General features: G+C 40.8%; 1 protein-coding gene across 2 annotated transcripts; it reads left to right on the forward strand.

Annotated features, from left to right (window-relative positions):
- Nucleotides 1-4,353: 4,353 nt before the first annotated feature.
- DCLK3 (doublecortin like kinase 3) lies at nucleotides 4,354-34,740 on the forward strand. Of its 2 annotated transcripts, none has more exons than XM_058833486.1 (5): nucleotides 4,354-4,511; nucleotides 17,524-19,412; nucleotides 27,542-27,674; nucleotides 28,594-28,761; nucleotides 29,746-34,740. In XM_058833486.1, the coding sequence occupies exons 1-5, from the start codon at nucleotides 4,451-4,453 to the stop codon at nucleotides 29,940-29,942; spliced, it is 2,448 nt and encodes an 815-aa protein (XP_058689469.1). In that variant the 5' UTR covers nucleotides 4,354-4,450; the 3' UTR covers nucleotides 29,943-34,740. The 2 variants fall into 2 exon arrangements, with proteins under 2 accessions (XP_058689469.1, XP_058689470.1); XM_058833487.1 differs by having other exon boundaries at nucleotides 29,749-34,740.
- Nucleotides 34,741-72,089: the final 37,349 nt, after the last annotated feature.

Genomic DNA, 72,089 nt, shown 5'->3' on the forward strand with positions numbered 1-72,089 from the left:
TTTTTGCTTTGGGTATCTGCTGGCCTGCTGACTGTGCCTGAGGAAGCTTTGGATCCTGACTTTTTATTTGATCTAATGAATTTGTTCAGTACTGTTGTTATGTAAATGCCCATAATATCACTGTTATGGGAAAATTACACATTGTCTTGATTCCACTCTGGTATTAGAATTTGTTTTCTACTGGAAATCCTTTCCTTCATGACATTTAAGGAGCAGCATGAATGTAAGCTCTTTGATTTTTTTTAAATTTATTTTTGAGGGTGGAGGGTTAATCCTGTGTTGTTCACACATAGCTTGGCATTTGTTTTTTGTGATTTGAATAATGCCTGTCATTTTTGGTATTTCACTGATGGCTTTTGATTTCTTATTGAAGAGGTCTGAAATATTAGCTTATGGAGCTCTAACAGCAGCAGACTTAGCTGCCATCACCTTCATTCAGATTAATTCCTTCATCTTCTGCCCCTTGTATTTCATATACTCAGGCCATAGAAGATGAGATAGAAATGTGGTTTAGATAGAGCTCAGTCTTATTTTTAGTCCTCTGTAAAGGTCAGGGTTTTTTTTTTGTCTTTCGTTCTTATATTAAATGCACTGGGTTTCTTTTTTTCTTTAAAGGAACCATATTAACTGCTTTCTTATTTACAATATAGGTATTTTTGCAAATATGAAGTAATCCCTGATAGTTCTGCCAGAAGCAGCAGTGTCAGGGTGCCTGTCACACATTTGTATTTCAGCCTTTGTGTCAGTGGAAGCTATTTTACACCACATGATGTGACAAAGTTTAATGTGCCCCAAGAAACCACTGGCTCCTGGGTGTTTGGAATATCCCAGTGACATGTATGGGATATTCATATTCATCTGAAAACGTTACACACACTTTTCTTCGTAGACTACAGAAAAATTACATTATAGCACTGGTCTCCAAGACTTCAAGCTTAATTTACCACCTCAGGGATGATTAGTAAATTGGAAAACCACTGTGTATGGATGACTTTCACATAAAAATGGCAGAGTAACATTTTTGTTATTGAAACCACAATATGAAACTGATATTTCAGTGCTGATTTATTCAATATCCTAGATTAGATTTCTGGACATTAGGAAGACAGCTCTCATCAGACTTTGTGAATAAACTGATTAAGTTTAAGGTAACTGATTATTTCTTGTCACAAAGCAATTGTAATTTCTTTTAGATTATGCAAAACAGAGGCAAATAAATATATAAGGTAGCTCTTGCTACTTCTTCCTCACTTGGTATGGTGTGTATAGGCAATTTATCATTTCAAAGCAATGTGTTGTGATAGCAGAAGGGATGATCATATCTGGGGCATAAGTTAATATGTCCAGGTTAATAGGAAAAAATGTGGATTTATTTTTAGTGATATATTTAGTGATATATTTTTAAGAATACGACAGGAAACAAACAAAATGTAATTTCCGCGCATGATCATCTAGAGAGAATAATTCCTCAAGATCAGGTGGAAATTTTGTTTTACATATCTCCTTTAATTTAAATACAGCCCTTGAAAGAGAGCAGGTGCCAGCAGAATCCTGGGTCTCAAGGGAGGAGAAAAGGGACACGAAGAGGTGGTTTCTAAGGCAGAAGAAAATTGCTGATTTTAGGACAAGGCCAAAGGAAAGTAGGATTTCTTACTAAGAGAGAATGAACATCCCATTTCCAAGGGTGTACCAATGTATCTGTTGCCAGCCATAGCCGTCTGTAGATACTATGTGTGAGCCAGTGCGCAAGAGACCAGACGTGTATTTGACAACTTCCTGCTGATTCATCTGTCAAATTCAGCTTTCTTACTGGTTAAAAAGGTATCATTGAGAAGCAAATCTTGTGGTTCTTGTTTACACTTATTAAGAAATGGCAAGGAAGTAGCAAATGGTTTAGTAGAGGAACAGAGTGGTTGAGGTCATTGGCTGGTTAAAAAATGGATCAAAGGGAAAAACACTTCACTGGCTGATGAAGGCAGAGGTGACAATTTTCCAGAGGCAATTAGAAATGAGATGTCTTCAGAATCTGGTATTCACTCCTCGTCTGTTTTTCATTTTATGAGAAGAAATGAGGGTTCCACTGATCTAGTGTTTATTTTTGGGTCATGTCACATTCTTATTTTGGAAGCCATACAACTGCAGATAATTAAGAGTGATACTTAGCTGTTTTAAGGATTTTGCATCTATCAACAGCAAATCCCTTTAACTGATGTTGTTATTGACATTTCACATTGGAAAGGTCAAACACAGAAAAGTGGAATAACCTGGTGGAAGAGTGCCACAGACAGGAACTGAATACAGTCCCTGATTTCTTAAGACAGGATTAATAATTGAGATGCCAACAATTGCAGAAATTAGTTGTAACGTTTTTTAAAGGACTGGATGAGAGATGGGGAATAGCAGAAGAGACCTGCCATTGTGTTTACTGAAGCCAAGATCTCACATGGGCATTGGGTGTGTCAGAAGAGGTGACCCATTATACTACACAAACTGCACATGTGAAAATGACTGAAAAGCAATGCCTTAGCTGAGCTCCTTCAGGCAGTTCTAGTCCTAAAGATCTGTTGTTTGAAACTAACTTTGATACACAGGGAAAACAGATAATTATGACTGCAGGATTGGAGCAAAGCAACAAGCTCTAGATATAGGAGTAAGGCAAAAAAAAAAAAAAAAAAAGAAACATGAAATTTGAAAGTTTCTGAGATTTTAAGCAAACATGAAAATTTCATGTGAAATTATGCTATCTTTTTGGTATTATAATGTGTTGCAGGGTTTTGACAACCTGAGTTTTGACTTGTTTATAAGACAGCTTTTGTCTATACTTTTATTTTACATAGTTTCACTCACCACATAGCCTAGCCAAATGCTAATTCTCATTGTCAAAGAATGAGTAAAGATATTTGAGCTTTTTATACCCATTTTTTTGATAAGCACAGTGAAATACATTTCAGGGAAAATACTGTTCAAGATCTACTTTTACAAAGGTGTTTGTGTTAGACTCTGTTGCCCCAAAAATGGTTAAATATCCTGGAAGAAAAATCATAGAAGACAAGCTACTAAACAGGGCAGCTTGACAATATTTTCAGTAAATGACAAAAATCGGAGTATAAGATAAATGTTTAGCATGTTCTGCTTTGCCCTGTTCATACAGTTTGATGCCAGAATGATGTAAGACATCTTATTGTCTGACCTACTGGATATCTCTGGCCACTAAATTTTGCAAGTAAGTCCAACTTCTTTGGTGGGATACTGTATTTATCAGATATTCATACAGTATTTACATATTATATTACAAGAGACATCTTGTGTTATTAGGAGATTTCCAAATAATAAAATACAGCTTCCCTCCACAATTTGTGCCAGTGATTATTCACTCCCAAAAATAACATTTCTTACTTGAATTTACCCACCTTCAGCTTCCAGACATTGACTTTCTTATACATTTCAACTGCAAAGGTGAAGGATCTTTTAGTTTGTACTATGTGCAGTTATCAAGTTGCATCTCCTTTTGTAGAGTGGTATGGGGATCAATCTCCATTTATACAACCCTTAAATCAGCTTTGTGGCTAATCACTTCACTCGCTTATTTTTCAGGTGTGTAGCCATGTAGCCAGCATCCCATGGGCAGCCTGGATGAAATAAACTCTCTTCTCATATTTTACGTTGATGTTGGGCAACCAGTTGTTCATGCATCCAGCATTATTTTTCTTTACTTTATTTACATCGCTTGGCGCTTGTCTTTTTTAATACAAGTGAAATTGAAGTTGTGTCGGGGAAGTTTAGGTTGGGTATCAGGAAAAAGGTTCTTCCCCCAGAGGGTGGTTGGGCCCTGGAAGAGGCTCTCCAGGGCAGTGGTCACAGCACCAGCCTGACGGAGCTCAAGAAGTGCTTGTACAATGTTCTCGGGCACATGGGGGACGATGCTGTGCAGGGCCTGGAGCTGCCCTCCAGGATCCTTGAGGGTCCCTTCCAACTCAGCATTTTCTGTGATTCTGTGAATGATTTACCAAATCTACTTGGCATCTACAGGGCGACAAATAAAAGCGTTTTCACTCACTGCTGGGAGCAGCGTCCCCCATCCGCCAGCTGGGGACACCCGCGGGGACGCACGGAGCCCCCCGGGCTCGAACAAACACCCGCCTGGGGGGCACACGAGGACATGCGGGCGGCCGGGGCCGAGCCGGGCGCTGGGGAGAGGCGGGAGCCGGGCAGGCAGCGGCGCGGGGGCGGGCGGGCTCTGAGGCGGCGCCGCCGGCGGGGCAGCCCCGGGGAGGGCGGGCAGGCCGGGGAGGGTGCGGCGGTGTGACCGCCGGTGTGGCCGGTGCGCGGCGCCGCCTCCCCTCCCTCCCTCCCGTTCCCTGACTGCGCCGGCAGGCGGGAGGCGGCGCGGAGGGACCGTGAGGTGCCGTGCCGTGAGGGCAGCCCCTGGCCGGAGCCGAGCCCCCGCACCATGCCGGCCGCCGCGCCGCCCCCGCTCCACCCCGCGCCGGGCTCCTGCTGCCACTGCCAGGGTGAGTGCCCCTTCCTTCCCCTTGCCCCGGCCCCTTGCCCGCGGGCAGCCGCCCCAGCAGCACCCTCGTCCCGCAGGTCCGAGCTCGGGGGCTCGCTCCGGGAGGAGGGGGAGAGCTGGCGGCGCCGCGCCCCGGCTGAGGGGGACGTGGGGCGGCGGCGGCGGCGAAAGTTCCTGCCCAGGTCCTTGCGTGTCCGCGGGGAGCGGGGGAAGCTTTCGGGGGCGTTTGGGCTGGAAAATGAGGGCTGGAGACTGACTCTCGGCCGTGGGGCTGAGGCGAGGGCTTTGGGAGGGGAGAGAGGTCCCCGAAGGACCGGCGTTGGGGTGTTTTTTTTTCACCGTGCTCCTTTAATTGCCTGTATTTTGGGTTGAAGAGGAGCCCCTTCGCCCCCACAGTTTTGTGTTGTAGAGGAGACTAGTGCAGTGGGTTCGCTGGGAAGCGGGTTGCTTTGGGAAGCAGCACGGGGGCTGCTGCAGCACCGAGAGCCAGTCCCCGCTGCTGGGTGCGGGTCACGCCGGCTGTGCCCCTTTCGGAGCCTGAGAGAGCCGGGCAAGCTTGGCAGCCTGAGTGTGAAGTCAGCGTTTGCCGCTCAGAAAGGAGCGCACGGTGTCATCTGTGCTGCCATAAAAATTGAAGATTTGAAGTAACTTGCGCTCTTAATAGTCAGCATGAGAGTTCTTCGCTCGGAGCGAATGCTTGCGGGCTGCTCAGAGCACGCTGATGCGCTGCAAAACAAAGTAAATAGAATGCGCTGTAAGGGTTTTAAAGCATTGCACAACTGTGTGTTAAAACACACTTGAGGCTGATGAATCTTCCCTCAGCTGGGAAATCACAGCGGCTGGAGGTACACGGGTTACAGGCAGGGGCTCAAAGCTTGGGGGGAGGGCTCTTGTGTCAGATGGAGATGATGTGACATGTGGTAGCCAGACCTCGCTCGGGAAGAATGCTGGCTCTGCCCTTGCATCCCCTGGCTTCTGTAGTTATATCACTTGTGTTTGCTCCTATTTAATAACAGCAGATGTTTATAGGAGAACTACTCCATAACTTTTCCCTGTGCAGCATTATTTTCTGCCTTCCTCAGGGTACATTCAGTATGCACTGTCAGCAGGACTGGACGGGCCACTGGTTTGAGCTAATGGAGCAGTTTTCAGGTTGTGAGACACAGTATTTGGGAACAACCCCATGAACTGAAACTTTGCTACACCAAGTACCAAAAGGCTTCCTTTTTCAATAAAGAACAAATCTAAAACCAACAAAAAACCCCAATGACTTTCAATAGCATAAAAAGTTTCTAGCTCCTTCCTTTGAGCATTTTGATTGAACTAAGAGATTATCCTTTAAACCTGATAATTTGTTATGTATGCTTTTGATACTGACTTTATAGGGACATGAAAACGTGCATATATGCAAGTTTGTCCTCCAACCTCCCTGTTTCCTTTTCCTTTAGCCCCCCCTTTTTTCTCTTGATGCTTCCTGTGTTTTTTTTTTTTTATATGATCTGAATGCAGTTTTGACACTTTGAAATGTTGAGAACTCAGCAGACTCCCAAAACAGTCAGCAAGTGAAATGAAGCTTACAAAACATATTACAGCTGCTTTATGTAGTAGAAGTGCAGTTATTACAGCAACTCATGCTCTTCTCAAGAGGTGACTGAATTTTGTACCAAAGGAAGGCACCCTTCAGCTTTCCAGATGAAACTGATCCTGCTGGGTTAGTCCCTTTCTTGTAGTATAATGGATGTGGATCTTCTGAAACAGCAATTCCATGAAAATTTCTGTAGGATGTTTGGACACACCAGCTGAGAGTTAGCTTCTGATAAATCTCCATCTGTGGCTTATTAACCTGAATTGGCTAATTGGACTTAAACTGTCAGCAAAGCTAAGATAACTCAGTTTAATTCTAATGGCAGCTGTTCAAACCTCTGAATTTGAGCGGTGCTTAAGTTACCTTGTCTATATTTGTTTCTTTTTATACTCAAGTTAATTACCTTGGACATGATAGTCTGATTTTTGAATGTATCTTTATCTGGTAGTGTCACTATAAGCTTTGTGTCTGTTTTCACTGCTGCTTTTTCTGGTCAGGTTCCGCAAAGCATCACGATTTTGGCAGTGGCTGGACTTACAGCGTGTGGTGACTAAGGGAAGTTGTGTGGGATTCATTTCCCCATTCCAAGATTACCTACCTTAGTTTGTTTTCTGCAGAAACATCTATAGTTTTGTAAAAATAAGGGACATTTGTGGTTCTTCCTTCTTCTCACAGCTCTAGGATGAATTGAGTTGGTTTTTGTTACTGATTTTCTCATTTCCTTTAACTTAATGATTCCTTGACATTTAACAACATTTGAAATTAGTGTTACATAGATTTTCTTGTAAATAAAATTAGAATCTTTCTTGTAAATATAATTAGAATCAGAACAGTATGGTGATTTTAGCTGCCTCAGATCTGATCCAGATCTCACTGAAGCTAATGTGAATCTTTTAATTAGCTTCAGTGCAACTTGGATCAGAGCTGAAAATGTGGTAGTTGAAGAGGTTAATGTGACATTTCTCTTTGTAACAGTATGCTGTTTTCCATGTTTTTCTCAATTTCAGGATATGGGCTCTCTCCTTTTGGAGTGTTCACTAGATTCTGGAAACAATTAGAAAAGAGTGGGAGCTACTGCCTTGATTGATTCTAATATAAATTTGGAGTTTTGGTAATGCTTGTGCATTGTCCATCTTACCTGGCAGTAGTTGGCTTTCACTGCAAATGAAAGTCAGGCATGTTTACCATCTCCTCTCTGTTGCTAGTATTGTTTATGCAGTCTAATTATTGTAAGAATGCAAAACAATTATGCCACATATTCGTGGAGGAAACTCTCAGTAGACATTCTGAAAACACCGTCTCTCCCACTCCATCAATAGTGCTAGCCTGCATGTATTCTCCAGGTTTTAGTTTTCTCATCACACCAAATAATGTAGTTAATGGAAATGCTGGGAAATGTCTGGTGATGTGAAAATCATGATCTTTCTGCTTGTCATCATGCTTTTGAGTCTAATTAGCACTGGCTTTCAGTTTTCCCTGAGAAAGCCATCTTCCTTTATAAGTCCTGTGAAACAATTTGTTTTGCAATGTTGACTTTAATATACGAGTCTTTTCTGAAAAAGCGGTTCTGTAATAATGGGGTTGGGAATTCTACTTTTGTGTGTGAGTTAACATCTCTTGAATGTGCTATATTTACAAAGAAAACTTCTGTGTGATTTCCCCTTTCACAAACCAGATGGAGAATCAGACTCTGGCGGGTCTTTCCTTTAGTTATGCAACGAGGTTATTGGTAATAAAGGATCTGGAAGCTTAATTAAACTCTTGGTGACACCTCTGCAGGCTCTTTTATTTTCACTGGGTTTGCTCAGTTGCAACAGATTAGTCATCAAGTTGAGATTTAGGAAGCAATGCAAATAAAGTCTCCCACAAGAAGAAACAGAATCCTTCTCCTTTGACTGAGGCATTGTTGGCTAACAGGACTAAAAGGCAGTTGAAAGCGTACTTTGTAGTGAAACATGAATAATTAATTTGAAATATATTGTACTTCAGGAGTCAAGAGCATCAACGTGAAAGTGAAACTTGCTGTATAGTGAGCCTGGAGCAACACATGGAGGGCTTTGCCAGATGGATTCTGGCAAATGCCACAGTTGTGTAAGATGTTTTTGTTTCCCTCTGTCAGTTCTGTCCCTCTCCTGAAAGATCCTTGATGGAAAGTCCTGGACTGCAGAGCTCACTTCCCTGGTTACTGGGGTAGACCCTAAAGCAAGCAAATTGCAGATAGCAGCCATCGCTGCTCCCAATAAAATACACAGCCTGTCGTCTTTGAAAGAAATTAAATAAATGAGCAGTTTCATAATATTCTTTTTTTGGTTTTATGCAGCTTAAACCAAACCTCACACCTCCAAAGGCACTGATTCATTTCACGTGCAGTCTTACATTTCACATAGTTCATTACAGATTATGCATCTGTATGCTTCTCTATAAGACTTTTCTTTATGCTTGCTTTTTAATTTGCTACCCTTAAAATGTCAGGAAGAAGATAATGAAAGTGGGGTTCTGCTCCAAAAAAAAAAAGTAAAAATTATGGCACTTGTGAGTCATTACCAGTCTCCATGAAATCTTTACCTTCATCTGCTGCTCTGGGTGTGATTCAGCTCAGTTTAACACTAACACATGGCAGTAACCATCTGTGTTTGCTGTAAATATTTTATTTTTTAATTACAAATGGCTTGATTTAGAAAACCTGCAGCGGTATAGTGGGGTGGTTGTGGGCCTGCAGGGGAAGAAGATAAGCACCTGGGAAGGTAATTTTTGCCCCAGCATGTTGCCAGGTTGGAAAGGCGAGTGTAACACAAAGAGCAACCCAGGCTGCCCTGCAGCAATCCAGACCCTGCTGCTCCCTTCTTGGGGGAGCTGGACAGGAGAGCACCAGCACAGACTGCAACAGGGCTCTGAACATTTAGTGAAGGAGAAGGGGGTGGGGGGAATAAGGCAATGAAAACTGTAAGTTTATCTTTGAGGAGAAAGAAGGAAAGGTGGCTGCTAAATGTCACTTATCCATCGTGATTCTCATACAGTAAATATGGTCACATGCTGTGGCATGCTGAGCCTCCTACAAGCGTTTTGCTGTGCTTGACACACTGGGGCTGAGGGTGTCACAGAGGCACCATCCATCCTCAGAATGGAAATGTCCAGAGCTCCCTTAGCCACAAGGGAGGGTTCTCCAATGTGGGCATCCCTCAGGCTCCCTCCCTCTGCTGAAGTCCAGCCAACTGCAAAGTTTTTCCATGAGACTGTCATTCTAGACAGTCCTTCTCATCTTAGGAACTCCTCTGCTGTAACAACTGCCTGATTTTAGCTGCTCTGGTGCTCTTTGTTCCCTGGGATCTCCCATTAACTCTGAGGTCTGTGTCCCAAAACAGGAGGTGAAAAGGGAGAGATAAATAGCCAGGGGGAAGAGACTCACTTCTTTCTTTCTAGCGTAAGAGACTGGGGAAGAGCGAGAATGAGCACTTATGGGACTGAAAGATTTGGGGATCTCTGGTTTGCAGCTTGCATGGCACAGTGTATGTTTGTTCTTAAAATACAAAGCAGATGTGCTGAAGATAAGGTGTACAATGCAAAGTTTTGAGGTCTTCTTGCTTGCCCTCAGGAGGCCAGAGAGAGGGTCCAGAGGTGCATGTCTCCCATAGCCCTGCAGTCCAGGTGTAGCCACTAAGGACATTTTCTTTCCTTGCAGCTGACACTTTGGAAACTCACCTAATGGGACCAGACACATTTGGCCGGGAGAAGCTTGAGTTCTGTTGGTGATGTGTGGGACAGAAGGAACCCAACTTGACATGTAGCTGAGTTTGCAGGACTGACAGATATAGGAAAAATAATATTCCATGTGAATTTAGCCATGCTTGATGTGAAATTGTGAAAGATAAAGAACTTGGAAACCCATCATACTAATTTTATATGATCTTTTAGGGCTAAGACTGTATATTTATGAGATGAAGATATTATTCTGATTTTTTTTTTATTCTTGTATGTGAGCTCAAATTAGTTTTTCTTCAGTGAACTTAGAACACTGTCTGAACTCCTGAGTGGTTTTCATTTTCTGCAATTTGGGTTAGACTGGGTCAGCAATTGATCTCCCTTTACACTGGTGCATATCAGACATGGAAGTGCTGCCATGAGTATGACTGGAAATGCCCCTTTAGGCATTTAGAAAGGATGTTATAGAAATTAAACTGATAACTGATTCCCCTCCCTCCCCCCTTTTTTTTTCATTGTTACAGTATAAAACTGTTTTTGAATGAATCCAGATGATAAATAATATTAAATATGGTTTTGTTTTCCTTCTGCTTCAGTAGCTAATGCAGATAAGAATTTATGCAAATACCATGATGAGTTTTTTTGTTTTTTGTTTTTTTCCAAATTCAGTTAATCTAATTTAATAAAATACACTTTGGTCATCTAAAAAGACTGTGCTTCTTTTATATGATTTTGTAAACCATGGTTATAACACCATATGCTTTACAATAATATTTTATACCATAGTATAGTTTATAACTGCTTTTCCACCAGAATGTATTCTGAGCACATAAGGCTTGTTTAATGTATTTCTTCAATGTATTAAAAAATGTATTTCTGTGAGGCCAGGTAGTTAAAATCTAACATTATTCAGGTTACAAAGTCAAGCTTTTATGACTATTGATTAGCACTGCTATTCCCCCAACCCATGTTCCTGTGCATTAAGATATATACATTAGTTACATGATCAGATGCTGGCTTTTTTATCCCCAGGGGCTCTGTCTCCACCAGTGTGTGTGATGGACAAAGCTTTCCTAATGAGCCTACTCTACTGTTTACCCTGGCACTTCATGCCTCCTGCTGTGTGTTTTTTGAACCCTGCAGTTAATACAGGCTTATTAACTTCCAGTCTTTTCTGTCATGGTTATTTCTACAGTAACAAATGTGGATTAGCCTATCCGTAATACCTGCAAAGGAAGAGCTTGTGCTGCATTCAGTGGCAGCCAAGGTGCAGAAAATAAAGTCAAAAGTACTTCAATATGGGCAAGAAAGCAACTTGAGATGCCCAGGTCCTGAATTTTGGGATGATTTAACATTATGTGTTGTGGTCTGAAGTACCTCTTCCAGTATATGTGCTTGTAGCTGTGAGCACTGAGCAGGTTTGTGGATCATGTCTCAGAATGTTGTTTTGGCTAGCAGACTGATCCTCTCTGAAAAGTATAGATTAAGTTGATTGGAATTGGTTGAGACAAAATCCGGTTCTTCAGGTCTGCAGTGCCTTAAACAGAGAAATTGATCTTCCTATATTTTTTCCCACACTTCAGTTCTTCTAGTTACATAAATTTCTCTACAACACGGTCCTTAATCCAGTTTACCTGAAAAAGCAGGTCTGGAGTAGACATAGGAAAAATTGTATATATATCTAAACTGTCTTGTATGCAAGGAGGAAGTGAATTCACAAAAGAAATTATTTGGATTGGAAGTGACCTCAAAGGTCATCTAGTCCCAAGCCCTCTGCCACAGGCAGGGGAACCTTATACCACCCCAGCTTGCTCAGAGCCCCATCTTGAACACTGCCAGTGATGGGGCATCTGCAGCTTCTCTGACAACCTGTGTCATCACCTTCAGTAACATTTTCTTCCTCATATCTAGTCTAAGTCTCTCCTCTTTCAGTTTAAAACCATTCCCCCTTGTCCTATCACTCCATGCCCTTGTAAAAATCCCTCTACTGCTCTCTCCTAGGTCCCTTTAGGTACTGAAAGGCCATTCTAAGGTACCCCAGAGCTGCTGCCTTCTCCAGGCTGAGCATCCCCAACTCTGTCTTCATAGGAGGAGTGCTCCAGCTCTGTGATCACTGTCATGCCCTCCAACAGGTCCACATCCTTAATTTGTCAAGGGCCCCAGGGCTGGGTGCAGCACTTCAGGTCTCTTGAGAATGGGAGAGTGGGGGAGAAGTTATCTCCCTTCACTTGCTGGCCATACTGCTTTTGATGCAATGTAATGTGGGTAATAATTCTAATTTTCTCCTGTCTCTCTGAGAACTTTGCTAATGTTCTCTTAATGTATTCCCCTCTTTGTGTACATGTAGTTCTTCTTGTTATTTAAAAAAATACAAATCAACATAAGCTAATATAGCAAGTGCAACAAAAGCAGGTAGATGTTCTTTATTATGGAGAGCTGCAAAGGAGCAGACCATGTGAGGATAGTTCTGTTGCTGACTTCCAATCTCATCTCTTTGTCTAAGTTTGGCATTCTACCTGACTTCTTGATCCGCTCTCATTCTCATGTTTTACTGCTTCCCAATTACAGTCTTCATCTGCTTCCACTGTGCCAATAAAGTTCAGGGAAATTGCTATCAGCGGGTGTAAAAGTTCATAGGAGCTGCTGTGTGTCAGACAGTGTCTGACTGTGGCACTATTTGCTTCCTTCTCTACAGTCTGTTGTAATTCCTCTTTTCTCTTATCCTCACAGTCAGTTCTTCTCTAGGTTTCCATTTTCAATTCCATACCTCTCAGCTGAGTGAGTATTTGGAGCTTGCTCAGTCTGGAACCAACAGCAACTGTCCTGCTACATTTGACACTGTCTTGATCCAGTCTTTGTGAAATTTGTCTTTCTTTTTTTATTTTTTTTACTCAGGATTTTATCTGGTCAAAACTGATGCAGTGTGTCTGCCTCTTGTTGCTGAAATAACCACCAGTCCTGACTAAAAAAAAATAAATCTCTGCCTTAAAATGATATAAAACATGTCAGGAGAGCAAGGATGAACAGCAGGGGAGGAAAGAGAGGGTATGACTCCTCAGAGAAAAATTCACCAGTAGTGTTTGCAACAGTGGGGCTGTAGATAATGTAAAATTTACTTGCTGTAAAAGGATGCCTGTGATCATGTTTTGTTTCTGTGCATCTAATCTAGTGAACTGGGACGTGCCGTGTTACTACTTCAGTCTTGGGCACTAAAAGTGTGCATTAGCCCTGGAAGTTGCAGCTTTAAATAATTTACAGCAAGGAGAGGAGATCAGGATGGCGCATTTCTAGAGGACTCAGATTTCATCCTGAAGCTGACTGCTGATGCACACTGGTAACCTCTGTAAGCTACATACTTGGCTCCTCTGAGTTCAGTGCCAGAGGCATTCTTCATACTCTAGTACTTGAAGATACTTGTTAGTACTGTGAAATGAATCTAATGTTTTCTGTTCCAAGTAAGATTATTCTTTTTTTCTCCCCTGTGGTCTTTGTTTTACATGCCCTCAGCAGAAAATTTCTTAAGGAAAAACCAGACATTTGTACTGCTGTCCTTTCTCTGCCCACTTAAACAGTGTTTGTCCTATATTGGAACCAGCATATCAAAACAACTCCTAGATACATGGTTTCTGTCATGTGCAAGTTTAGTTGCTGCTAATGTTTTTGGGCCTTTTCACAGTTGCTTTTGTAAGTGAAAGCCTTATAAAGAAATTGTAGGGCTTAAATAACAACATCTTATTCACAGCAATGCCATACCTAGATCTTATTTCACTGCTGCCTTCTGTTTTAAATTGTGTTGTAAAACTCCTTGTAAAAATTTAATTCCGCTTCAACCTGTGACTTGATAGCAGAATGGTGAGCCATTCAGTTAATTACTGAAACTGTGCTCTCCAGCAGGAGAGCCAAGAAGTATGCAAGCTGAGTGGCAATATTTTAACTAATGAGCAAAAGCTTATGGACTGGCCAAGGGAAAGGGTAAGTTTTGAAAGACAAATGGCAGCAATACATTTTTAGTTGCAATGGGTGAGCTCTGGCAAACTCTCTTAGTCTGCTATATTAGCTGATGTAGCCAGGCAATTCCTTAAGATATAGATGTTAATGCCCTGTATACACAACTTCTTCAGAGCTTCAGAATTCATTTAATTTTACTACATGTCCAGAATATGATCCAAAACACTCCAAGGAAATGTCTTCTAGAGGAATTTTTGTGATTTCTCCCCATGCTTTCCCACTCTCCCCACAGTGGGATGGACTGTGATGATCACAAATGATTTGTAGATTTTAAAAATGAATCACAGAAGCTGTGCTTCCTGCAGGGGAACATATTTTCTCCATAGGGATAACCTGTGCTTTGGTCATAGGTGCTAAATTTCTTGTTTCTGCTATCTGTTTGATCCCCCAAATCCCAGTTTGTTCCATCCTCCATGCTTCTCTAGAGTTGGTGTCAGTGTTTGCCCAAGACCATCATGTCTTCATCATGTGGAGCTCTGTATTGCTCTGTGGGTTCTAGTTTTCATTTCCCTGTGTCCATGTGCACAGTTTAGGTGGTGTGAAGGATGCCCTTGACCAGCTGTGCTGCCTCATCCCTGCCCGTACATAAAGCCTCAGCATCCTCCTTGGCCATGCTGCACCACTGATAATCTGTAATACACTAGAATATATGGATAGATGTGTATAAAGATAAACCCAGACACACTCATCAATCCATCTTAACATTTTGAAGGAATATTTATATTTAATAATCATTAGCGCTCAGGAGGACAGCAAAAGAAAAAGCACATTTTATTCTCAGATGTATAATTTGCCAGTGCTTGAACTCATTGAAGTGTGTTTCTCATACCACCTCCCTCTTCCTCCTTCTCCCACTTGTATATAAATATGGAAACAAGATTTTGAAGCAATATAAATTGTAGCTATAGGATTTGGGTATGTGTGTGACCTTTGAAGGCTTTCTAGAAATGCTTGTTACCGCTTTAAGCATATGCACTTTCCTGACAGATTGAGGCTTGCTTCTTGTGTATCAGATAAATATAGCATAACTGGAAAATAACAGAAATTATCACTGAAATTGTAACAGACAACTGAAGTGAATTTTTTATTGTATGTAATATATAGTCATTGTGACCACCACTTTGACAAAATTTGACACTTTCCCTTTTCTTGGAAAATATTAGAAGATTCTTTCATGCAATGATTTAAGCAGTTATTTCATTTCTTGTCACAGAAGAATATGCAATTCTACTCTATATCGAACATTGTTAAATATCAACTAGCGGCTTTTGTCAAAGTGTTTTTGGCTAGGAATCAAGTCAGTTTAAAAAGAACAAAGCATTCCTGTATTGTTCTTAATAATGACATAAAACTGCTCTTATTCCATTAGTTACAGAATTAAAAAATAAGCTTGTCTGCTCCTCAAGGCTTAGCCAATTTAGTGAAGAAACGAAACATAATTGATGCCTGGGTAATTGAAACAATCAACAGTACAACCAAGCACTTAAAATCAATGGTTTATAGAAAGATATGATAATAGCAGCATAACTGGGAGGAACATAATCTGTGGGAAAAGTCATTATTAGTGCACCATTGTTTTTATGTTGTACCAGGATTATAAGCAGTAAAAATGTCACTCACAGTTCCCATAAGCAAGATAAAGCTTTGATGACAGTGGGTACACGAGAACCTGGAAATGTTGATTAAATTCAGAGCTTCCTCAGTTCCTGGTAACTAACATGTTGTGGAGTTGATTTAGATTTCAGAGAACTGTTATTACAGCTGATTTTTTTTTCTCTCCATTCACAGTAAGCTTTATTTTGGGTGGAATGTAAATACGTGAATGTTGAAAAATCACTAGCACGTATGTAGTCATCTTTTGATAACAAGAGATCATCCTTAAAAAGCAGAATGAAGACAGAAATAACTTGTACAACCACCAAGCATTAGTCACACGTAGCTCTTATATAATGCTTACGTCTTCAATCAGCATGCTGGCAGCTGGGCTTCTTTGTAATATTTGTTTGGAGAAGAAACATCTATCTCATTTGGCAGGGGAAGAAAATGAAGCCAAGAGTTAAGGGACATGCCAGGGGGCACACAGTGCTTAGCTGGTGAGAGTATTACAACTAAGGAGCGTCCATCATCCTGCATCAAGCAGAGCCAACATAATCCACCAGCAGAGTGGATTCTATAGTGGTGTCTCCTCGTGTGCTTTCTGCACTCAAGCCCTGGCCTATTGCGTACTTTTTTTGAGGCAGAGCAAGTGAATGCTCTACTGCAGCGCTTTTGCAGTTTTCCCTTTTGTTTGTTGTTCTAGATGAGGAGGTGTATTTCTTCTTCACTCTGTCATGTCTTGATGGAAAGGACAAATAATACGTAGTATGAAGTACCGAAAATGACTTCTCTTGCACTCAAAACCCAAAATGTAGTAGGCATGAGCCTAACACCAAGAGAAATGCTGATATGTGCAGATTTTCCTTTGAGGATTTGGCCACTGCACTGTGACTATAATCACAGTAATGTCATAGTAATCGTAGTAATGTATGAAAATGGACTTGATTCTCTGGGAGAAAAGCCCAGTAATGATTCGTTAACCATTCTGGCTGTTTTCTTTTGTCCTGGTCCTGTTAGTTCATATATAGTGAATGTTTGTTCCCAACTGAAGAACAAGGCTATTAACTGGGTTTGGAAACACTCTGTCATCTCATTCTGAAAGTTAATTTCTCGAGGCTGAAAATAAATGCATTGTAAGCAGGTTTTAATCCTAGCAAGTACAGCAGCTCAGAATACTTTTGGGGGGCATTTTTATTCTTAGCTTCTTGCTGGTAGACAGGGAATTATGTTATAGCTTGGTTTGTCCATAACCATATGTTATATTTTCAGTTCTTTTCACAATTACCCGTGACGAATGGTGCCATTTTCTTTGATGATGTTCTAAGATGAAATGTTGATGTCCCCAGAGAATACTTAGAGAGAATGAACTTTGTGTCATTTTACATCATTTTTAGAATAAAAAAGTCAATGCAAAGTATTGAAAACCATGACTCCAGTTATCAAACAAAACTAAGATGGCCTTTCTTTAAGGCAAAAGATTAAATTACATTACTATTAGATGACCAATAAAATGACTGTAAAAATTATAGCAAATGTAATGTCTTTTAAAAAGAATTTATTTAATCTGTTATATAAGGTCCAGGGAAAATGAAGAAGAGATAATTACTTATAAAGATGTAAGGTTGTGCACAGAGTGCCATCTGGTAGTAATTTTAAAACAAGTAATTAGTTTCTTTTACTTCATGCAGTGTAATTGTGGAACTTATCACCACAGGGTTTACAGGGGCCAAAATTGCAGTTGGGCTCAGAAGGGAACTGAGTGAGTTTATGTGAGATATATTAATAAGAGAATACTAAACAATCTAAATGCAATCCTGCTATTCTTTGAGGGTTTCTGAAAGATGTGAGGATTTAGAAGAAAAATCTGTTTGTGTTCAATATTATTATTTTTTAAATGACATTCCCCTGTCACAAAATGAATTTAGATTTTCTCACAAACCTGACAATGTTTGTAATTGCAACTGTGTGGAGATTCTCCTTTGTGATAGTTAGAAGTTCGTTATAGGCCTTGAAGTCACCTACCCTTACTCTCTGAGGTCACATGCACTGAACATGTAGAAAACTATTGCTGCAAGATGTCTGATGATGCAAAATAATTAATATTCCTGCTTTTTGTTTGCCTTAGGACGCCAAGGCTTGTTGGACCATTCGCCACACAATGCAGGCTCAAAAGTGAAAGAGAGGAAACTACATGGGACTTGTCCTCCTGTTGGTCGTGGAAACTATGGAAAACCATGTCTGGGTGAAAGCAGCCATAGGTCCTCATTTTTCAGTCCCCACAATGGTTTTCACACGATACATTCAGAGCACAGTCCTGTGAAGCCAAGGATAATTACAGTGGTGAAACCCGGGGGACGCACGCTCAGGAGGATAACCTTGCTTCTCAACAGGAGATCAGTACAGACCTTTGAGCAGCTGCTGGCTGACATTTCAGAAGCTCTGGGATTTCCTCGTTGGAAGAATGACCGTGTGAGGAAGCTGTACAATCTGAGAGGCAGAGAAATCCGAAGTGTTTCTGAGTTCTTCAGGGAAGGTGATGCATTCATAGCTATGGGGAGGGAGCCCCTCACTTTGAAGGACCTGGAGGTGGTATTACAAGAACTTTATCCTGAAAATCCTTATGCTGCCAGTGCTGCCATTCAGCAGAATGAGGAGCAGTCCCAAAAGCTGAAGAGTGGGCTGTATGACAAGGCCTCAAAAGTAGACAGTGGCTTTGATGAGACAGAAATGACCAAGAACTGCAGCGATGGCTTGTCTTCCCAGCTGGTGGCTGGACATGAGGGAAAAAGTCAAGCCAAGACAAAGCAAGAGGAAAAAATGAGAACCAAAAAAAAGTGGACTAGAGAGAGCTGGGGTGGTGAGCACAGAGTGAAGCCTTCTAGAAAAACACGAGAAAGTGAAAGGTACCTTAACCATGAGAGGAGTTCTGAGGAAGGCTTAGAAGACAGTTCGGAGGAGGTGCTGAGGTGTGAGAAATGCGAACAGGAAAGGCAGGCCAGAGAAAAGTTACGGAGGGAAAGGCAGGCTGAGGCCTCATTGGAGAACAGAGACTTGAACGCAGGTGCGTGTCAGAGGTACCACGTAGAAAGAAATACAAAAGTCAGGAAGTGCCGGAAGTCTCCTGAAACTTGTCTGGAGGGTGAGGAAGTTGGCTGGAAAGATAATGGCAGTAGGAGGATGTGGAAGCCGCTACATAGGATTGTTAATGAAGGGCTGGAGAAGCAGAAGAGGAGCACTGAGAAAGAAAGGGATGTAGAGAAGCATGAAAACCATGGGAAGGAAGTAGTAAAAATCAGGAAGAATGCCGTAGAAGGGCTCCAGCTATCTCATGAAGTGAAGGAAGATAATGGAAGTAGCTGTGTGATGAGCCAAAGTGGTTGGCTAAAGAAAGACTCTCTGAGGGATGCTGAGAAAATATCTAAAACACATAGGGAGGGCAGAGAGGGACAAAGGGCTAAAGAGGAAACTGCCAGAAGAGAGGGGAATGCCACATGTAGAGAGAGTGACATGACTCGACGAGAAAAAACAGGGGAGCGCAGAGTGAATAAAGAAGACAACAAAGCTCAGGGATTGGAAAGCACAAGCCGGAGGTATGCCATTAAAAGCAGAACTGATGTGGAAAAACACTATGAGATTGGCAGAACTATTGGGGATGGGAACTTTGCAGTGGTGAAGGAATGCCGCCACTGTGATTCCAATCAGATCTATGCAATGAAAATTGTTGATAAATCCAAGCTGAAGGGGAAGGAGGACATGATGGAAAGTGAAATCCTGATTATTCGAAGTCTCTCTCATCCCAATATAGTAAGCTTAATTGAAGTGTATGAGACAGAAGCTGAGATCTACTTAATATTAGAGTATGTCCCAGGAGGGGACTTATTTGATGCAATCATAGAAAGTGTGAAGTTCACGGAGCATGATGCTGCTGTCATGATCACTGACCTGTGTGAAGCACTGGTTTATATTCACAGCAAGAACATTGTCCACAGGGACCTCAAACCGGAGAATCTTTTGGTAAGTATTGTCAAACATTTGCATTTGTGCGGGAAGTGAATTTATTTTCCTTCCAATTACAGTTCTTTAAATTGTTTTAAGCAAATCCCATGCAGAAATAATGTGCTGTGGCAGGACTGTTTGAAAAAATGGGTACAATTTTGAAGTGAAATTGCAGTTGCAGTTTGCTTTACATAGATCTGCTGTTCATTGTGGATAGCAGTGGCTGCCGCAATTGAAAGGAATTCAAGTAAAAATTATCAGACCTTCAGGGGTAGTGAGCATTTGTTTTTTTCAGAAATCAAACCTGTTACTTAGCATCTGACTCTTAGGTGTCCGAGGATGAATCGTAAAGCATCTTCCTTGCAGACTGAAGTTTATTAAAATTTCTAATTTATCTTATTTATTTGGTGGACTTTTTGTCCACTGCTTTTGTATATCTTGAAGACTACTGTACTGGTCCTCTACAATAGTGATTTCTATCTTGTGACAATTTCTTTGCTTAGAAGCAGAAGTACTGTTCAGTTGATTGAAATTATCTGACAGTAAAATGGTGAATACAGCATTAAAGTCAGCTCAAGGAGTAACTTCATGCCAAAGAGAAAAAATTCTTGTATCCATTACATTTCTGAGGCTGTATTCTTTGCATCCAGCACTGAAGTCAATAGAGTTACTGACGTGTGAATATGCATAGAAATGTTTGTAGTATTGACACTTCACAAGATACCCATTGTAGAACTGTAACAGTAAACAAATCTCCCTTACTAAGTGTGTATTGCACTCTTGTATTGTGGTTCCAAATCTCCTAATAAACAGATAAATAGGAAGTATTTGCCAGTCTCTAACAAAATGGATTTTATCAGCTTTTGTGGAAGTTCACAGTTAGCCAAACAAACAAAAAAAAAAAGTAATAGATTATTTAGTCCTATGGGCCATTCAGTGCTTTTAAGTGAATTAATTTTGCACAGAGATCATTGTGAATTTCTGGACGAAAGCAGCACTGTAGCCTCAAGGATAATACAGAGGTTGCACAGGGCTGGGCTGGAAGAGTTTCTCCCAAACCTTTAAACTAAGCAATAGCATCCTTATTAGGTCCTGCTATGAATCCTGCTTAGTTTAATGAAAATCTTTGGTGTTTGAGCTCTGTGTAAATAAAAGAATGAATGCAACTGGCTGGTTTGCAGGAAGAAGTGGGCTTGTAGGCCCTGCCTTTGTGCTTCTTTTGTGCAAAGTTTGAACAAAACTTCACTTAGAACTGCATGGCTTTTTCCAGAAGCTGATTTTCCATTATGAACCAGGTCCTGCTCCTTCCTATTTGCTGAAAATAAGCTAGTGCATGTGAAACACCTGAGATCTGATGCTTCATTTCCCTCTATAATACATAATCATCACAGTGATGTAGATAAGCAAAGAAGGGCAAGATAAAGGTCTGTTCTGGTTGTTTTCACATTTAGTTCACAGAACTGCAAAATGGAGAATGCTGGGCAGTGGCAGCATTGTGTAGCTCTGAAATAATCACGATGCCCATTCTGAAAGTCAGAATATATCTTTCAAGGACAGAGCAGCTCCCAGACTTTAGGTATTTTGTCATACAAGAACAGTGTTACCTAAACACTGCATGAAATAAAATTTTACCTGTTCTAGTTTCAACTTGCTGTTAATTTTCTGTGCATACCAGTACTAGTTACTGTGTACACAAAGTATCCTTTTGGAAAGCAAGTCTATTCAACCATGCAAATGAGTTTATAAGGTCCTGATAGTATTGGATAGGTCACCTGCTATCTAATAAGTATTCCTATAAATACAGGCCATTTGAGCAAGATTCTGGGGTTTTTGTCTTTTTAGTGTGCTGCCTCTGTCTCTTTAGAGTGGCTGGGGCAGCAAAGAAGGAAGGAGAGCTGCCACTAATCTTACCATCAGCCAGTGCCGAGCAGTAACAAACAGTATTGAGACAAATTTCATGGGTTCATTGGCTGTTGGTGGAGCAGGAGCATCAGGAGATGAAGCAAAGTGCTTCGAGTTCCAGCATCCTGCAGAGATGTCCCTGTTTGTGAGATATCTCGTTTCACCGAGGGTGTTAAATCTGAATTAGTCTACCTAGACTTTGTACACAGAGGTCAAAATATTGGTATGTACTTTTAGGCTGTTGACTTGTTTGCCCTACTTTGTCCACTGCATTTGGATTTGGATTTGGGTTTTCTTTTGGTCAGGTGAACCTTGTAATCTTTATCTTCTGTTTTTCCCCTTCAAGAAAATGGTAAATGGACGAGAAGGAAGGGATCCTTGTCCTGTTTTACAAAGAAAATATGTATGTCTGCTCTGAACCTGCATTGTGTGAGAATCTAATAGTGTTCCTAATGACTTTTAAACATTTGGCTAATTGTCACAAGAGATGATAAAAGCAGCAATCTGGGAAAAAATATTTCCCTATTTATGAAAATAAGCAACTGGGGAAAGAAGGGAAGCAGTTTCTGTCCCCACAGAAGAAAAGGCAGAAATATACTTTGATGTCTAGTAAATTGTAAAATTCAATATTGACACAGGAAAAAGTTGGAAACCTGGTTGAGCTATTAGTTCACTGCACTTCAGTTTCTCTTATGGAACTGTCCTCTAGTTGTAAACTTCTGCAGCAGGCCACCGTCATCCTTTCTGCTTTTCCCCCTCCCTCTTTCACTACCGTGTCTGCCCACATTGATCAGGCTCCTTGCAGCATAGCTGTGAGGCAGAAGGGTGGTGACTTGCGCTACAAAAACAAAATCTGTTTGACAGCTGGTGTGAAGACAGCTGCTACGACTCCCTCCCATCTGCTAACAGAATCACCTCATTTTAGACTAGGTGTTCAGTAGGAAAACCTTTGCTGCCAAGGATGGGCAGTGTGGTGTGTTTGGTCTCACAAATGAAGCCAGTCACTTCTTTCATTCTGCCTTGTGGAGCAAGATTTGCTGGCAAGATTTTTAGGTAAGGGACTGTTTAATTCTACAGCTGCTGGTATTTCTTCACTTGTGAGTGAGAAATTAATGCCCAAAATGTGCTGATGTTTTTCCAGATTGTAGCTGTAAAAGACAAAAAGTCACCCCTTTTTAGGGGGAAGGGAGAGGGCTGTATTTGTGATTGTGTACTCATCTCCTTGCACATTTCCCTCACATGCTAATGTGGTGATCTTCAAAACTCAACTTCACAAATGTTATAGCTTTTTATGCATTTGAGATTACCCCCTACTCCTTTTTCTGTCTCTCAAGTTTTCATGTGTGTGTGAGAACTCCAGGTATGGCCTTTCTGCCCTTGAACTTTGTTACACTATTTACATATATACAAAGGACTGTCCATTTTCCGACACTATTTACATACATACAAAGCACTGACAGTTTTCTGAGTGCTTGTGAGTCAAAATCCTGTTTAACCACTTACCTGTCATAACTTTCAGAATTTTCTGTAAGATTTTTCATAGAGATTCTTACAGCTAGCAGGAAGGGATATCTGAAACTCAAATGTGTAAGCAGTAATTTTTCTCAAGCTCTATTTCCCATATACAAAATGTCACATGGGCTAACTGGCTTTCATTATGTCCATAAGAAGAATCTGTGCTACCATATATACGTGCATACAGAGAAATATTAATGTTGTAAATCATCAGCTTAAACACACTGATGGATTTCACAAGGTAGATATGAAATCAAACAAGGGCATTAAGTACTGGGAGTCATCCACAGACAGGAGAGAAGGAGAAAGGTTTTTTTTTTTGTTGTTTTGTTTTTTTTTTTTCCCTTTGAAGATGAATTTGGCCTTATAGTGTAATCTTCCAGTTGTATGGCTGGGATAGCTAGAAATCCTCAGACAATATTCTAATATTCTGACATGTCATCTGTGTTTGAATAAGTAGTGTGTAGTTGACTGCCTATTGTCCAAGGCCACCAGATGCTGGCAGTTGAAGGACATAAGTATTTGTATGGCCTAAATTGCCTGCCTATAGAAAGTGTATCGAAGTGTACTGGTCTTTCTTACCTCAATTAAGTCTATAGGCAGGCAGCACTATTTGCTTTGTTCTCACCATTGCATGGAATACATACTGTGAATGTCAGAGGTTAGATTTCTCTTGAGCAGGTCGTGCATTTGTGTAATACTGCTATGAGGAAGTAGCCTGGCCTCAGGAATGATTAAAAAGAACCTGAGAAGCTTTTGTTTCTACAGTGAAGTGTATTTGCTCAAGGTGATGCCAGGTGATGGAAAGTTAGACGGGACAGGAGGAAGTTGAGGACAAAGGGAATTCTCTGAGCTGACTGAGTTTTTCTGAGCACAGCAATAGTGAAGCTACGAAGTTCTGGGCTGAGGTTTTCAGGCTTGCTGGCAGGTTACATGCTGCCTCTGAAGTGATTGTCACAAAGTTGTGAAAATATACCCACTGTGCCTGCGGTTCCTACCTGCTCTGTTGATAAAGTGGAAGCTCAGTGTTTTTGTCCTGAAAGAACAGATGGTGCTGTGTTGCCACCTTGTGCTGTAAGGGGAGATTAGGAGTCTGGCATCCTGAGAAAAGAAAAAGTGTAACAGTGCATTTTACAAAGCTAGAAATCTGAAGATTTTGGGACTGGGATTAAGACCATTGTGTTCTCCACCCTTCCCACCACCCTGCTGTTTTCTAAAAATGTGCATAAATGTTTCAGTATTGTTTGTCTTGGTACAGTAGTATGCAGGGTTGTTGAAATTCCATGTGACATGCTTTTCTTATATAATTAAATACATTTATATATTTATAATATTCATATAATATATTAATATAATTGAATACATTAAAAACATTCATGCTCATGTTTTTATATTGCATATAAAATTGAGCATTTCAATTGTGAATTTTTGTAACATCTTAACACTGTTACACTTATAGTTAGAATATAAATTCTATAGATAGATGTTGTTCTACAAAGCAGGTGTTATTTTTATCATTTTTTGTCATTTTTTGTCAGTTTGTGTCCACAACACATGGTGGCAAAAGATTGTCACATGGTTGCCTAATAGAATAGAGAAAATGGCTGTGGCATTTTAGCTTCTTCTTGCAGTTTTGACTGCATGGTTGTAGTAAACTTTATTTTCAGTTTCATACTGAAAAACATTTTTTCATGGAAGAGCAGCCAGAAAAAAACCCAAATAGAAGAGTGCACAAGGGCGCTGCTTGTTATACCCCAGGACCTTCAGCTCCTTCTCTGCAGAGCTGCTTCCCAGCTGCTTAGCCCCCAGCCTGTACTGATGCATGGGTTATTCCTGCCCAGGTTTTGGACCCTACACTTGTCTTTGTTAAATTTCAAAAGGTTCTGCCCTGCCTATCTCTCAGGTCTGTTGAAATCCTTCTAAATGACCACATAGCGTTCTGGGCCATCAGTCAATCCTCCCAGTTTTGCGTATTTTTTATAAAGAAGGTAAAAACAGATTAGTAGTCTTTACTGTATTACTTTGTATTTTTGTATTGCATTAAAAAATGCAATACTTTTTGTTTCTTAAAAGGAAAGAAACCTGCAAAAATCCACCAAAAAGTCCAAACCCATTTTGTTTAATCAAAATTGGATGCATGCTTACAGTCTCTATAAAAGGGATTAGTAATCTGTAATGTACAAGAGCAAATTTTGTCACATCTGTGCCTTTAGTTATCTGGTAATAGAGACCATCCTGAATTTTTGGCTTTCTGAGGTGGTGTCTGATGGCAAAATATGAGGTGTTAAAGCAAGGAGTATACCTGTCACATTATATTCTGGTTTGTCCATTCAAAACCAAGTCCAGGTATAGGTGGCTTTTTTGTAGACATTTTAGCTGCTGATCTGTTCCCCATAGTTCCAGGGACAAACAGTTTTTCATTTAAAGGAAATTAAAGACTTTTTTACCTCTCAAAGAATATTTGAGCGTCAATCACTAGTATTAAGCATACTGATTAATTTAATTATACTGTTGCATTGTTTATGGCTTGGCCTTTGAATATGGAATCCCAGAATAGTTTGGGTTGGAAGGGACCTTTAAAGGTCATCTGGCCCAAGCCCTGATAATGAGCAAGGATATCTCAACTAGACCAGGTTGCTCAGAGCCTTGTCCAACCTGACAGTGAACGTTCCCAGGGATAGAGTATCTACCACCTCTGTGGGCAACCTGTTCCAGTGTTATGCTACCCTCATCATAAAATATTTCTTCTTAGTATCTAGTCCAAATCTACTCTTCTTCAGTTTAAAGTTATTTCCCCTTGTCCTATTTCTTCAGGCCCTGCTACAAAGCCTGTCCCCATCTTTCTTTTAAGTCTCCTTTAATTATTGAATGGCCACAGTAAGGTCTGTCTGGAACCTTCCTTTCTTCAGGCTGAACAACCACAATTCATGCAGCCTTTCCTCACTGGAGAGGTGCTCCATGTCTCTTTCCCAGCCCTCCTCTGGGTTGGCTCCAACAGGTCCATGTCCTTCCTGTGCTGGGCCTCCAGAGCTGATGCAGCACTGCAGGTGGGGTCTCACCAGAGCAGAGGGGCAGAATCCCTTCCTTCCCTTGCTCTGCTGCCCACGCTGCTTTGGATGCAGCCCAGGATATGCTTGGCTTTCTGGGCTGTGAGTGCACACTGCTGGCTCATTCCAGTTTTTCATCTACCAGCTACCCCAAATTGCTTTTCACAGGGCTGCTCTCAATCCATAATCCATTCTGTAGTGATACAGGGGATTGCCCCAGCTCAGGTGTGGGACCCTGCACTTGTCCTTGTTGAACCTCATGAGGCTCAACCTTCTTGAGCTTGTTCAGGTGCCTCTGGATGACATTCCATCCTTCAGACATGTCAAACTCATCACTCAGCCTGGTGTTGCCTGCCAGCTTGCTGAGGGGGTGCTGGATCGCACTGCCTATGTCATTAACATATTTCATTTCTTAAAATAACCCTTCATTAACTGCATTATAAAGTAATGCTAAAGACCTGTGAATACAAAGTTAGAATTGAAGAAAGTATTTTGACTACTTGCCAGGTGGATGTAGGAGATGAGAACTGCTGAGAAGGCCCAATTAGGAGGTCATTCTGCATGAACCTATTTCTACAACTCTTGCTGTGTGGTCACCATTACTAATCTAGTTTCAGGGCAGCAGGTAGAGTAGCAGAGCAATTTGGAAAGAAAGTAAAGCTTTTGTTGGTTTGTATTTTGTTGTTAGATCAGTATGTTGGAGATACACTTCCCATGTGTCTTGATTTTAGCTGTACAGTGCTGTAATTTGGATTTAGTATGATAATAACTTTGATAGCTCACTGATGTTTTGGTGGCTGCTGAGCACTGCTTATCCTAAGTCAAGAAATTCTCAGTGTCGCACGCTTTGCCAGGTAGCAGGTGTACCAAAAGCTGGGAGAGTATTCCATGCCATGGAACATTCTCCTCAGTAAATAAACTGAGGAGAGTTGGCCAGGAGTTGCTGGTCTGTGCTGAGGGATGGCTGGGCTGAGTTGGGCTGGGGTCATTGGGCAGTGAGCAGTTGTATTGTGCAGCACTTGTTTTTCTTGGGTTTTATTCCTTTCTCTTGGTCTGTTTCCCTGCCCCCTTTCTCATTATAGTTGTTGCAATTACTACTGTTGTTGTTGTTGTTGTTGTTATTATTATTATTATTATTATTATTATTATATTTCAATTATTACATTATTCTTATCCCAACCCACTGATTTTTTGGATTCTCCTTCCCATCCCACTGCAAATGGGGGATGGGTGGCTGAGCAGTTGTGTGGTACTTAGCTGCTGTCTGTGACTAAAACACAAAAATAAAGTCAGTAGGTTACCTGGGCTCATTGCATTTGAGCATAAAGATGTCCACAGCATACTTCTTTGTTTTCCCAGGGCAAAAGAACAGTTTATTTTCTCAAGAGGAAATAATAATATTTGATTCCTCGTTCTTTTTTGTGTTCATTCTGTTAATTTATTGGAAGTTGCAGTGTGCCAGAGTTTGTAGAACAAAGTTTTCTTTTTTTCCCTAATTGCTTATCCTCTTAAATAAATGCACCCTCTTAGTGTACGGGGGAAAAGACCCATGTTCTGAAGACTGTTTCCAGTATTAGTACTATTATTAGACCTCCCTCCTGTTTAATTTTCTGCTTCCTTTATATTTTGCTGTTTTAAAATGCATCTGGACTAAACATATATATGTATTTTGTTTGGATATAGGTTCAGCACAATGCAGATAAATCTACTACACTGAAACTGGCAGATTTCGGCCTTGCTAAGCAGGTTACAAAACCCATATTTACTGTCTGTGGAACACCAACGTATGTTGCTCCTGAAATACTTGCTGAGAAGGGTGAGCATATATATTTTTAATTTGTCATAAATCTTTCAATTATGCTGAACTTTCTAATAATGGAAATAGTCCAGAATGTTTCAACCTACTGAAATTTTTTTTTCAGGGTAGGAGGTTGGCTAGCAGTGTAATTTGGGAAAGGAATCCTCTTAGTTTTTAACAAACACAAGCATGACATCAGTTATATTTGCATTATTAGTGTCTGTGCAAATATATAACTGGCTTCCAAGCAGACAAGCCATAAAGTATCATAGATAGTAACAGCTGAAGGGGGGAAATGACCAAAAGTTCATGTTGCAACCTAAGAGTAGCCAGCCCCATTTCATTACTGTAATCCAAACAACTTTCCAAAGCCCCTGATGGTGCAAAGTCAGTGTGAATGTGTATGTTAAATTTATATAACAATTCAAAACATGTTTTGCATCACTGGGAATTTTGAATATATCATCTCCAAAAAGATTAAGACCTGGAAAGAAGTCAGTTTTGTTGGTGACTCAAGAAAATCTATTTCTGGTTTTTGTTCTTTGGAGCTGGGTTGCACATCTCCAGTTATATCCAATTTCAATGGAAACTTGGCACTCCTAGTTCTTTTTTGAAGGGAATCTGAGGATGACTATTTTAGAAATATGTGCTCTGTTTCCTCAATTAGTCTCCAGTTGACACTGGCCTTGTGAGACAGTGTTTGTGAAACATGTGGAAAAGAGAGACTCTGTGAGAGCTGTAGCTAATAAAGGGCAGCTTGTAAGCGTGGTGTACCAGCCATTCATTCTTTTGCTCACCTTATCTTTCTGAGAAGCTGAGCAGAGATTCTGTGCTTCTTTTTCATTCTATTTCCAAGAAACAGTTCCTCCTCAGTTGTGAGTTTTCTTTCTGAAACAAGACTTAAAACAAGACTTATGGTTTGTCCCTCCTTCCTTAGGCTATGGCCTTGAAGTAGACATGTGGGCAGCTGGTGTGATCCTTTACATCCTGCTCTGCGGCTTTCCCCCTTTCCGCAGTCAGGACCGTGATCAGGAGGAGCTGTTTCAGATCATACAGCTGGGTCACTACGAGTTCCTATCCCCTTACTGGGACAATATTTCTGCAGGTAAGATTCTGCACTTACAGCAGATCTGAGAAGTGGCAGTCTTCTTCCCTGAAGTGGGAAAAACTTTTTTCAGGGCAGTGAGCTTGATCAGCTTGGGGTGTTTTATTGGTCTCTCTTGTGTGAATTTGTGCTTTAAATGTGAATTTAGTCCTCTGGTACTAAATAGCTGTGTTTCTGCATATTATGCATATATGTTCTGAATGATTTAATGCATTTAACTCACCTTTAACACCCCTTTCTAAGTAAAAGCAAGGATTTTCCTCCTCATGTGTCTCTGCAGAAATAGGTGTCAAAATAATCTCAAGGGTTATTTTAAATGTAAAGATGTTACCAAAATCTCAAAAGCTGAGAATGAAATCCTTGCCCTGCAGAACAGTGTTGATTTCCTACTGACAGTGGGGTCTGCACATAGTTGTTTTTTTATTTCTCACAGGCTAGTACAGTGTCTTTTGTGCACTCTTCAAAATCAGAAACCCTAAAACTTCTTTACTCCCTGTGCAGTCTTTTAAAGAGCATGTTCCACAGCATTTTACATTTATGCCTTTTAAGGGATGAGATAGCCAGTGCTATGACACATTCACATTCCTGTGAATGTGAACACTTAGCCTGATGCCTTCAGCATACTTTTTGAGATTAAATTCCCTTCACTTGCTCCTCTGTTTCTGAAGGGGAGAATGACATCAGTCATGGACATTTAATATTTTCTGTCACTAACTCTAACTGCAGTTGTTAGAACAGATCCTGGGGATAGTCACACAAACCATGGTAAAACTAATGAAAAAATTAAGAAGGACATTTTATGTGAGTATAATTGTCACCATCACAGAATGGGTAAGGTTGGAAGTGACCATGGTGGGTGATGTGTTTCAAACACCCAGCTTGAGCAGGGTCATCCTAGAGCATATTGCACAGGATTGCACATCCTAGAGTGCATTGCACACCACCTTGCTTCACTCCTCTCTCCTTTGCTTTCTTCCGTAACAGCAGCAAAAGACCTCATCACCAGGCTGTTGATAGTGGATCCCCAGAAGCGCTACACAGCACGCCAAGTACTTCAGCACCCCTGGATCAGAACAGCGGGGAAAACTAACAGCAGGAATTTGCAGAGGGAAGTGACAATAAACATTGAGCGCCATTTCCGGGCCCAGCGCCGAAAGGAAGTTGTTGATGAGAACACATGAAATCCTTCAAGCTCATTTTGTCTTCTTTTTATTGATTAACAAATCATTTATGTTTTCTTTTTTTTAAATGAATTGGGAATTTAATGTGTAGCTGTTGGTGGCTATTGCCATGCCTTTTTTTTTTTTGATTCTGAGATTCTGAAGGACAGAGATCAAATTCACATTCGCCTCTTCTGATGTTACTTGTCGGTCTCTCTGTTGAAAGCAGTGGGGGACTAGGTAAATTCTGGAGGGTATCTATTATTTTTCTTTAAGTACACATTTGGGCTTTTACATCTTTTACAAATGTTTGCTTCTGTGACTGACACTAGTGGTGAGTTTTTTCTCAACCTTTTTGTATGATATCCTCCAGGAGTTTTGTGTTTCTAATGTTTTCAAAATATCTGTCTGCATACACATCTTGGACTAATTCTTTAAAAAGTCTTTTCACTAATTCCTTCTAGCCAAAGAGAAGGAAGAATAAAAATAAATATATACTTTAGCTGTAGAATATAATAAATAAGCAGCTAGATACTGTCTTTATTAAGTTGTGAAGGAATACAAACCCTTATTGACCAAATCTGATATTTTATGATATCTCCCTTGGCAACGTCTGTCACTGGTTGTTCAGGCTAATAGATGGTACAATGTTGCTGTTACAAGAAGGTGGTGCTGTGTGCTATGGAGGTTTCATTTGTTTTTAGAAGGTGGAAGATATGACAGATACCTTTTCAAGATTCAAATAATAACAACTTTCAAAGAGATTTTCTTCCTACTCTGGGCAGTAGGAGGTTAAGTGGTTCCAAGGGCACTTTGCTTCTTTTCCCAAAGTCATAATTATGGAATGGTAACTCAGTCATTTTTCCATATTGAGATATTTCCCTCTTAGAGACATCCATGTGCATCTTTGACTTTTCCAGGCTGATGAAGAAGAAAAAGCTGGGAAATTGTGACTAAAGTTAACCCTTGCCTTCACAGTTTCCCTTTCATCAATACACTTCACAGCTGAATTGCTTTTTTACATTTTTTCAGTGTAGTTTAGAAATTGGTCTGTTTGTTTGGGTTTTTTCTCACTCTTACCCTTGCTGTGACCTTTTTCTCCTTGCTTCCATGAGAATAGGCAATGGGATGAAATTAGACTAAAATCCAGCTTGGGGAAAAACAACTCGGCTGTGGAAAGGTCTCCCAGGGGGAGTGTCAGATGCTCTACTGCATGTGTTTTTTTAATATTTTTATTGGATGCAGTTTTAAAGAAATCCTGTGGGGGAAAAATACAGCCCAGAGAGGGGCCATGACCTGGACAAGCTTTTGAATCTCAGATCTTTTAATTGACTAGTTAAATTCAAAATGCACTTGAGTTTTCCATTTTATAATTATTTGTCTTTGAGTTCCATGTGATAGAAAATTATATTGATGTTAGAATATAAGTGGTGTTGGCATTGAATACACAGCCTTTAGAAATGAAAGAGGGTGTTTTACTCTTGGAGAGCTGCTGTTCTGTCTATGTATTTCACAAAGACAAATGTCAGAAGCATTTCAGAATCAGTGAAACATTTTCACAGCTATATTAACCAGAATATTATTTTTTGGTGAGTGCTAATATTTTGTGTGAACTTGCTGAATAACCAAAAAGTGTAGGGTGCTGTCATCATGTTCCTGTTACATCTTGTGACTGTTTTGCTGCAAGAATTATGTATAAAAGTAGACATCACTTGACTCTTAAAGGAGAATTGCACTTTAAATTAGCTTACTTCTAATACTTACTGGAATAAGACTTGCTATGGAGTTCAAGAATTGGTGAAACAAACAAATCAAATCTTTACTGTGTGCCCAAGTAGTAGCTATATGGTATGTCATACTTCTGCTTTGGAGTCTCTAAGTCAGGAAGACTTTTCCTTTTCCTGAAAACAAGAATGAATTTAAGTGCTTCCCTGAGTTAAGGGAACCTAATGTAACCTAATATTATAAAAAACATTACATCGTATTTGAGTACTAGTAATAAATGTATCCTCTGTTAATTTAACTCTATTTTGGATAGGAAATTGTGGAAAAATAGCTTCTGATGTGCAATACTATATTTTGTAATTATCTTATTTTTAATATAGTTGTTTAGGAATAAAGTCTGAAGTGACAAAAAATAATTTAATCAACAATGAATCTGAAAGTTTGGAGATTGTGTTACAAGTTGCCTTTTTCACCTTTAAGAACCTGTCTGCAGCCTTATTCATAGTGCAGAAGATGGAGAATTTGCTTGTAATGATTATAAAAGTAATTATTTTTTGAATGATTTTTCTTTTCTTTCAAGTTCTGTTTTCCAGACAGGCTAAACATGGACTGTGCCAGGTGGTCACTGCATGGCTCCTGTAAGTACAGATGCTGCTGTGGCAGTGCTGAGGCACGGGTTTGTCACTGTTGCTAATAGACTTGTGGCACTAGGCCCTCCTCCTTCAGGCTGGAGGCTGAAAAAGCTTCCAGGTGCTTCTCAGGGTTTTTACCTCTTTCTTTCTTTCTTTCCTGCTTTGTTTCTCCTTCTTTTCTCTTGTTGCTTACAGTGTTCTTGCTCTGCCTTTGTGCTGTCCGAGGGAGTCCAGGTCCCCAAACATGTTTTACTTATTTGAGCAATGAAAACTAGTATGATTTTGGAGAGCTCAGCCTCAAGCTTTGCTTGCTGATATTAAAAATTGTATTAGGCAGGACTAAGACAAATAATGGTGAAAATCCCCTCTCATCTCCTACTGCTTTTTCTCAGGCTTTTCTTTTTCCTCTGTGTGGCGTTCTAATGCAGACCTGATCTTTATGCTCTGTAAGAGGGTGTCTAATATATGGACCATGTTCATACTCTATGATTGAGGATTATCACTGCTCTTCCTTTTCTAAGATTTTTCTAATGTATTCTGTCTCCTTGGGTTCTGGACTCATCTTCCCCTTAATGTTTTCATTTCTTGATTGGTTCCTTTCTCTAGAGTAAGTCTGAGGAAGCTCAAAGCTGTGGGAGATTATAGACTCGGAACAAATTATTGCGGATTTGTTAGGAAGAAGAAATATCCCTTCTTGCTCTTCCTTAAGTCTTTTTGAATTAGACTCTCATATGACTTTATATTCCACTGAAAATAAAATAAGATATGGTGTCCTCATCTCCTTAAATACTAACAATGAAGAGAGTCTATCATCAAGAAAAACAACCCTCCCCCCAAGAACTAAGTGCAAAGTATTAATGAATATTGCAGACCTTAACAGCAAAGTTCCACTTCCAGAGGATTTGCTGGGTCTAAGGCAATAGAAGGCAAGAATCTGTTTGTTTGCTGCAAGCTTTAGCAAATCAGCTGAGTAGGAATCCTTTCATGCCTCTTAAAAGGTATTGTTTGGTTCCTAACTCATAATAGAGGTCTTGATCAAGTTCTAGTTATTTCAGGGTTATTTCTTTACTATCTGGTATTGACTATTTAAAATATATTCTGCTTTTAGAAACCAGAGGCTCTCCATTATCTTTAACCATTGACTTGGCTCTTCTTTAGCTGGTTGCAGCTTTTAAACATGCTTGCTTATTTTCATGCCCTAACTGTAGTATTTCTCAAACTTGAAGCAAGCACAAAGATTCAAGCATATAATATTGAGCCATCAATATTTCATTTTGTAGTGAAACACATTTGTTATAGAGAGAGTTGTTTTTTTAGCTTTTTCAGCTACCTGAATATAAAGTAGTCCCTGGATATCCGCTCCATTTGCCACCAAGGTCAACTTCTTCACTTTCCCATTTGCTATTACATTTAATTGATCCTAGACCTCACCTACATTTTTTCTATCACCTATCATCTGCCTACTGTCACTGGCCTCTTATCCCCTTGGATCACTCCCATTATTGAAACATGGTGATGGTGAAATCTTCACATATCAATATGTTTTTCTTCAGGAAATTCTGGCCTCAGAAATGGGAGTGGGCAAAAAATTTTGGAAGTGTTTAGGCATTTGAAACTGTGCAAAAAACTGGTGCTTCACACTGGACAGTGCATAACTGCCTGAAAATGAACAATGGGAATTTGGTCATTGCTCGTATATTTAATCTAACATTTAAAAATGTGTGCCCAGGAGACTCATGACTGAAACTTGGCAATGCAGCAGAGACTGTTTCTTCTGAGACACAGATACTTTATCTTCTTTTATTGAGGAACCTTCTTAATCTAAGATTGTTCAGGGGCTGTGTGGAATAGCTGGATTCAAACACCATCAAATCTACCACCTGTCTTCCTGGAATTATAGGTGGATTTCCTGTATCTCTGTTACTGCAATTTTTGGCTGTAGGGTGATGAAGGGATAGTGGGTTGTTATCCCCTGAGTTTAGTCTCTTGGGTTTTGGTCCCCTTGTTAAAGTGAACTTTCGGGAGTTGACTGCTTGCTTTTTGGCAAGTACCCAGATTTGGGGAGGTATTCAGTCTGCTTGAAAATACAGTAAATTTGCTGTGCTTATTGAAGTGATCTTCTCAAAGACACATAAGTATCACTCTTAAATATTTTTCCTATAATTTCTTCTGTCACCTGGACTTCTTTTAATTTAAGCAATGTAAGGAAAATACTTTTATGTTTCTGGGCATGTGTTTTTCTGTCTTTTCTATGTCCACGAGTAATACTTTATTGTTGACATTCTTGCTCCTGAAAGGGATTATGGGCACTTTAACTGGGCTGACAGTGTATAATGGCACTGTTTGTTCTACAATATGGTTTATTTGTAACTAGGATGAAGGTGTAATTTTCTAAATTAAAATACATTGTAGACTTCAGCAGAAAAGTTGTTACTCCTCCTCCTGTACCTCCAATAAAGGTAAATTATACAGTAAATGTTATGTTTCAGTTCTTTCCAATAAATTGGTAAACAAATGTGTGGCCAAGTATTTTGAGTTTTGTTTTTTGGTGTTTTTTTCTTTTTGTTGTTGTTTTGTTTTGTTTTGTTTTGCTTTTTTTCTTCTGGCAATATATCTGTTTGGGAAATGCTTGTTTTAAAAGGTTTGCAGTTTCAGTAAGGATTGTGTACACCTTAATTTACGAATAGCAGAGCCCTTTCTAATGTTGCAGTCCTTTTGAGTACCTACAGTATTTATCTTAGTGTTTGTCTTTGCTGCTGCAGGTAATCCCATTAAATCCATCACAAATCTTTGCAGAACTGGAGCTGAGATTTATTCTACCACCATTTTTTGCCCATATTGTGTTAGTCATACATGCTGTGATGTTAGAGCGATCATGACAAGCAGACTTGGCTTCACTTATGCTGAATGCACACAGGAATGACTTCTCCCATCATTAAAACTTCTTCTGTAAAATTCAAGTTTGTTTAGAAAAAGGTTTGCTTTATTTGTGGAAACAGGCATTCCATCTGGAATTGAGTTGCTTGCAAAAAGTGGTTTTTTCAAAGGAGACTGCTTCTTAGTAGCCTGTGTATATTTCAGTTCTGTTATTAAAAATGGTATTTTCCTGCAGGCCTGCAGTATTGTCTGAAGCAGAATTAAATTGTATCTAGGATATTGGTGGTGTTTTTGAAGAAGCTGCCTTCTCTGCGTGTGAGCATGTGTGATAAAGTGGCTTCCAGTGAGAAAAGTTTATTGCGTATTGGTCCTTAAAGACATCACAGCCTCCTCATTACTCTAAGAATAACTGTAAACTCTTTGGAATGACTGACTTTCATGATAATCACACAAATTTATTATACTTCATTTTAGCAATTTGTATAGGCAGCTAATTAAATCTGTTTTAGTGCTTTGCTGCTAGGAGTGGGATTCAGATGTGTTTCTGTGTCAGAAGTAGCTGAAGGCAGAGTCCAGCAGTGCAATAAATTTGTGTGAGTATCATAAAAGTCAGACTTTGTATTCTTGCAGAATTTTTTCTTTTTAAATTAGGACGATTTTGACAAAGTAGCAATTAGAAAATCAGAAAAAGTAAAGCTAATAACCTTAAACTGTCATTGGAAATCGATTTTGTTTTCTGAATTCAGAAACTGATATGAAGAGCCGGAAGCATTTTAAAAAACAGAGAAATACAGGACCTATTCCCAGAGTGTTTCAGCAATTAAAGCAATAAGAATATTTGGTGCAGTGAGAGCATGAAGTACCTTGGTAGGGCTGAGCAGGAACCACAACAGGAGCTGTGTGGGATTGCAAGATTATTGCATAAGGAGTGTAGGTCTGAAAAAGGGTTGCTCCTTATAACCACTGGAAAAATCTATTGAATCAAAAAAAAGTGAATCCTGCATTGTCATTGCTGTCTTTCTAAAGCTTTCTAAATTTCTGTGAAAACCACTGTACTGTAAGAAGGCATTTCCCATGAAGAATTGCATAAAACATTTTAGATCATGTTTAACATAAAGGATTTCAGCAATGAAGATGATTTTCCTAGAAAATGGAAGTGTATGATTGTTAATCCTTATGGTAAGTTGTCAAGAAAACCTTATTGCTGGCTTTTCAAAAAGAGTGCAATTTTGTGATCCTAAGCATTTGCAACTAACCAGCTTGCAGTGTTGAGAGTTTCAATGACATTGCACTGCCCCAGCATAAAAACTTATTATTTAACAGCTCAAAAGAAACATTTGTGCCTAGTGTAAGGCTGGAACTACATGCCCAAGTGGGTCTTATTAATTTCAGCTTGCCTGGAAACATACTGGCCAGAATATTGTTCATATGGTGAGGGATGGATGAAAAATGTATTATTTGACAGTGTTTCCAGTGGAAGCATAAAAATGTTCTTGAAAATGGGAGCATGTTGGTTGTTTGGCTAAAAAACAGCATGTTTCTTGGTAGAGTATTGTTTCTTCAAGTAAAGAAAGAGAAACACCCTATTAAATAGCCCCTCATGATCTGAAACAAACAAAAAAGATTCTGAAAGAAGAAAGTGGGAAATAAGAGGAGGAAAAGCTGAAGGAAAACATAACTTTTTTTAAAAAAATGTTTTGTTTTATTTTCTGGACAAATCTAACAGAGCTTTATGAGCAAAATAAAAAATGTCTTTCCCTTTGTTGCTGTGTAACATTCCTGTGGTGGTTCCCCAGTTACTTCTGTGTGTCTGGGAATAGCTGATGCTGAGAAGGTACTATGGCAACCGCTAGATATCTCACCTGGATCATAATTTTCTAGTGACAGGACAGGAAAAGAATCCCTTAAAAGAAATAAAAGCAAAACTGCTCCACCATGTAAGCAACTTTGAGCAATTATTCATCCACAGGAGAATTTTATGGAAGTTCATTTTTACATGCTTTCATAACTCACACAGTTAATATTCAAGGGACAGAAGTTAGAGCTGGATGTTGGAATGTGACAGTAATAAACTCCTTCTAACAGCTGAAGCCTTCCATAAATTATTAGCTAATAATTTGTAAGGTTATAAAATCAGAGTATTCCGAAACTTCTATTTTGGTGCAGAGTTACCTGGAGAAAGGCAGCAGGATATATGAGGAAAATGAACAAGGATGTGCAGATAAATCCCTTAACGACTGGGAAAAAGAATTGGTTCTCTAAATTCCAAAAGAGACCGCTGAGTGTGATGATCATTAAAAATGAACCTGCATTTCTTTTATGATGAAATATTTATTTTAGTATTTTTTAAGCTTTTATGGTGGGAATCTTAAAAGACACAAACATGGATTTTAGATTATTACTTTCTGTGAAACTGGTACAATTTATGCTTTTGCCTTGAAAATCCCACCCTTCTCTAGAATATTTTCTGCTGCTCGCTAACCCAGGTTTTAAGGAAAACAGATGCATTTAATGTTGTATTTCTGTGACACTAAACTTAGTTCATAAGTACGTGCCAGTAGCAAAAATCCCTTCATTAACATCTTCCAAATGCATGTTTTGAAATGAAAAGGTCTGCTGGTGTTTCTGAGGGCATTCCTGTGTTTCAGTGGATTAGAGCTGGTGATGGAGACCTTTTTCCTTAGCTGGAAATAATGATTGTTTGAGGCTTTTTCAGGTTTTCAGCTTGTGTGTGTGCACAAATGATATAAATGCTGAATTCTGTTCATGCCCTCTGTTGTGTTGGTTCTTGGGGCTATCTGCCAGTGATACTGCTTCTCCACACAGGTGAAAAAAATCTCCAAACTTATTCAAAATGTGCTGGCAAAAATAGTGTTATCAGGTCATTGTTTTAATGAATCAGTGATGGGACTGCTATGAATTGTACCAAAAACTAAACAGCTTTTATCAGGAGGATACTTTGAATGAACTTTTGGACAGATCCTATACAAGGGATTCTAGGAGGTGAACAGACAAAGAATTCAGCAGCTTCATTCTGGCAAGGTAAATCACCAGGTCTGACTGTTCAATTTGTTTTCAATGTCAAATGAACTGACAGAGGAAGGGTAAGGATCGGACAGCTTTGTTTTTTAATTGAAAACCTCCTTACTGGCAGGCTACAATGGTTTGGATTCTGAAGATTTTTTTTTAGTCCAAACTATATTTTGTGAGTCCCAGACTTAAAGTTTTTCAGTTCACATGTGCATAAACATTTGCAATTTGAGTAAGACAGTTCTGTGTAGGCTGAAAAAAACCCTACTTATTTTCAATGGTATATTAGTTAATATGCTTAGTTATTTTACCAGTTTTCAGGTGTAGTCTTTTTCGGTGAAGCATACAGCTTGCAAAACTGAATCTGAATTTAACCCTATATAACCAGAGAAATTTAGGTTTTCAGGATGACACTTTATGTATGCTTCTTTGAAAAGAGATGCTTTGTATCGCTGAGGTGTGTGGATATTTTCTTGTTATCCTGAAGATTTTCCAGGTGTGAGTTAGCTGTTAATAATACTAGTGCTGCCTTTGGGCAGCCTCAAAGGTCTTCATGAACTTGAGCTCTTGTTTGTTTATTAGGAGTGAGTGCCTTGATGTCTTAGTGAATGGCACTTCTTTAAAAGAACGAACAACCTCAATTCCTTCCTGGGAAGAATGCTGGAGAACAGAGTGTGGAACAACTGGGATCCAGAATTCACTCACGCCTTGTCTGCTGATCTGATGTTGGTGTGGTTCCAGTGTGGGGAAAAGTCCTGGTGTGAGGTCTGGAGGTCAGAGGCTTCTGCCATCCTGCAGAGGAGTGAGAGAGGCCTCGAGAGCACAGAGCAGCAGCATTGTTTAGTTAGAGCAAAGCCCTGCCAGACATCACTGTCCTCTCTTGCAGCTGTGGTCCCCAGTGGCCTCGTGTCAAGGTCCCTGCCTGTTCTTGTTTTTGCCATGTCCAACTTTGAAACCTCCATTACCAGGAACAGAGAGAATAACAGTGCAGGTACAGCACTTCATGTGTTCGAAGCCCTTCACAAACATGAAGTAATTAAGCCTCAGCAAGTCCTTATGAGGCAGATATTTATTCCAGCTGAGTGTTTGTGTCTGCAATCAAGAATTTGCTAGACTTAATCCTCCTGTCAATCAGCCTAATTGATTTAAATGTCTAATTGGGTAGATTCCCTCAAGTAAGTTCTGTTTAAGGAAGGTTAGCCTGGGGAAGAGAATTATTCAGGGGAAAAAAACATTGCAAGAGGAAATCCTCAGCCAAGGAAAGACAAGGACAGCAATCAGTGGTGATTTTTAAAGCACCTAGGGAGACAGGAGCTATTTTTTCATTGCCGCAAAGTACCTTCAAAGAGGTCGAATAACCTAGAATTAAAGAGTCAGTCTTTGTAGATGGGTTTGTTTCAAAAGGAGAAATTCAGAGAAAATCTCTAGTAGTAGCAATGAGTAGTAGTATCAAGGAGAGTGGTGAGGGAATGAGGGATGCTACTCTGTGCACAAGTTCTGACTCATCTGCACTTTGTCTAGAGAATGACATCTTGCATTTTGAAACTAGATAGTTTTTCTGACCCAAACTATTCTATGATTCTAACAATGCTTCTTACTGTGGTGTTGAATGGTAGTTGGTGTCTAAGTGTGCTGCAGGCCAAACTTGCCATGGGGGTGTGGAGAAAGGGGAAAAAGTTACAAATAGGAGAGCTGAGCTTACAGGTGTTGCAAAGGGAAGCCCCTGGGCTCTAAGAGCTGTGCTGTGCTGTGGTCTGTTGTGCTGTGGTCTTCTCCAGACATTTTTTGTGATACTTCAGGGGACTAGGAAGTGTTTTAGGAAGTCACACCTCTATCTTCTTCCAAGGTAAGATTCCCGTGGCCTTCCTTATGGCTGTTGGCGAGCCTGATCTTTAAAAACTTACGGAAAAGGATCCTGTCCTTTTCTCACTCATGGACAATGGCTTGTGTTGATCAAGGCTACAGTAGGACTGCTGTCTATGCTGGAGTACGTGTTTCATCCTCCTTCGCTGTCTGTGCCTCATTACAGATCTGTGTGTAAGCTACAAACGCTTCCCGGATTGGCTCTTCCTTCATATCTCGCACCAGTCTCATTCCTTTCCCCTGTGTGGCTTCAGCACAAGCAAACCTTTATAGCTTGGGACATTGCTGCTGGAGAAACACTTTTGAGAACTGAGTTTTAGTGGTACTTTATATGAATATTTTAGCTGCTTTTCTTAGATGAGTGCTATGAGGTTTAAGAAGAAAGAGGTCTACAAAGACAGTTTAAAATACCTTCTGTAGAGCAGCATCCAGAGACCTCCTTTGCTGTGGTAGGGGATGTACAAGTAGAGTCTAAAGAGCATCTTAGAAACAAACAAACAAAAGATTCAATGCCATTCTTCAAAATTTCACTATGGGAAGCAATGTTTGTAGAAATCCATAGTGAAAGTAAACAGCAGGTGATTTTTTTGCAGCTGCTGCAGAGAAACCATCTTCTTGCCTGCACCCCTTTCTACAACCTGCAAACAGCTTTGAAAAAGAGATATGGCTGTAGCTTCAAGCTGACAAGGATTGCAATATGAAATTCATTTCAGTCGGAAAAGAAAATGAAAACTTGAAAAAGGAGGCCTACAAAAGGACATGACTAGAAAGCTGTATTAACTGGTGAAAAATGTTGCTTGGCATATTGTAACATCAAGAACCTTTATGTCAAAGAAAAATCTAATAATGTTACTATGTTTTAAACACAGACATTCTTTTTGTGTTCACCCATTTCTTATGAATAAAGGAAGGGTGGTTTAAAATAAAAATAACAGAATAAATTTCTGAAGAGTTTTAAGCATAAAACAGATAATTTAGATGATGTTCATCAAAAATCTGGTAAACTTGGAAAAAAGTATGTACATGGGTAATATCACTCTAGATTTTTTGATTAGTGTGGGCTTCAATTTCCAGTGTCTCTCAGTAAAATCTGGCCCTTGCAATTTTAGGAAATGAAAGTGACACTACATTTTGTTACACAACATCTTCATGGACATGTACTTATTTTTTCCAGTGATGCTGACTTGTCCCAGAAACTATACTGCTCACAGTACAAAACGCTTGAGAGGATTTTTCTATTAACCAAAATGATAAAGGTTTACAGTGCTGTGCTGTCTTGAATTGTCTCTTGAAGTGAAGAGCCTTTTCAGTAATTCTGTCTTTACTAAAGCAGCTTTGATATTTTAGCAAGAAAACACCTCTCATGGTGTGGCTGTATTTAGGCAAAGTGACATCCAGAAAATAAATAGGACAAGAGTATGCTGGATGTATTCATCCCACATTTGTAGTATTTGTCATAGCTGCATGACCTGCCAGCAAGTTTGTCTGCAGATTAGAGAAAGTGCTCTTCCTAAACTTGTAAGGAAAATGAAAGTGGAAAGGACAGGAAAGCAAAAAGAAATGAGAGGAGGAAGAGAGGTGAAGGATTGTTTTAGCTGACAGGAGGCTTTTGCCATGGTTCCTGTGACCTATGAGCTAAAGGTGCCTGGGGTGACCCAATGCTACAAATCAGGCTGTGCTGCCAGGCTGGGGCCATGGGCTGCTCACTCCCAAATTAGTTCTGTCTGACCCTTGCGTCCTTCCTGCTCACATTGTTGTGAGCTTTTATTATTTGTTAATATTTCAGGTAACTGGTGAGTTCACTTGACTGCTTGATAAAGTCTCTAGTGCCAGGCAGAGCATGACTTTCTTCAGCCCTCTTCAATTTCCCCTCTGATCCATTCAGCTCTTATATAAAACCTTCAGATCAGAGTACTAAAAACAATGGACCTTTCTTATCTTTTGCACATGGGCCTTGAGGCATAGCTACTGGGAATTGTATGTTATATGTACACTCTCCTTTTTCATCTTAATAGAAGTGTACATTTTCTTTTTCTTCCCAAAGATTTCCATTAACAGCCAATAACGCTTGTATAAATTGTTTCCCACAGGGCTGTCTTCCTTGCCAGGTCTGAATTATTAAACAGATTCCTGCTTCAGGCAGCAGGAGGACGCACACAGTAATCCCACAGTGCTCAGGGAGGTCTTCTCTGGTGAGCATGCCCCAGAGAACCCAATGAGTGCACAACTCCAGGGAAGGGCTGTGAGCCATATATGGAAAACTACTCATGAACACTTGTTAAATCCTCACTTTTAGGCCTCAGGGTCATCAAGGCTTCAGAAAAACTTGCAGTCACCCTGTGAAACACACTGTGTAGAAGAAAATGGATAGTGAAGGGAGGGTAGAAAAGGGGAGGTGGTGGCCCATCACTGCCCAGGTCAGCAATAGCAGACCTGTCTTGGCTTGCTGAGGGTGCAGGGAGCTGTGCAGGTGGAGAGAGAGAGAGCAATGCAGCACCTTTGGGGTGCTGGGATTTGCCCCCAGGAGCAGCAGAGCTGCTGTCCTGGGAGGGGAGGTGCCAGGGGAGGAGGAGGTAAGTGCCAGCCATAGTAGGACCATGGCTTGCTCTCTCAAAGCCTCTGCAGCCCTGCACGTTCACCTGGTCCCAGCAAAACTCAACCTGTGTCTCTTTCCTTTTCTTCAAGCCATCTGTAACATAGGATTTTTAAATGATCCCATACTGGCTGGGTTTCATTCAATAAGCACACCAGGGTTTGTACCCAGCTTAGGCATACAGCTCTGTGTACAGCTATAAGCTTCTGATTTTTCCCTTCCCCTTCAAATATTTCAGTTTTATTACGGTTTCTGAGGGAGAGAGCCCTGGCTGTGGATGCCACCGGGTGGTGCTCTTGGCACAGAAATGGGGGGCTTAGGACGCTGCTCACCACTCTGGATTGAGCTCTGTGTAAAGGTTTGGGCTTGGCTGCAGCAATAATTTACAAATGAACTTTGACACCAACAGCTGTTCCTCTGCAGGATGCACAAAAGTTTCCCGATTTTGAACTTAGTCCAGAAAAAACATTTTAAATATAGACATCTTCTTACAGTGTCTCCCAAAGGGGGAAAAAAAGACCTATTTTGAAATGGGAGTCTTCTTGACACCCCCTCAGCAAAGAGTGTGGTCTGGAGGATGGCTCTGGTGATGCCTCAACTTGTGCACAAGAGAGGTCCGGGAGATCAGTTGCGCTAGCATAGCTTTTGTTATGTGTACCATAGCTGCCATGGGTGGTGGGTGTGGAAATTTAGTATTTTTGTTTTAAATATCCGCAGGGGAAAAATACAAAAATGTCTTCCTTCAGTGTGCTTCCCTGGGAAAAGTTTCGAGCGTTCTGGTCCCAAGGGTCTGCCCTGGGGGAGCTCACACGGTGCCTATCCTGGTGGGGAGCCTCCAGCAGGGATGGCCCAGCTGTCACAGCAGCCAGTGCTCAGTTTGAGCCCTTGGCTGCCTTGTGGGAGCTGGGCTGACACCTTGAATGTGGCTGCAGAGTTAGTCTTCTTTCCTTCTCCTACTGAGAATCTTTTAAGGCTTCCCCACTGGAAAACTCTGCAGCCCTTTTTTCTTTTTGTTGCAAACCGTGCCTGTAGAAGTCACCTTTTGGCAGCAAATGGCACCCTGTGTTCTTCACAATTTGAAGACTTGGCTATTTTGGCCACTGTTTTGCCCTCATCTCCCATTCAACTTGTCTGTTTCAGAGATGAAATCCAAGATTTGTGCCTAGTGCTGAGGTGAGTATGACTATTGCCAGTGATATGCCATCTGACACTGTCAGATACAGAGAAGGATCCAAACAGAGATGAAAAGGGGACAGTCCTGTAAGTCATGTCCCTGAGTGATAAATACATTGGGGGTGGATGGAGATGCTGGAGATAAAATGTGTTATTTTGTTCTTTCTCTTACTGAGCAATGTGGGCTGTTTGCTTTCCTCTGAGTCAGAGCTGAGGATCTTTGTTCCTGTGCTGTACTAAGGCTGACCTATGCTACTGGAGCTTGGGCACTGGTCCTGGACCAGCCATTCCCTAGCAGCTGAAACTGCTGGGATAGGCAGGAGACAGCTGAAATGGGGGCTTGTTGTCAGAGGAAGACCTCAGCAATCTCCTTTTCCTCAGCTTTTTCATTTTTTAAATATTTTACTAGTTTACTTCTCCTAGGGGGAAATACGGAATTTTTATAGCACTTTGCTTCTTCAAGTTCCTTTCAAGTTGCTCAGCTTCTTTGCATGTGCTCCAGCATGTGCTCGAGATAGTGAGGCACCTGGCAGAGCAAAGACCTTTGAGGTGCTGGTGAGCAATTCTCTTCCTTCTGGCAGCCCAATATGTGGGTCACCACCTTTCATTTTGGGCATGGAAGAGGTGCTGCAACAGCACTGACTTCTCCAAATTACTGCATTTAAAAAAAACCCTGCTACCGTTGTAACAGGTGGCACTAAAAAAACCAAACAAGACACCAGAATGAAACACTGGATTGTCTGTGTGCAGCCATCCTTTAGTGACTCATGACTGTTCTTAACTGATGAACTGCCAGGGTCTGACAGCAAATTTATTTATTTCCAGAATGTATTTAGGGAGCCTCAGCTATTTATATTTCCCTTGTAATGCCCAGTGAAACAATTGCAGCCATCTCTGATTCCTGATTCTTTGGGCCGTGTCAGGAATTCTGCTGGGCTATTTTAGCCCAAGTTTTGAGACTTGAAAAGCCAAGTCAGGGATTCCAGCCATTCCACTGCTCTTGTGAGGCAGCACCAAGGGACAGGCTGCAGGTCCCTGTCCCACACTGAGTGCAGGACTTGTGCTCTTGAACCCCAAGTTTGTGTCAGAAATGGCCATCACTGGCTTAGTGGAGTGCACTTTGCGAATGTACACGGGCCTGATTTCAAGTCTGCAGAAATAAATCTAAACTCTTCTGATGGATGAAAATTCATTCTCCTTCTTGAGTTAAACTGACCTTCCTCTAGAGATGTCCTAACAAACAGGCAGGACAGGGAGAAGTGGGAGGTTGTTTCCTTCTGTTATTTGAAGACAAGACTGTGGAGGGATTGTTCACTTAAAGAACCCATTAGTATGGAAAGAGGGAAAATACAAGGAAATTGCCTAGAAGGGGTGTGTGTGCTTGCAGTACATCCTTCTTTCACAAGAGGTCTCTGTGTTGTCTTCCAAAGCTCGGGGGAGATGAATTTGCTAATAAAAAGTTCAGCGATGAGAGAGCCCCTCTGAAGATTATTATTATTATTATTTATAAAAAGTGTTTTGGATACATAAAATGGTGCCAGACTGAGACAGTGAAAATATGTTTTGTACACTACTCTGATTTTTTCTTCTTTTCATAGACCGTCTCTTTTAGCAACATATACCCTTAGAATCGCTGGATTTCAAATTCAAATGCAATTGCAGTGATCATGCTTTGAAAGGAAATAGGTTATGGGATCTACTGGACCCTCTCCTTCTTATAGAAGATCAAAACTTTCTAGTTCTTGGGGTTAAGTGTACTGTTCTGTTGCAACAACAACAACAAAAAAAAAAAGAAAAAAAGAAAAAAAGACTTATTCCCAGAAACTGGAACTACCAAAATGACAGTGTTGCTGGCTATGCAGCAGCTGGAACTTGTTTGGGTTGTAAAGAGTTCCAAATACACTGCTTGCTTTTTCAGCTCCTCTCTCCCTTGTGCTTTGCTCCTGGTTGTAGCACGTGTCCAAAAGTGGAACCTGAGACCCTGAACTGTCAGCATTTCTGGTGGAAATCCTGCACCAGAAGGAGATCTGATGCAGGAGTGAAGAAGTCAGAGGCAGGGATTTGTTGAGGTCACATAGGCTGTAAGGCTCTTTATAGGTAGTTCATTTTCTTGTGAACATGCTTGTCCCAAAAATAAGGGGTAAGCAAGAGGAGACAAAGTTCTGTGAGGGCACTAAGTAAAATGGAAATTAATTTTCTTTATGTTTTCTCTTCTCACTTGTAGGTGGAAGCTGGAGCCCTTGGTGTGCAGTGTCTGAAGGGCAGAGTCCCGTGGGCACTGTCTGACACTGGGAAGAGCTCATGCCCCAGACCCTGGGGGTGACCTGCTTCCCCTGCCAGAGCTGGTCACTGAGCTGGCAAGGAGGTTTGCTCTGGGCTAGCACTGCTTTCTCTTCCCTGGTGTGAGTTTTACAGCATTCTGTCTGTTTCCTTGGCACTGCTGGCTGCTTCTTAGTAAAAGGCACACGATCTTGGGATTTCTAAACAGGGTGTTGTCTGAGAAATCCTGTGGTGGCCATTAATAGCTGCCTATGGATGTGGGAGGCTGTGTGTGCACTGGTGAGGGATTACACCCGTGGAGTAGTGGCATATATAAAAGGACACTCAGGTACTGAAAAGGATCATAATTTCTCTAATTTGGTTGCTAAATGGGCTGACTTGAATTGTTGGTAAGTAGTTTGCTTAAAAATAGGTTTCCTGTCTAAAACATACTTTTAACAAGAAATTATGCTCTAAAGATGCTCTTGAAAGAGTTGCAGAAGCTGTTCACATGTATAGCTTGAAGGAAATATGATGCACATGAAATGTAATATGCTTTGCACATCTTGAGGGAAAGAAATGGCCAGAACTCTATGAAACCATAAAGAAAATATGTTTGTGCTATAGGTGGTGGCTAAATGTTCAGACTAAGAGAGTAAGGGTGAATTTTTGAGATCTACTGTGCAGATTTTATTCAAAAAGAAGTTTTTGCAACCCCATAAAGTTTGCTAGTAGCTGACAGGTGTCAGGCATGACCCTGTGGCTTGACCCTCTCTGCTCCTTTTATCCCTGAAAGGTGGGTCTGATATTCAGATTTATAGATCATCTATAGCATTCAGTTGTGTACAAGGAACACATTTTGGAGGGAAACCTTTTGGAAAGACATGTTTGTTGGTTTTGTTTTTTTTTAATGGAAGTGCATCCAAGACTGTATAGCTTTAGGCCTTAGCTTAATAAAGAATCGTGGGAATAAACAAATTATGTTGCAGTCCATTACCTGGGGCCTGGTTGCATCCTTGAAGGACACAGAGAAGCTTCAGAAGACAAACCAGAGACTCCTGCTGTTTCTCAATGTTTATCCCTGCCCCTGTGTTGCAGAAATTGCTTTGGGACAGGTTTCTCCTGCAGTTTGTTTCCAACATAGAAAAACCTGCAGATATTACTGATTGTCATCATGTTTCAAATCTGGGTGGGTACTTAGTGGATGCACTGCCTTATGTGTACAAGTTTCTGTCTTCCTTCATTTTTTTTAATGTTAGTTTTATAAATTCTCTGGAAAGAAAACCAAAACAAAACACCCTAACAAAAAAAGCAAAAAAAAAAAAACCCACAAAAAACCGCCCAAAAAACCCAAAAAAAACTTTGGGATTGGGTCATTTATGTGTATTAAAAAAAGGCTTCCAAGTAGTTTCTGTTAGAGAAACAGCTGATTTCACAAGTCCAGAGAATGTCTGAATGAGAGCAGTCTGTATTATCCAGGCATATTTGGGTTTGGCACTGCATCTGTCTTGCCATGAATGGAGCATAAATGGCAATATGGTTCTTCTTGGAGCTTCAGAAACCCCTATGGCTTTATGTTGTTTTTAAAATTCGAGCTCTGAATTTATCTGCTCTCATTTGAAAAGACGGCTGACTTTACACATCTAATCTGATTTCTTTCAGCTCTTAAAAAAAAGTTAAAAAAAAAATTTGTTTGAAAGGGAATCAAATATAACATTTTAAAAAAATCTTCTGGGTTGTTTCTGGTTTTGCTCTGTCCTATTTGCTAGATAAGCACTTAAATGCTGATTGGGTTGACTCATAAGATAAAACTGTAATGTGCTATCCTGTATAACACTCTGATTATTCTTTATGAGATGGAATGTCACACCTGCCAAAGTGTTAAACATAAAATATTTTTATATGGCATCTTTTATCTCAAAGCACTCCATGAAGCACTGAAATGGTGCTCTAAACTTCCAGATGATGGGGACAATTACTGCTGGGTGAGTCATGTTTTCAGAAATGATGACGGATTTGGGATTTGGACCCAGAAGCCTGTTCCTCCTCTTATGTTGCCCCCTATGGCCAGGAAAGTTTCTGGTGTAGGGAACAACTCACATGGTTTACATGCCTCACATGGTTTAAATCAAATCAGGATCAAAGCACTTATGGTTATCTGGTAAACCAACAACTGCTGAACATCAGTATTAGCAGCACAACAGGTAAACCATGGAACTAGATACTTTCAAGGTGCAAATTAGAGTCTATAAGTGCCTAAACTTCCTCTTATAACTGACCCTCCTAACTTTCTGGCAATGCTGAACTGAGGTTTACCTGCTGCTGCTGCTACCACTTCTCTCCCCAGACCTGTAAGTTTTTGTGCATCTTTTACAGCTGATTCCAAGCTGATGCCTTTCCTCAAGCTTCTACAGGATTCCCCATCCATTTATGTTTTATCCATCTTATCATTATCTTGGACAAACTCTGTGAACACTTGATAATTTTCTCCTGGCAATGTGAGTTTTGAGGCAGGCACTGTCTCAGCACAGGGTTCTCAGGACTTTACTTGCAAGCACTGTTTACTCCTGTATCCCTTTCACATCATCCCATGTTATCCCTCCACCTTTTTAGGTGCAGGTACCCCCATGCTGCTGTAATTTCTGCTTCTTCCTAGAACTGGAAGCACAAAAAGATCTCTTGATGGAGAATTTTAAAGCACGTAAGTGGTCTAGGCATGCCAAATAATGTCACCCTGTGAAAATGGGACTCAGCATCCCAAGATACTATTGAGAAAGCTGCTCACTGTGATTTTTTCTAAGGACTTTTTCAACAAAGAGCACCTTGAATGAAAAATGCTGTGAGGTCTTCAGCATACATGTAGAATGTGCAGTTTCAGGCCTTGTGAACTCAGCTGGAGGCCCATCCACCCACTGAACATGTTAGATCCTAGAGCATTTTACAAAGGACTGTAAAGAGGTTGCCCTCAGGAGACAAGCAGCTCAGCCTGGCCAGAGCTGGGCATTGTCCTGTGGCTGGAGCTGGGGAAGGAGCTCCCTCACTGCAAACTGTGATTCATGGAAACCTCTAGTGACTCATGGAAACCACTGTTTCACGTGGCAGAATGACCACTCATGCACAGGGAGCCTTGGCCCACGTTCCAGCAGGGATAAATTCCTCATGCTGGTGGTCAGTTAGAGGGTTAAATGATCTTGCAATCTTCCTCAGGGCATCAAGGAACTGTGAGTGAGATGGCTTCCTTACCAAACTACTCAGGCTCAGGCATGGATGTTACTGAAGCCTGAGGAGCAATCAGGTCCCCAGGCAGCAGCACTGTTCTTACAATTGCTGTCTCCTGCTATATTTTTGAGGGAGAATTTAGTGTTTGCAGATTGTCTGTGCCGGTGTTCTTGTCTGCATTTTCCTTTGTAGACGGCATGAAGGACACTCTCCCTGTTCTGGGCTGAGGGTGCCCTGCCAGAAAAAGCACTGAGCTTTGCAACTTCTTGGGAACAAACAAAATGAGAAGCATAAAACAATGAATTTCCTTTGAAATTCAAATGTCAGGGAAATAAACACATCTGATATGTGTCAACTTGCCATGCACAATTGTTTTCTTACAAGATCCATGGGTCCTTGCCTGAAAATTTAATCATAAAAGATATCCATTAAATATACCCAGTTTTGATAAAGCTATTTAGACACTAGTTCAACAAATATTAGGCTGCTCTTTTGGGATTATACATTCCACTAATATATATGCCTCTAATTCTTGTGGTAGAGATCAGGTCTTCTAAGTTATCTATTTTCCTTGAAGCTACTTAAAATTTTGTTTGTGCTTGATTGAATCTTTGATTGAATTCAATGCCTGAGATGATGATAAGAGTTCTTAATACCTTTACAAAGAAACTATACTTATAATCATCCTGTTACTGTGGTTCAGAGAGCCAAGGATATATTTATCCTGCAGTAAACTACTCGGGGGTTATGTAGTTGTGATAAGGCCCTTCCTTGATGGATTTTCCTAATGTCTGTTCTGAGCTTGGTGGGAAGCTGCAGGGGATGAGGCACCTCCCTGGTGTATGCATTCCAGCATCCTGCCTTGGACATGTGGCCTCTCCCGTGGTGGGAGCTACTCGTGTGTTGTCTTCCACTAATTTTTCTAATTGCACGGGGAAATCCACAGCTTTGCTTCTTTCTTGGAAAAAAATGAACTTGGGATCCTGGAGAATGCCAAAGGGGCTGTTTTCCTCCAGACTTAACAATGCAGCTGTGCAAAGTTCTCCATGTTCACCTCTTTCCTCCATGTCTTGCTCTCCTTCCGTTGTGGGGTTTGTGGCGTACCACCTCCCTGTGCAGCCTTCTGGGGTATGCTGTAATCACATGCTGCAGGCAGGGGTGGCACACACTGTTGATGCTGCTTCTTGGGAAATGCAAACAACTCACTGGTTAACTCTCTTGTACAGCAAAACCCCAGGAAGACTGTATATGGATGTGGAGAAGGAATACTGATTTGTGAGATATGCAATGGGGCCAGAAAGCAGACAACCTGTTTTCTCTAACTTAAGTAGGTGATAACCTGTGTGTTTCCCCAAACTTGAACTGAGCCTAAACATGAAGGGACAGAGCAGTTCAAGTGTCTGCCAACCTTTTTGCTGCTAAGCTGCTTTGCTAAGTTGCTTTGCAATCCTCAGCCAAAGTTAATTATTATTAAGGGCCTAATCTAGAAGCTGATGGAAATCAGTGAACACTTTCTCTGACTAACAGAGAGGTCCTCTCAGAAGACTCTATCTACTTTTTCACCACCAGGAGCCCAGCAGAAATAGGGTGTGTTTGCATTAGATGGAGACATTACTTCTGGGATGCCTGGTATCATCCCGAGTCAAGCAAAAGCCATCTCTGCCCATTTTTCTGCTTTCAGGACCTCACCAAACTGGTCTTGTGACTTTGTCCCTTTAATGCAGGCTGGGGAATTTTGCAGAGCAATGACAATGTGCTTTCCCTGAGGCTGAAGTCAGGATGTGCTTTCAGCCCAGACTTGCTGTATCCTTCTGGGGCTGCTAAAAGATTTTGAGCAGATCAGACTAGGAAAAAACCCAAAACCAAATGGTCCCACTATATCTATGCTATAAGATGAAAATTTGGTCTGAAGACTGGTTGGAGTAGATTATTTGTTGGCTATATCTCCAGCTCAAAGCATACACTCTGTAAGGAGGAAGAGCCAGACCTGGTGTTAGGCTACTCCTGTACCTGGTAATGTTTAGTCACTTTGACCAATTTTCCCCCTCACTGGGACTGTTTCATAGGTGGGTTGAAGCAGTACAATCCCCTTGTCTCACCTGGACAGAGGTGAGCAGAGCCAAAAATCCTCAGTAAAGGGAGACCTGGAGATAAAACCCAGGAGTCAGACCTGCAGGACCAGAGAAGCATCCCTGTAGATGGAGGTTCCCATAAATCTGCCATATCTCTGTCTCTTAGGATGTTCAGCCATCACTAACACATTGTGAGGGCTTCTGTCTGCAGAGAGGCTGGTGTCCTGTCCATTGACAGAGCAATTTAACTTAGGGAAATTAGGGAAATCTGTATTTGATGGGTAGCTTACTATATCTGCTGAAATGAATACTTGCAGTATAAACAATGACTTGAATTTTGAGCTTGATATAAATGACAACTTATTACAATGTGTGTCATGCTGAGCTGGGAACTCTCCTTCACAGTCACTTCTCCTGGGATACAGAGAACTTCAACATATTCTTTTCATGGCAGTCAATACCCTATTAAGGTGATAGCAAACCTTAGTGACTGTAATTTAGCATCAAGTCTGAAGAGTGGTAACCAATTTGCTTACCTAATGATATAATCAATAGGCATAGAAATGGTGCAAGGGCAAGTCTGTGTTTTTCTGCTTGCTGCTGGCAAGACAAGCAGCAATGTAACTTAATGAATTACATGAACTGCCTGTTGTGTGACTTGAGAGTCAATAAAGACTTAAAAAAAAATCACACCTCTCTTTGGAAAGCCACCAAAATTCTTTGGAGGGCAGAGTAATATCTCCAATCAATTATTGGCAGACTATTATATTGCATTTCTTATGATATTTTTGTAAGACATATGTAGATATATATACATATTTTTTCTCCATCTTACCAGTTCTGTTGTCAGTGAGAAACCCTGCAGGAGAATCTCATCTGGTTTTCTCAATGTTGAGAACCTTCCTTGTAGTATCTAAGCTAGGAGTCAAGGCTTTTACTTTGATGGGAGCATCATTTTATCACCCATTTTATAAATTCTGTTTACCAGCCTTGCCAATTGATTAGTGCTTTCCATTGGTGCCACTTCTATGCCCAGGGAAGTAGGTGAGCTCACAATTCCCATAATGTCATATCACAATAGCTGCAGTGCCTCTAACCCATGCAGAAAATGTAAAATCCAGCCTGCTGCATTTGTCCCTGTCCAAATTAAATCAGTGGAGAGGCAGATGAGATTTTGAGAATGTCAGGAAAAGCCCAGACCTTTGACACTGAGTTCCCCTGTCCTCCCACAAATGACTCTCTCAGTGAGAATGGTTTTGATGTGTTGGTACAAAGCCAGCCTGATTTGACTATACAGAGTGCTTGCACTGCTTTGAAACATCTGCTGAGCAAACTTAAATTTAAACAGCTTTAAGCAGGAGCAGCTGTTTGTCCTAGGAGTTACAACAGTGCAATTAGCCTGAACTGAGCTGGATTTGGGTAGATTGCAAGCTCTGTGGTGGGTCATGCCTGAATTTCACTCTCTTTTGTCTCAGTTCAAAGCAGAAATATGCTGGTGAAACATTTCCAACACCTATCCTCTCCAGGGGCATCGTAATACTTCAATTAACTTTTTGGAGGCATCAGTTACAATTGCCTTTACCCCACCAGAGTGGAAGGTTGGCTGTAGCATCAACAATGCTGGTGCTCCTGAGTTCCAAAAGCCAACAGGCATTTGACCAGCTGATCCTCCTGAGATACTGACTACTGAATTGGACTCTGACTGTCTGTAAACTAACAGCAGGGAAAGAATAATGCCAAAAACATTTTTGTGTGGATATTAGCAAGAAGAAGTAATATTGCTTTAGTATCAGATCTTCACAAAAGAGGTAGCAAAAAATAGTTGCCAGATTCCACGTTTTGTTCCTTCCGAAGTGAGTCAGGGGACTTAGCAATGAATGGGGGGCTTAACAATGAATGGAGAAAATATTTGTCTAGGGTGCAGGCAATCACCTGCGGTCTGCTTTGCACATCTTCCTAATCTCCTTTATGGTTCCCTGTTAGTTATTGTGTTAGCCTTCACTCCTGTCTGAATAAACCTGATTGAGCCTGCAGCTATTTTTATAACACTGCCTCGAGGTACCCAGTCGGAAGCTGCCTGTTCGCTTCGTGTTAATGGAAGTCAAGCCCAATTATATGCATGTGGGGGATAAGTTGTTTCCTCTTGCTCATAATGAATTCTGACCTTTCCCAGGATCTGTCTTGTCTGTTTATTCAATAACATGCTACCCATCACACTAAGGAAAGAAATGGAAAAATCCCCAGCCCAGCACAATGGCAGCCATCTGCCTTCTGTTTAAGCAGCTAATGATAATAAAGCACAGGTATGAAGCAAGCAAATGTGACTATATAAGCGGGCAGCTTTGATCCTTTGGCAGAAGGAGCATTTCAGCTGCAGTATTGGATTGAAATTCTCTCACATTCAGCCTGGAGCAGCAGCTGTGGGCATGGGGTGCTTTCGTGCTGGTCACAGTGGTCTTTCTCTGTAGGGACCAGTCTCTGAGAAGAGCTCATACTCCTGGGCCAGTGGAGCACAGTTGTGGGTGGGGATGTCCCTGTATCCTTTATGCCTTGGGGCTGCAGTGCCAATAGGGGAATGGGATTTCTGCAAGATAATTTTACAAGAACAGTGTCGCCGAAATTCTAAGGTTGTGCTCTTGGGTAGGATGTGAATGTGTAAACCACACAGAGTCTTTTGAAAATTTTACCCCTTAGCCTTTGTACAGGGTACCTCTAGGCCCACTTTTTCTCTTGTTTTAGTCCCTGTGTGTGTGTGTGCATGAAGATGAGGCAGCTGCCAGCCGCTAAATTACTGCAACAAAGGCAAGTTTTCTAAAGCATTTTATGTAACACTTGTTCCCTTCCTTTTGATGAATGATTCATTAATGTCTTTGTTTGAGATAATTATTACAAAGGCTATAGCCTTTTTAATTATTTGAATGAACACAAAACATTTAAAAGAAAAATTCTGGAAAGACTTAATTCATGACCATCAAAAGAGGTGTGGTTCTCAGCAAGCTGTTTATGTGTGCGTTAAACAGCAAAATCGTATTTACCACAAGGGCTGCAGAGCAACAAAATCTCCCTAAATGTTTGTTTAAGAAGCTGATTCATCTTTATTGATGTTTAGGGAAAACCTCTGCTGTTTTCCTTGGCTGCTCCTGGTTCTGCCAGGCACAACTCTGAACAAACCAATGCAGTTAAACCCCCAGGGAAGCTCTGAGGTCAGTGTGTGACCATCAGAGGCTGTGTTCAGTTTCTGTAGCTTCCCCCTTTCTTGCGCTTCAGCCCCAGGAATAAAAGTTTTCTCTGTGGAAGGCAGTGATGATACGTTATCCCCAAAAAAACCTGTTAGTGGGAAGGGGCTGGCACAGCCCTACAGTCTCTAGTGGGGAGTGAAAAGGGACTGACAAGACACAAAAAAGGAGAGAGGGGAGAAAAAAAGGGGTCAAGAATGAAGACTAAAGTAGCTTTGGTCATCGAGAGTGTGCTGCAGCCTGCTTCCACTGCCCTGGGTGAAGCATGATGCATGCAAAGTTCTTGAGGTACAAGATTGGTCCAGTGATGCCACCCATGGCCAAAAAGCCATGGCCCTCTAAAGGAGAATGATTTGCTCTACCTGTAACATCTGCAGTCAGCAAGAATATAATTTCTGCTCTGTTAAATCTGGGCCGAGCCACTTTATTCTTTTTCTTTGTTTTGTGTAGTGGCTTTTTTTCCCCCCACAGGAATCTCAGGGAGAACACAGCAACTTGCTTTAATCACAGTTTTCTCCATGATGTCCTAGATATTTCCTGACAGTTCAGTCTAAATTTTGCTGTAGATCTTAATGGTTAGAAATGTTTTGAAACATTCATGCCCTAGCCAGTTGGAAAAATGTGAGATGGCGGCATTACTATTCAAAACCTTATTTGAGGACAGTGCTTTCTAAACTGCTGCAAAATTATGCTCATTTGAAGTATTTCCTCTTCCTTTCCAATAAGTTTCTCAGTTAACATCAGCTCTGATTAACATATTGGAAGGACAGAAGGGCCATTGAATTGCCTAAAATAAGCCACATTTCAATTTAATATTATTTGAATTATTTATTTTTGAACACTGAAGCCTGAGGATGACATCATTTTTCCAAAACCAGAATTTGAAGAGTTCTCACAGATAAACCTTGTGTCCATCAGGTGTTTTTATCACTTCACAGAAAATGCTATTACTGAAGTGTCAGTAGCTAATAGTCTAATAAGAGTTTGGCATGAAAGCTAGTAATTTGATGGATTGCTTGTAAACTTGCCTCATAACTGTGCAGCAATAGCAGATAGATATGTAACTGGCAAAACATCCCTCTGGAAGAGCAGTAGGTGAGTTTAACGATGCGTGGAGGGCAGTGTGATGGCACTGCCTGCCCAGCTGCAAGGAAAGGGCACTATCACCCACCAACAAACTCTCTGGGTAAAACTTCACAGGCAGGATTAGTGTTCCCAGGTATTAGCCATGGGAGCATGGGGTGCTTGCTCAGGCAGTAGCTCTGAAGGGATCAGGCTCAGGAAAATACCTTCCTCTTCTGCCTTCTTAAGCCTGATAGTTGTGTCACTCTAACTGACAGGAGTTGAACTTTCCTGTTGCAGCAGGATGCAGTGGAGAGGAGGGAGGGCACAAGCCACTTTGTGAAAGGGTTCTGTTAAGAAGTCCTAGCCTTCCATATTTTTTTTCTTTTTCTTTTTCTTTTTCTTTTTCTTTTTCTTTTTCTTTTTCTTTTTCTTTTTCTTTTTCTTTTTCTTTTTCTTTTTCTTTTTCTTTTTCTTTTTCTTTTTCTTTTTCTTTTTCTTTTTCTTTTTCTTTTTCTTTTTCTTTTTCTTTTTCTCTTCCTCTTCCTCTTCCTCTTCCTCTTCTATTCCCTTTCCCTTTCCCTTTCCCTTTCCCTTTCCCTTTCCCTTTCCCTTTCCCTTTCCCTTTCCCTTTCCCTTTCCCTTTCCCTTTCCCTTTCCCTTTCCCTTTCCCTTTCCCTTTCCCTTTCCCTTTCCCTTTCCCTTTCCCTTTCCCTTTCCCTTTCTTATTTTTTCTTTTTCTTTTTTCTTTCTTTTTGGCAGAACAGTTATTGAAAGTACATTATCAAAAAAAATAATGATTTGTTGCACATTTTTTTCCCTGCTGGATTGAAACCTTCCATGTATGCCTTTAAGCACCTCTTATTTATTCAAAAAACGAGAGCAACTGAAAGTTAAAATTAAGCACGTGCACTTCTTGTTTCGAAACTGAAACGTTTCAGCCTAAACTCAAAGCATTTCTGAAACACACCATTACATTACAGCCAAATGTAACCCAAACCCCTCTCCAGTGCCACAGTTATTCTCTGGCTCCCAAAGCTGCTGTGTAATTGCTGTCATCTCAAGTCCCTTTAGAGCAGCAAGGGAACCTTGGGAGCTGTAGCTTGATCCAGCCAGCATAGGCTCTGGGAAAAACAAAAAGGGAGCAAAACATCCAAAACACAGTTTCTCTTAGGCATCACTTGGTACTTCAGTTGGTGATTAAAAAAAGTAAAAAGGAACTTTTTGTTCTTTTCTTTGGTTTTTGGTTGTTAGTTTGAGGTTAGTTTTTTTTTTATTTTAGCTAGTGGGTTTGTTAATTTATCTCATCTCCATGAGTGTGATTTTATATGGATATACTTGTGGAGAACCACCTTAATTAAGGTGTAAAAATACACATGTAGGACTTTGCATGTGCCAAAGGATGACAAAAATACTGGGGAAAAATAGGCAATGATTGTCTTTCACTTTGATTCAATATAACCTTCCTCTGATGAAGACTCCAGAAAGCTCTACAGAAGGAGGAAGGTTCCTATCCACCTGTCAAAAGGGAAGGTTTGGAGACATCTTAGTGTTTTTGCAGCCTGTACTTTTTTTGTATTTTTCAGAACCAGATTTTTAATGGAAAAATTAATTATTAAAATGGTTTGGGGGCAAGAAAACAAAGAAATTGATTGTTTTTTAATGAAGAACTATGTATAAAAATTACATTTTTACCACTGTTCAAGCATAAAATGGAAGGAGAGCATGTATGAGTCAATCTGCCAGATGATATTTTTATTCCTCCTTTGCACTGATTGGAAGTTATCAGGTCCTGCCACTGCTAGGCCATAAGACAGCATGAGAAATGGATGAACCACCATGCTTATACTGAGAACCAGTGTAGGCTGAGAAGTATGAACTGAATTCTAAAATGTTCAAGTCATAGCAAAAAGAGGTTTAGGTTTTTATTTTCATTTAAACAGTTTTTTCCCCTTTCCTCCCCCTTTCTGCTTCAGTATGTAACATGTGAATGGATAGGAGCAAAACTGGGGAAATAGAACAAATATCTTGGATGTAGAGAGTTTTTTGGTTCCACTTTTGTCTGAGCATGACTAAGCCTGAGAAACTGGAACTATTTCCTAGAGGTTAGACAGAGCATTTTCTATCCTTCCTTCATCTCTTCATGTGAGATAGACAAGAAGGAACAGGAATCTTCCATCCTGCTCCTCACATGTCTGGAAAGATTCATTTTGATCTTGTGTATTATAGAGGGGTTGACCCTGTATTGTACTCTAGTTCAAAAATATTTCCATGTGGCCCAAGGAATGGATTGAGAACTGGGATAGTTCAAGTTTGCTCCTAGCTCTTTCAGAAGGGGAAATAAGACAAAGTAATTTGATGTTTTCATGCCTCTGCAAAATGGAGAAAGGTAAATTGTTAATATCTGAAAGGAGTTTAAGTTCTCTAGATGCAAAGCATTGTAGGAAATATATGAAAAGTAGAATGAAGCACTACTGTGCTTCAGTCAAATTTTCAAATTTCTTTCACTCCTTCAATCATCTTACTTTGTTCTAAAATGCCAGTGAAATATATAATACTCTAACAACTTTAAGCCTGAGTGAAAATTTAAACTGGGCTAAGTCACCCTTGCAAATTGACTTGTGTTCTTTGGAATAGAATGGCCAGTGACAGACAGTGATGTATGGTATGGAGTAATGGGTGGTTGGTGCCCTTGGGGGAAGTTTCTTAGAATAGTCAAAAGGTTTTCTGGCTGATTATTTCTCAGCTGTAAAGAATGAAAGCAAAGCATTAGTGACAGGACTAACACAGTACATTCCTGCATATATTTCTGCTTCCTAGCATTATTCCTGGTCAGTTTTCACAGGCTTGGCTAAATACTGAAAGCACCTGAGGAAGAAAAGGAAATGAATAAAAGTCGCATTTCCCCCACATGCTCACTGCAAATGCTGAGTGTGTCCCTGTGCCTTGCAGAAGGGGACAGACAGAGCTCCCCACAGCAGCTCTGCATGGACAAGTGCAGTGTGTATGCTTGGATACTCCCTGCCAACAGCTCCGTAAATCAGCTGTGGGAGCATGGTAGGGGGCTGTGAACTGGCTTGCTGCTACTGGAGGAAACAAGCTGAAACAGCATATAGACAGTGCCCTGATTTACAGACATTTCCTGTCTAGGCCAAGGACATGTCTACCTCTGCCTTTACCTCTACAAGGAGCCGATTTCTCTTCTGTCTACTATCTCTTGACTGGAAAAGTGTCAGTCATTAGTAGCTCTCATTCTTCAGCTCCTGAAATTTGTTGCCATCACTGTGATGCAGCAAACCCTGTGGACTTTTTCAATATATTCATGTCCTGAGTGAAGACAGAATGCACTGACCCTTTCAGCTCCAGTTGTTCCTGCACCTGTACATGCTCACAGTGTTTTCTGTGACTCCTCACTCACACCTGTTCCAAAGCTAACAGGAGTCACTGTGAAGTTATTCTTCAGTGAAGGGAAAGATTGACTCAGCTTTCTCAATCTTCTCTTACACAGAAGTACAAGAAATAGAGCCCCAAACATGCAAGATTATGATATTAAAGGCACATCCCTACTGGAAGTGTCAGGTTCAGTGAAGGCAGGAGGTAGAAAACAAAAGGTTATTCCTGATGGCACGAACCTGTGTCTCCTCTGTGTCTTATGGCTTACATTTTTCCCTTCATTTTCTCTAACGTGAACCCATCTGACACACAGTGAACATCTTCTGAGTACATTTGCTCCAAACCAAGGTCCACTGCTGGACAGTTGTGTTTTTGAGTGTTTACCATCAGGAATGATTTCCCATTTTCACACTGCTGGTTATGTTGTGTATATGGTACAGCCCTGTAGTCTGGTATATAGAGAGTCTTTTTAATCTTTGCTTTGTGTCAGAAATGCAGGTGAATGAAGTCATAAAAAGAAGAGTTTTAGAAAAATCCTCACACCATTTAAATCTACTTGAACGTGTAAATGCACAGATGATCTGGTGTACGCTGCCTGTATAGACAAGAAATTTTACAGTTGATGATATAGATATACAGAGAATCTGCACATGCTCTGCGTAAAATGTCACTGATTTAGTTTTGGTGAAAGAAAGGGTACATGAAGAGGTAAAGATTATGCTGAGGATAAAATTATGCTGGATGGTGGCTAAATAAATCAGTGAAATATTGAACTATGTGACCCTGTTTTTTTTTTTTTTTTTTAAAATATGTGTCCCTGACCATCTCCTGGGGGAATTGTTAGATTCAGGATATTGTGTTAGTTAGACTTTTGGTCTGACCCAGTATCTTTGTTCTTCTGTATTTAATAGCTTCAGCATAATTGTTTGCGTTTCTTGTTTGAAGAAGACTTGCAGAGTATGAGCAGTCTCAGGCAAACAAAATCTATCTGTTGCTCAAGAGCACAGTTGCATTGTTATGTTAAATCATCTCAAACAGGGTGGGTGAAATTTTTTCCTTCCCAAAGGTAAAAGGGAGGGATTTTTGAAGAACACACTGTCAGAAATACATAAAAGGAGTGGCATGAATTGCATTATGGAGATGATTCTTTGTCAGCTATGGAGGGTAACCAGACAGCTTCCTAAACATAGCTGTCTAAATTTTAAATCATAAAACTTAGGAGAGATAATTCTTTTTTTTTTTTTTTTTTTTTGTGACACTTGTCAGCTACTCTCTTTCAATGGCAGGGAAAGATCTAGCACTGGTCCAAGATCTAAGCTGTGCCTTGTTATAGATACAAGATGAAGAGTATGCCACTCAAATCATGCTTATCCTGTGGGTATCTGGGAAGTATTTCTGGCTAGTTCTTGCATTATGTCAAGTATTGCTCTTGCCCCAAAGTTGAAATTTGCTGAACTGAAGTAAAGTGTCCTTGGATATATCTCATCTGCAATGCCATCCAGTGAACGTCAGTGAGAGGCTGATGGTTGTTTACTACCCCCAGGGAAATTGCTTGGGCTAATTTATGTGTGGAGCTTTGCTAGATGGGTAAGAATGCAATCCCATCAGTCTCGGTGTGGAGGGGGAGGATTAAAAGACAGCCTCATCTGCCATGAGAAGACTTCTCTCTGACATCTGGGCCATTAAAGTAAATGACAGGTTTTACTGCAGCGTCCATCTCCTGGATGGACATTGACAATTTGCTGCTTAAAACCCAAGTCACAGCAGAGCACTTAGGTGACAACTGAGACCTTGGCATCCACAGCCAATATTGATAATATATAGCACAAACTCAGCAGGAAAGGTGGAAAATGACACAAAGACATGCCTTGTTGGAGTAGGTCAACAAATAATGCTTCCTTCTCTGTTGTGCTCCAGGGAGAGAACCTTTTTTCTCTGTGTGTGCTAAAGACAAGGAGGTAAAACAGCTTTGATTCTGTTTTTATTTATTCCTGACAAGCATGATTTATGAATTAGAGTAGTTGCTTCGTTACTGAAAGGATCTATCTGCTCAGTGCCCTGACACAATGATTTCCTTCTAAGATTTTCTGCCCATGCATTTCCTAGCTCCATTTGTACACTGTCTTGTCAGTTCAACAAATCATTACAGATAAGTAAATCCTTCTCTTAACCTTCTGGGTTGATAGCATTGCTAACATTTTCTGAACATATTAGTCCCAGCCTTTCTAAAAGTAAAGACTTGTTGCTTTGTTGTGCAGCACAATAAATACAAAAGCATTATTGTTCCCCTTTTGGGTCAAATTGGTAGTTTTTAACCCTTTGCATTGCTTGCACACAAAGTCTTTTAAGTGCTCCATCAAAGCTTTGAAACTACTTTTGAAGTGCATTTGTGCATCATCATATTTGAGTATTTTATCACTGAATACAGATATTGAACAGTACATTAAGCTTCTTAGCAATTTCACAAACTGTAAAAAAACAGAAAAAGGAGTCTGTATTTTTAAAGCCTTTGAACTCCTCTCTCTACTAGCAGAGTAATTTGGTATACAGTAACATGGCATTCAAATTGCTATAGTTTTATCATAGTTCTTTTGCCAAAAAGCTGCAGGTCTGCAACGTGATTAAATTAATTTGACTTAGAGTAAGAAAATAAAGCCTAGAGGTTAATGGAGATTCATATGGAATTAAAATTTAAGTCAAACTGGACTGCAGAAAAATTGCAGCAGAGACAAAGACATTCTGTTTGGGAAAAAAAAACCAAACAAGAAACATCACATTGCCTAAATAACCTTTTCAATATTTATCAAAGAAGAATTATATTTTGGGGTGTCAAAGGATTTTTTTCTTCCATAATACTTGACTGCTCAAACAGTGCTGTGGTAGGATTCCATTTTCCTAGCTCACCGAAGGGTAGACACAATTTTCCTCTTCTGTCCAAAGACAACTTGTTTTAATTTATTTCCTATGACCATTTAACAAATATGCAAAACAAATTTCTATTTCCCACCTTTCACAGCGATGTCTCAGCCGCTCCCTTCAAAGTTTCATGTCTCTTTTGATGTCTGTGAGTAGCCAGCTAACCAAGCTGTGACATGAGTCTGTGACATGAATTTATTCATAGAGACAGGAACAAGCCAGGAATACAGACATGCCCGTAAGCATTAGAGCTTTATCAGAAAGCCAACCATGAGTTTATCCCTGACAGTAAGTTGAAGTTAAGGCCTTAGGTATGTTGATTACCTCTTCCTTTTTGTTAGGGATTCTTTAACAGCTTTCTAGGCTCAGATGGCACACACAGAGATGAACTGCTGCAGCAGTTTTCCTTTACAGCAGTAAGTCCCTTCTTCTGGAAATCTGGGGGGACAGGATGGCTGCATAGCTAACCAGGGGCAAGATTCTGATATGCTTTGAAGGTGTGAGAACTTAGGCTGAGGTGATTTAATTAATTTCCCTGGCTTGCACCTATAACAAAGTACCACACATTGTGAACACAGGTCACCCATAATGAGAGCAGTTGCTATAATTAGCTGTCATCATTCTGAAATAAAAGCAGTAAAAAAAGCTCTCCAAGCAGGATTTTTTTTCACTCTTTTCTCATTTTTTTTGCTTCACGCTTTCAGATGAATAGGTCTTCCCTGAAATACATCAAAAGACTGTCAAGCTATGTTCCACAAGCTAATGCAACAGGTCTCTGATCATACTGGACTTTTCTAGCAGTGAATCTTTCAACCCAGTATATTTTTTAAGACTGTGACACATCACCTTATCTTTCCTCTTTCAAAGTATCCCATCCATATTTAATGTTTCCTGGAACTTCATCTGTATCTAATTTCCTCTGCATGTCTTAGTCTGAAGAGCTGTCATGTAGCTGCCATTCACAGGACTTTTATTCTATTTTCTGGATTTTCCAGAGTTGGGTGTGCCAGTGCTCACACCTCAGGAGCAAAACTTACCCAATGGCATCCACAGAGGTTGTGGAAATGATTGATGTACTCCATCTCTATTAATCTAATTGGCTAGTGATGAACATAAAATATACAATGTTCACATCTTAGAGATAATTTGTAATGGAGGTTGAGTACACTTCCAAAAAAAAAAAAAATAAAAAAGTTGTCTGATGAAGATGTCTGATGCCCTGCTGCAAGCATCAACCTGTTCCAGAGCTTGTTGAACTCTGAGGCAAGGAGATTTAATAAGTGAAAGCTGCTCAGACTGTGGTGTTGCTCTTGCCTGTGATCTGTTTGCAGGGAGGAAATAAGCATTGGGTGTTAGTGGTATGTGAAAAGTGTTAGTCTGTGGTGGGATTCTGTGGCTCCTTATTGTCAGACAATGAATTAGAGCAAAGAAGGTGTTTGACTCTATGACCTGTAGCTTTGAGCAGTAAGCATGCATTTAACCTTCTGGTGGCAGAGGAGATGAACCTCCATTGAAAACACATGCACTTACAAACCTTAATGAAATTTCAGTAGCCAGAATCCTGAATGTAGAGTAAAAAGTACTCTTTACAAGGAGCAACGATCCATTCTACCATGGATCTAATTGATGGAGCTAATTATTACTTGTATTTTTCCTTTTGAAAAGGAAAGATAAAATGAATGACAACAGGATCTGATTTTGTAAGCTCTAATGCATGAAAATATCTGCGTGTCAGTCCTGCTGAATTTTACTGGAAAAAATTCAGAAGTTATATAAGGCAGAAGTAAATCTGGAGAAGCATTAAATCAATGACATCCAATGAAAGTTACTGCATACTAGTTTCATTGTCCAAGGACAAATAAGAAATAGAGATCTGTTCTGCACTATCTGGGAAGGTCAAGGATGCACAAGACAGCAGTTGTGCCAGCCACAGTCAGAGATTGCTTGCCAGTGATGTAGCAGAGGCATCTGGCAGGTGCCAGCAGAGTTATAGAAGGGAATAAAGCTGCTCTGTGGAGGTAGGCACGCAGATGTTAGGCAGAGAGGCCTGGATCACACTCCACAGCCAGAAGGAAAGAGGGTGAAAGGACGAGCTGGCAAAGCAAACTTCCTGGTGTACAGTGTGCCTGGCACCCACATGCTTTGCATCGTGGGCTATTTAACTGCCTGCTAGACACTCTCCACATCCTTCCCCTGGATAACAAATCAGGTTAAGATCTGGTGTGTTCTGCCAAAGACTGGAGTGAGAAAATTTGATACTGATATCAAGGAAAAAAGGTTGAAAATAACTACATTTAACATATGATGTTTTTAGCTGGTGTATTTTTTTTGATGGTGGTAGCCCAGATGTCTATGTAAAAGTAGAATATAATGCTCTCTAAAAATATGAAATACTCAAAACTATCATACTATCAGAATTACATTACTGAACCACTCCACACTAACATAATAATTGCCATGAAGCTGATCAGACATGCACTTTAATAAATGTTATTGTGTCTACTGCTGAAACTCTAGGCACACTATGCTTATATTGGAGTTTTTTAATAAGTTTGAAGAATATTTGAGTCATTCAAAGCAGACATGTTGTACTAGCTGCGGAGGAATTTCTAATGAACTGCTTCCTGATGAAACTTGAAGGCTTCTAACAAATAGAACATGACATTCACAGTCTTTGACACAATTTTATAACTCCTCAAAACTTTTCTGTCATCTAGGCAATGGAGAGCACTGATCTGTTAGTGTTTGTAGTCTTTATTCTTCTCCTAAGTGAATCTTTTGATACTCATTTTATCTTATTCCAACTTTTTTTTTAAATTTTGTATGTGAATGGAACAGTCCAGGAAAGCCCCAGAGATGTATCTTGGGTCTGGCACATGCTCTGAAAATATGTACCATAATTTTGCTACCATTAGCAGTATTGTGAACTGCTGATGCTTTCTTATTAATGCATCCTAATTTACTGCTTGACTGACTTAAACTCCTACTCTCCACCCTCAGCTGAGGTTGTCTGTAGAACTCTTCTTCAGCACTGGTTTTATTCTTATTAGCTGGAAAAGTCTAAAGTTCAAGATTCCCTTTTGTTTCGTAATGATAGCAAAAAGCACTTGGGCTGTAGAACCAGAAGAGTATGTGACAGTGTGCAACAATCCAGACCCAGACAAGACATTTGTTGCTGCTCTAACAACATATGAGACTCTCTTTCACCCCTCTAGCCTGTGTGGTTTTGCATAGCATTTTTGTTTCACTTATTCCTACCACACACCCAAAGAATTTCTTGCAAATGCAAAACATTTGAAACCCTTGGGAGACCAAATCAGGGATCTAATTTGGAACTGAATAAGGGCCATCCAGAGGAACCATTTAGTAACTGTCTCCACAGCACCTCATGGAACAAAAGTCCAGCAAAGCTGATGGAGAAAGAATGCTAAAAAGTCTCCAGATTTCCTTTATATGAGACCTAACTCAATGTCTTTCTACTTTTGTTACCAAATTCTAGGTTAAGACAGAAGAAGAAAAAGTAATATGGGTATGGAGAAAACTCCAGGTTTCCCTCTGTTCCAGTGGGTAGTCAAGCCTGTTTAAGACAAAGTTGTTTCCAGAAAACACATATTATACACAATGGAGCAAATACAGCGGCATTAGCACTATCCTTTGCCTGGGTGAAATATTTCCATCAATATTAGCTTGGGATCATATAATTTCAGTTTTGCTGAACCTGGGATAAAGGCAGGAGATTGTCTCCATGCTGCTTCATTGCACTGTATGGCCTTTAAGGTTTTTTGGTTTTTTTTTTGGTTTTTTTTTTTGTTTTGGTTTTTTTTTTTTTTTTTTTTTTTTTTTCCTTTGCTCTGTCTTCAAGCTGTAGCAGGTTCAGTCTCTAATTTCCCTTTCTGCCCTTTCCTGACTAAGGCTTGGCCCTGGTTTAAACAAGGCAAGGTGCTGTCATTAGTGCAGCTGCCTATTGATGTTGATGACATGGGTAGTTTACTCTGCAGATGGTATTCAGAGTGGCATTGACTTTTGGGTTGCTCTCAGCGGCCCATCCATCAGCTGAGCACTGCATCAGCAATGCTCTGACACTTATTAAATTTAGAGCAGTTGGGATGTTTTAGACAACTTTATCTGTTTTGGTGGATTACAGAAAACACATGCTTTTGTCTTACCAACAAAATACTCTATTTTTGTCTGCTTGGACATCTTTGGGGGAGGAAAGGACAGGACAAGATTACATTTTATGCAGAAGTACACAGGTCACGTGAGAGAGACAGGAACCAGATTAGTGGACTCTGTAGATGTTTGTCTGTCCTGAGGCAACAGGGTTGTGGGGTGAAAATTTTAGGTGGTCTGAATATATCTCTTGATAACTTGACTTCAAGGTGAAGAGAATTTCCTAAAAGCTGAGGAATGGAAATATTTGGAAGAGGGCTGCAGAGCTGTAGTTTGCTAAGCAAAGAGCAGAGCATGAGAGCCTTTCCTGTGATTTGAGATGGAGCTGAACTGGATCCTCTGTCTTAGGACAAAGCCTCCCAAGTTACTCATTGGCAGCTTTGCACCGGAGAGGCTTTTCTTTCCCTGCATCTTTCTTTCCTCCCTTTTATCAGTCAGAAATGACTCGAAGAACAACATGAGGTCCCAGGCAAGTAAAGCCTTGCACACATCTTTGTGCAAGGCAGTACCTGCTCCTCAGCCTCCTGTGCTGCTCCAGGAGCTGCATCCGCTCTGCTCCATCTGTGCAGCTGCCCTCTGACAGCCCATCTCTCTCGTGCTCATCCTCCCTGCTGTTCAGCGGCCTCGCAGCTGTGCTGCGTCAGTCCTGCTCTCACCACCAGTCCCCCAACAGATGTTCCCTTTCCAGTTTGTTAGCTGAGGTGGGGAAAGGTCACTGGCATGGCAAAGCAGAGAGGGAGAAAAGTGATGTCGTCTCTGACAGCTATTCCTGCCCCTCTTCTCTACAGGGTCTGGCCAGTTGGGACAGCAGGGAGAGCTGTGCGTATGGGATCAGGCAGCCAATCCACCTGTCCCTTTTCCTGCCTTCAGCATGGGTTAGCTGAGGTCTAGGAGGCAAATTCTTTTTGATGCAGGGACTGGGATTTCTGTGAACAAGGAGGTTTGTTGATTTCATTGTATGTGCCGAAGCAAATAACCAAATCATTGATCATCCAGATTTCTCACCTTTTGTTTTGCCCCTTTATTCCATATTTTATAGGTTCCCCAAGTGCTAAACTTTTCAGGTATCTAGGTTGATGGGATGGCATGACAGTCTGGCTGCAAGTGCCTCCTATCACAAGGGTTTTCCCTCTTCAGTTTAGTCCCTATGGAAATGAGCCTGTGTGAGCACGCTCTCAGAGGATGTGTCCGCCTACCTAAAAATTCTTTGCCAACATCAGTCATATCTGACAGAGGTGTATTTGTCTTAAAGTGTCCTACAAGGCTTATGAAAATATCTTGTGGAGGAGAATGGTGCATCCACAGAGGAGAGGCTTGTGCTACACTGGCATCAGAGAGTCACTAAGGTAAAGAGACACTGGCAACACTGTTCATGGGCATTATTTCTAGAGGGGAATCATTACCATTTAGGCAAGAGGGGAAAATTCCTGATGACATGCCCACTTTCTTCTACATTTATTTATAATATTGTTTATAGTAGTTACTTCTGTTTTGGTGTTGCAAAGTGGCCAAGATGAAAGCACATATTTTCAGTTCTGTTCAGAAACAAACACTAAAAGCAAAGCACTCACAGGCTAAACTAACACGAGCCTTGCACATCTCCCTGCAAAGGTGAGCTTGGTTTAATGGAACATTCAAATGGTGTTTGGTGTGTTTTATCTAAATGCAGGGGTTCTGTGGAGGAACCTACAGACTAAGGGATGTGTGTCAGTGGGATCTGCTTGAATTCAGAAGCTTGTGGATAGCCCCCTCTTGCATCTGTCATCTGACCTCTCACTTTTTTTTTTTTTTTCCTGTAACATACAAGGTGATCTATTGCACTGTGGTTTAGTGTCTCTTCAACCTTTCAGGTGATCAAAGACCTCTACCAGCACCTTTGGATTATATAAATGAATCAGGGGGCACATGAGGCTCCTATGGCTGGTGCTACAGACCAGTCAGGAATTAAATAGGGGATTAATGGGGTTCCCATAATCTGTACAAATATGCAAGAATGTAAAACTGGTTTTCTCTGAGTGCTTTGTGCATTTTGATCTGTTACAAATTTTTCCATCTGCCTGCTCTACCCTCATGGGACCTCCAGCTCCCTGGCCCTTCTTCCTGCTGTACTGTTCTCTAGCTAAGCACTGATTTTTAGGCTGTGCCATGTGGGATTGTGTCCACCATGAAACTGCAAGCATTTGGGCCCAGCACCAGGGTAGGAAGGTGAGGACAGAAGAGGAGAGCAGGACAGAAGGTTGAGTTTCACTCCTGGCACTGGTGCAGAAGTGCTGTGCCTCCAATGACACATTTTCTCCCTTGCCTTGCTGGGAGACGCTCAGCAGTGTCTCTGGGAAGGAAGATGTGGCTCCAGGGATGTCTGGGGCCCAGGATCCATGGGGAAAATGGGAACAATGGGGAAATGAACTGCAATTCCGGCAATGCTCAGTAGCAGCTCAAAAGCAGCAGATTTTCCTTTTCACACGGCTGCAGATAAAATGTGTGCCTTTCCTTTTGCTAACTGTAAAACAAACAGGGAAAAAACCAAACATTGGGGATTTTACTGATTCTCAGTTCAACAACTCTGCATTTTCCAGTGGAAGCATATATAATTCCCAGAATTTGTAATCAGCTGTACTGCTGTCTACTATTTTCAATTTCCTTCCCATGATGTGGAGGTGCACCTTGCAGATGTGCTTTCATCTATTCCTTAAAGTAGCTGAGTATATGTCACTGTAAATTAGCCAGACTTTTTTCAGTTTGTATTTTGGAAATGATCTGTAGTCTTTTATGTGTGGCCCTTAGCCACAAAACCCTCTTAAATCTCTGTCAAATAGGTAATAATGAAGAGAATACATTTTTATGCAGCGTGGACCTTCTGACTGCAGCTCAGTTATCTCTTACCCTCCGATGTTCCTGCAGCACATTGAGCTGTCAATCATCAAATGACCTGAAGAGGAAAAAGGGAAACAAAGAAGCTGAGGAAAATTCTGGTACTTGGGTGAAAGTAGCTACATTTAGCCAAGAGAGATCTAATAAACAATGCTGCAAAATGTGCTTAATGGCAAACTAAATTGGCAGTATATGCTAAATTTGCATCTACTAAAACTGATGTCTTCCAGAGATACATCTCTGCATTGAAAAATTCACATGCAGCAGAATGTCCCTTTTTTAGCTGTCTGGACAGGTGTGCAGCTACACCCTTATCCACTCACCCATCTCACGACCTCAGTGTCCCCTTGGACATGGTGGATGCTGTGGTGCCTGTGGAGAGCAGCCAGTGCACGTGTGCTGTGCACATCTCCACGGGGTCTGGGCCCCTGTGCTGCCTTCACCTGAAGATGTTGCAGCTGGGAGAGGCTCCTAAGGGGCTGTGTAGGACTCAACAGCAACGAGAGTAGAGTAATCATTGGTGTTGACCAGCTGGTGGCTGCTGAGGACTGCAGCTGCCAAAATCAGCTGAGGGCTGCTGTGTGTGGGTGGGTTTTGGGGCTTTGACAAAAGCATGAGGCAGACAGACGCCGACAGAGATGATGAGAACAAGCATGGATGTGCCTGTTTCTGATAGAACATGGATTTTCAGAGGTATTGCAACTGGGTTGCATTTCCAAGCACCAGACTCAAGTCAGTCTTATCTCAGAGCTGTCCAAGAAGGACTTTTGCAGGACTGCTTTTGGCCAATGAGTGAGGCAGGTGAGGGGTATTGAAACATCCCAGAACAGGTTGTTTGTTTTGGCTCAAGTTAAAGTGCCCTACTGTTAGTGTGAAGGGTCACCCCACATCTTTCATGTCCTGTTGGGAAGTTCACCGAAGAAGCTGTGTTTCTGTGAAGATGAGCTGACCACAGAGCACTTCAGACCCTGTGTTGTGATGGATGCTCATTTTCTGAGTGTTCACAGGAGTTAAAGATCCTCTTCATGCTCCACACAAGTCCTGTGTTGGAATTACCCTCTGTCATCTAAATCAGCCTGAAGCTCTCTTGACAGGCTCCAGAAATAACTTGAAGTCCACATCTGGTCAGTGAAAAGGAAGATCAGTAGTTTCAGTCTCTAGGTCTCTGTAAGGCACACCAGTGAGACTTACATTTCTCTTCTCAAAGTGTCATATAAAATATTTTTCACTCATGTGCAATATTTAATATATAACTCACTCTTTGTACATATGCCAGTGACCCTTTAGATTCCCAAAACTGAAATTTATCTTCTTATTCTGACTATGTGTGCTGCTGTCGGTACCTATTTTAGTATCGTAGGATTCTTCTGAAGGCTCAGGTCTGTGGAAAATCTGATTTCTGTGTTAAGAAATCACTAAAGCAAGTGATGTGAAAATGCACACATTATTTCATGGGCATGAAAACAGAGAAGGAAAATATTAGCTCACACTTTGAGCCTTGTAGAGCAGTCTGTCTGTGGTTTCATTCTCTTTGCTCATGAACCTGACTCATCTGTAAGTATAAAGTTAATTACTGTCTTTATATGGACAAGCCTCAGATCAATCTCTCTGTAACAGACCCATCTGCTTGTGTCCAAATGAAATTTCAGCCTGTCTGGCATTTCCTCTCGATGTGTCACCCCCGGCTCCAGTTCAAGAAAGCTGAAACTCAGCTGTTCATCCTTCATCACAACTCTTAGCTGTTATCAACAATCTCTTTGGGGCAGCTCTGCTGTTTGGTAGGTTGCCCGTGTCTTGTATTTTTCCAAATATTTTGAGTTTTCTGTTTGTTCTTTCCATCTTCACACTTAGAATATGCTTCTTAAGCATCCAGAAAACTGATCTTTAATATTTTGTTGAATCTCCCAAAAAACCTCTTTTGTTAGGAGACCAAAAAAACACCTCAAAAAACCAACCAAACAACAAAAAGCAGTCAAGAACCTCATGAATAACTAAAATTTCTTGTGTTTGCTTTCCTAAGCTGATGGTCAGATTATTCAGATTTTTTTTCTGAAATTTGCTAGTATTGCAATTTAAACAAGAACCTGGCACTTGTAAAAGCAGTGTGATTTGGAATGGAGAACAATTTCGTGATTTTCACTATAAATTTAACTACTGTTTAGATAAAAAGAGATTTAATTATTCCTTCAAAGGCCTCCCATGGCAAAAATCCAAGGTCAACAAAAGCATCAGAGTCGAGAAAACACCAGTCCCCCATCTGAAATCAGTCCTTCAGATTCCTGCATTTATCTGTGATTTGGCATCCTTCTCTGGCTGGGCAAGGGAGCTCTGTAGTTGTATTAGATCTCTGTCGCGTGCCTCTGAATTTGTATGTTTTTTCCTTGTATGGGGCTTTGTGGCTACAGCTACAATTTGCAAAGATCAGTGTTTTCTAATTCACTAATTTGCTTGTTGCTGTTTCCATGGTGCTCTCATTTGGCAGGCAGGGAGCACCCTTAACAAGTGCACTGAAGTCAAGCTGGAATTAATTTCTGCTTTTCTCTGTTTCCTTTCCTTACCCCTCCAGTAGTGAGGTGTGGAAAGGACCAGCAGAAGTATTTCTTCCAGTTTGATGGGAAGTAACTGAAGCTGGAACTGGGGCAGTCCTGTCCTCATCAGCACATCCTGTCCCCCATCCTGCAGCAAGCATGGCCTGGGGCAAGAAGGAGGGTGAACCTTCCCACACTGACCTAACCCTGATGGATGAACCCTGCTGGTGGAGAGGGAAGGTACAGCAGAGGTGGCAAGAAATGCATCAATTAGGCATGGCAGGAAGGTGTGATGACCTGGGAAACAAAGAGATGATCCTGTGAGCACAGACTAAGGGCAGGAGGCAGACACAAGCCCCCCTGCCACCAAGGTGTGTCACTGCATCTTCCAGGCCTGAGGTGGTTCCCCATGAACCTATGGAAAGGTAACCTGGTTAAGAAACCTGTTTCATTCCTACTCTTGGTGTCAGGGCATTTGCATACCCCTTGCAAAGGTTATTTTATTAAAACATGAACTGTTAAGCAGACTGCAACAGATCTAAATCCCTG

Source organism: Poecile atricapillus, chromosome 2 (assembly GCF_030490865.1).
Source record: "Poecile atricapillus isolate bPoeAtr1 chromosome 2, bPoeAtr1.hap1, whole genome shotgun sequence".
Lineage (NCBI taxonomy): Eukaryota > Metazoa > Chordata > Aves > Passeriformes > Paridae > Poecile > Poecile atricapillus.

Bases quoted from the DNA above. Each gene is read 5' to 3' on its own strand.
- DCLK3 (XM_058833486.1), top strand. From the start codon at position 4,451: ATGCCGGCCGCCGCGCCGCCCCCGCTCCACCCCGCGCCGGGCTCCTGC. The intron at 19,413-27,541 runs GTAAGTATTGTC...GTTTGGATATAG, and splicing joins TCAAACCGGAGAATCTTTTG to GTTCAGCACAATGCAGATAA. The intron at 28,762-29,745 runs GTAAGATTCTGC...CTTCCGTAACAG, and splicing joins CTGGGACAATATTTCTGCAG to CAGCAAAAGACCTCATCACC.